The sequence below is a fragment of the Pelobates fuscus genome, chromosome 7, assembly GCF_036172605.1.
Source record: "Pelobates fuscus isolate aPelFus1 chromosome 7, aPelFus1.pri, whole genome shotgun sequence".
Lineage (NCBI taxonomy): Eukaryota > Metazoa > Chordata > Amphibia > Anura > Pelobatidae > Pelobates > Pelobates fuscus.
Window position 1 is genome coordinate 12,731,661 of NC_086323.1, and position 72,089 is coordinate 12,803,749.

Below are 72,089 nucleotides of genomic sequence, written 5' to 3' on the forward strand. Positions count from 1 at the left end.
GTATGTTACCCCATATGATACCCCCCATACTGTATGTTACCCCATGTTATACCCCCCATACTGTATGTTACCCCATATTATACCCCCATACTGTATGTTACCCCATATTATACCCCCCATACTGTATGTTACCCCATGTTATACCCCCATACTGTATGTTACCCCATATGATACCCCCCATACTGTATGTTACCCCATGTTATAACCCCATACTGTGGTTAAATGAAGCTGTTGTGTTATGACCGCAGAGCTAGCACTCAGTGAGTCCCTCCAGGTCGGTGTACTCCAAGTAATACGGTAACCAGGACTTTGCTTCCGGGATTTCCCTCCCAGTTTCCTGCTGACAGTGAGCACAGCACCGGGTCAACACCGACTGGAGCACATTATCCGGGTATACTGACACCTATATATACATATACTGACTGTGTATACTAAAGGGCTATATATACATATACTGACTGTGTGTATACTGAGAGCTATATATACATATACTGACTGTGTGTATACTAAGAGCTATATATACATATACTGACTGTGTGTATACTGAGAGCTATATATACATATACTGACTGTATGTATACTGAGAGCTATATACATATACTGACTGTGTGTATACTGAGAGCTATATATACATATACTGACTGTGTGTATACTGAGAGCTATATATACATATACTGACTGTATGTATACTGAGAGCTATATACATATACTGACTGTGTGTATACTGAGAGCTATATATACATATACTGACTGTGTGTATACTGAGAGCTATATATACATATACTGACTGTATGTATACTGAGAGCTATATACATATACTGACTGTGTGTATACTGAAAGCTATATATACATATACTGACTGTGTGTATACTGAGAGCTATTTATACATATACTGACTGTGTGTATACTAAGAGCTATATATACATATACTGACTGTGTGTATACTGAGAGCTATATACAGATACTGAGTGTGTATACTGAGAGCTATATACAGATACTGACTGTGTATACTGAGAGCTATATATACGTATACTGACTGTGTGTATACTGAGAGCTATATATACATATACTGACTGTGTGTATACTGAGAGCTATATATACATATACTGACTGTGTGTATACTGAGAGCTATATACAGATACTGACTGTGTATACTGAGAGCTATATACAGATACTGACTGTGTGTATACTGAGAGCTATATACAGATACTGACTGTGTATACTGAGAGCTATATACAGATACTGACTGTGTGTATACTGAGAGCTATATATACATATACTGACTGTGTGTATACTGAGAGCTATATATACATATACTGACTGTGTGTATACTGACACCTATATATACATATACTGACTGTGTGTATACTGAGAGCTATATACATATACTGACTGTGTATACTGAGAGCTATATACATATACTGACTGTGTATACTGAGAGCTATATACATATACTGACTGTGTGTATACTGAGAGCTATATACATATACTGACTGTATGTATACTGAGAGCTATATACATATACTGACTGTGTGTATACTGAGAGCTATATACATATACTGACTGTGTGTATACTGAGAGCTATATATACATATACTGACTGTGTGTATACTGAGAGCTATATATACATATACTGACTGTGTGTATACTGAGCTATATACATATACTGACTGTGTGTATACTGAGAGCTATATATACATATACTGAGAGCTATATATACATATACTGACTGTGTGTATACTGAGCTATATACATATACTGACTGTGTATACTGAGAGCTATATACATATACTGACTGTGTATACTGAGAGCTATATACATATACTGACTGTGTATACTGAGAGCTATATACATATACTGACTGTGTATACTGAGAGCTATATACATATACTGACTGTGTGTATACTGAGAGCTCTATACACATATACTCACTGTGTGTATATTGAGATTAATATACTGACTGTGTATATACTGAGTTATAGACATATACTGACTGTGTGTATACTGTCTGTAATATACTGACTGTATACTGATAGTGATATACATGTACTGACTGTGTGTACTAACTATGTGTATCCTGACTATATATACATATACTGACTGTGTGTATACTGAGATTAATATACTGACTGTGTATATACTAAGTTATAGACATATACTAACATAGAAATATAGAATGTGACGGCAGATAAGAACCATTCGGCCCATCTAGTCTGCCCAATTTTCTAAATACTTTCATTAGTCTCTGGCCTTATCTTATAGTTAGGATAGCCTTATGCCTATCCCACGCATGCTTAAACTCATTTACTGTGTTAACCTCTACCACTTCAGCTGGAAGGCTATTCCATGCATCCACTACCCTCTCAGTAAAGTAATACTTCCTTATATTATTTTTAAACCTTTGTCCATCTAATTTAAGACTATGTCCTCTTGTTGTGGTAGTTTTTCTTCTTTTAAATATAGTCTCCTCCTTTACTGTGTTGATTCCCTTTATGTATTTAAATGTTTCTATCATATCCCCCTGTCTCGTCTTTCCTCCAAGCTATACATGACAATCTACTGACTGTGTGTATACTGTCTCTAATATACTCACTGTATACTGATAGTAAAATACATGTACTGACTGTGTGTGCTAACTATGTGTATACTGACATTAACATACTGACTGTGTGTATACCGACATTAATATACTGACTGTGTGTATACTGACAGTAAAGGGACACTATAGTCACCTGAACAACTTCAGCTTAATGAGGTTGTTCAGGTGAGAACTATAGCTCCCTGTAGCCTTTCTCATGTAAACACTGTATTTTCTGAGAAAATACAGTGTTTACATTGAAAGCTAGGAACACCTCCAGTTGCAGTCACTCAGAATGCCACCAGAGGGACTTCAGAGTTGATCCACTCAGATCTGCTGTCAGTAGAGCACAGGGCAGCACTGTGCACAGCATCCTGTGATTCAGTATCTCACTGAACTTTCCTCATAGAGATTCATTGATTCAATTCATCTCTATGAGGAGATACTGATTGGCCAGGGCTGTGTTTGAATCATGCTGGCTCTGCCCCTGATCTGCCTCTTTGTCAGTCTCAGTCAATCCTATGGGGAAGCACTGCGATTGGATCAGGCTATCACATGTCAGCAGACTGCTTGTTTTTCCTGAGTCTAACAGCATGCAGATTTACAGCTTCTGGCTTAAATACAGTAAGATTTTTACTATATTTATGGAGGCATGAGGGGCCCAGGGGGGCTAGATGGTCGTGTTAACACTATAGGGTCAGGAATACATGTAGTTGCACTGGTGACTATAGTGTCCCTTTAATATACTGACTGTGTGTATACTGACATTAATATAATGACTGTGTTTATACTGACTGTAATATACTGACACTAATATACTGACTGTGTATACTGTCATTAATATACTGACTGTGTGTATACCGACATTAACATAGTGACTGTGTGTACACTGACTGCATGCTCTGACTGTGTGTACACGGACTGTATCTAATTACTCACTCTATGTGCACAGACTATGTTTGTGTACACAGTCATGAGTACATGCACTGAGGATTTTGCTGGCAGTCTTTACAGCGATTAGTGAGTTGATTACAAAGCATTATTTCTACTAAAATGTTGATTCCTGTGTTTCGGTGTCTTCCTGGGCTATTTCAAGTCATTTGTGTAATTGGAAGTAGTTATAGGACAGTAATACACATTATAGTGAAAATGTGTTCTGCATACACGACACTGTGCAATGCAATTTTTTTCTGTTTTAATCAGATTACTTTTTTTTTTATGTGAGGTTTGGTGGAAATTGGACTTAGCCCATTATGGACCAGTGCCATTGCTGATTTGTTGTGACATAAAGAGATTTATCTAACCTAATCTAACCATCTAATGGGTAAAATAATAATATTAATTATACGTGGATAAAAAAAACATAAAATACTGCGTGTGACTGACTGCAGAGTGGGGCCCTTAATTTCAGGACATGCGTGTCTCGGTCTGTCTGAGATTAGTGGGAGTTCCACAATTCTCCACTTCTGATTGTGATATGTGAGGCTCTGGGACTCTCTCTGCGGTATATCAGTAAGAGGAGAGGGACTTCACGTTGTAGCTGCTGTGTGGACTATAAAAACATTTAATGCTGACTGTGTGTTAGGGCAAAATCCTAAAAATCTCATCCTTTCATCTCGTGGTTTAATATGTCTCCATTACCCCTTCACTGGCATTTAGGTCTCATAAATAATCTGATACCTTCATTGTTTAGATTTCAGTAAATCTCTAGCCATTGTCTCACGGCACCACACCCTCTGGTATCATAACCTGCCCTTTGTAAACCTTGGCCTGACCTTTTATCTGTTTAATGTTTCTTATACAGAGATCGCCTGCTGAGAGAACTTTACTTAAGTGATGTTAATGAGTCCATTGATTATAAAACACACAGAGCCTTGGAATCAAGGGTTAGCCATAACTGGAGGTAGAGATTGTCATGCTGGGTGTACTGGCGAAGAGACTTGGATACTGGGATGAAGTAATAAGGTTCAATGTGCTGGCCTCAGATGACGTCAAATGTATTGGTCTCTCTTTGACTTTTAGCGGGAGTCAGATATATTAGACTGAAGGGGAGTGGTGAAAGAATAACTGATGTATTGACTGTCTGTGATGGCAGGAAAGAGTGAGATATGATGGACCGGTAGGAGGAGGTCGGTCAGAAGTATTGAACTAATGTGGACTGGAGGGAGGTGGCCAAATGTATTGGACTGGTGGTTGGTGGTCAGATGTTTGGGACTGTTTGGGACTGGTGGTTGGTGGTCAGATGTGTTGGACTGACAGGGACTGGTGGTTGGTGGTCAGATGTGTTGGACTGAAGGGGACTGGTGGTTGGTGGTCAGATGTGTTGGACTGACGGGGACTGGTGGTTGGTGGTCAGATGTGTTGGACTGACGGGGACTGGTGGTTGGTGGTCAGATGTGTTGGACTGACGGGGACTGGTGGTTGGAAGTCAGATGTTTTGAACTGACGAGGAATGTTGATTGGTGGTCAGATGTGATGGACTGACAAGCAATGGTGGTTGGTGGTTAGATGTGTTGGACTGTCGAGGACTGGTGTTTGGTGGTCAGATGTGTTGGACTGACGAGGACTGGTGGTTGGTGGTCAGATGTGTTGGACTGACGAGGACTGGTGGTTGGTGGTCAAATGTGATGGACTGAAGGGGACTGGTGGTTGGTGGTCAAATATGTTGGACTGATGAGGAATGGTGGTTGGTGGTCAGATGCGATGGACTGACAAGGAATGGTGGTTGGTGGTCAGATGTGTTGGACTGACGAGGAATGTTGATTGGTGGTCAGATGTGATGGATTGACAATGAATGGTGGTTGGTGGTTAGATGTGTTGGACTGTCGAGGACTGGTGGTTGGTGGTCAGATGTGATGGACTGACGAGGACTGGTGGTTGGTGGTCAGATGTGATGGACTGAAGGGAACTGGTGGTTGGTGGTCAAATATGTTGGACTGACGAGGAATGGTGGTTGGTGGTCAAATGTGATGGACTGACAAGGAATGGTGGTTGGTGGTCAGATGTGTTGGACTGACGAGGACTGGTGGTTAGATGTGATGGACTGATGGATAGTTGTGATTTTGGTCAGATGAGCTGAAGTATTAATGACTGTTGATAATGCTGTTAGGAGAGGAATTTGCTCTATGAAAGGTCAAGGAAGGTCATTAGGGAGGTGGCAGATAAGATGTGATAAGAGTTCTGAAAAGGGACTGAAAGGAGAGAGAGAGAGAGAGAGAGAAAGTGGAACAGAGGGGGCACAGGGAAGGTGTGATGATAAGCTTGTGGTGGCAGAGGAATGGTGGGAATCTAGCAGAAGATCAATTGGAAGAATGTGGTATGGCTTATATATGGAATAAGCAGTATGAAAATAGAGCACTGGCACATCGGCAGCCAATGGTGTTTTTGTAGACATGGCATCCATATTTTATCATGTTAGTAAATAAACCCAGGAATAGGTAAATTTTTAATATGTATGTTTGCTGTTAATAGTTTTACGTTTCTGTCAGTAGAATTGGTGCTTTCTGATCAGTTTGTGAGAACAATTTTACTCTAATCTCATAAGCATTTTTATCTGGACATTTTTCTTTTAAATCCAGGGGTTCTCGTAAGCCCTGAAAATGCAGACCTCGGATAATCCTCACCGGCTCCTTGGCCAAATCCGCTGTGTATTGGAATGTATTGACTGCTTCCGACGCGCGCATCCTCTGCCTGACGCCTTGTGTTACGTCCCCGGAGAAGTACAATACAAGGTTTGCAAGGACCCAAGCAGCTCGTCTTCTGCCCGGTGCTTGCTGACAGTCTGGGAGGCTCCTGGATTCGCTAAGCAGAACCTTAAGAAGCTGTCACGAGGCACCGTCGAAGTCCGCAAAGGAAGCTGTGTACGAGCCACAGGCGAGGAATACTGCAATGCCAATGGGTTATGGGTGAAACTAAGCAAGGTGAGGCTTTGAGCACTACGTAAATATACACACCACACTTTTATAAAACAAGAGGTTCTCATTTTATGGGACACATATATAATAAATGTTGTGAAGGTTTACTAAACAATGAAGTTTGCTATTAACCCCTTAAGGACACATGACATGTGTAACATGTCATGATTACATTTTATTCCAGAAGTTTGATCCTTAAGGGGTTAAAGGGACTCTCTTATCACCAAAATAACTTTAGCTTAATGAAGCTGTTTTGGTGTATAGATCATGCCCCTACAGTCTCACTGCTCAATTATCTGCCATTTAGGAGTTAGATCACGTTTGTTTCTGTTTATGAAGCCCTAGCCACACCTCCCCTGGCTGTGACTGACACAGCCTGCATGAAAAAAAAATGGTTTCAATTTTAATTAGATGAAAAATACTTACATTTTTTAATCTCCTGCTCTGTAAATTATACTTAAGTCTGTGACGGACCGCCTGGCACCCCGACTGGGTACCTCCATCAATCGCTGCTTTCTTGTAATCCTTGAGTACCATAAGCACCGCTTCAGACACCAAAACCACAGTAAGCCCCACAAACCACAGCAGCTTGGTTGGGGTTTCGCTGTCCTCCACCCACCCTTAACCCTAGACCAGGATCCAGCTTCCAGTGGGTAGACCTCTCCTAGTCCAGAGAGCGAAGCAGGCTGCTGTTACAAGAGCAATTATTGTGAACCAACGGCGTATAGTGATTATAGCAATCCCCAGAGTGAATATAGCTCTCCAATCCCCCAAACATGAGCCTATACTTGAATAGTATAAATGGTAAAATAAATCTCTTTAATGGCAGCCACAACTGGCCTTACATTTAGGTCCCCATGCAAGGGGCGCTCCCCCGTAGACCTGAGAGTAGACTACAGTAAAAACATATACACAATTACATTGGCTCTCGGGTCCAGGACACTCGGACAAAATAGGTCAATCCCTTCCCTATGCCCGGGAGATAATTGAGTCAAGCACTGTATTAAACTCAATTATCTCCAGGCACAGAAAATATACATTTTTACAAAACCCAAAAAATACATTAAAACACACAAACCCCCCACAAAAGTTCCATCACCCAATAGCCCTGATCAGGGTGACCAACATGTCCAAAAATCACCCAGATCAGTTGAGGGGTTCAGGAATTTCCTGGAAGTCATAATTTGACCAACCGCCCACATGGTCCCATGCCGAAAACAGTTCCATAGAATCAGGTCTTGCTGTCGGTTTAGTTCGGTACTTTAAAAATGAACAAACTACCGAACAGAGTCAATAGTCTTACACTGGAGCTTGATCCCTTTGTTCGTGGGAACGTTTCCACCGAACAGTGCCTTTCTAAGTGTTGTAGAACCGAACGCAGGTGATGCTGGAAGTCCAGCGGTGTTCAGGAGTTTGTGTCCATGTAGCGGAGAGCTGGTCTTTCCCAGGTTATCTCCACTAAAGATCCCAGTGAGGCTCAGGAACAAGTAATAAAATCCCGTATAACAATAGTCACAGCAAGTAAAGTAATCTACGAATATCCCAATATAGATCCCAATGACTGGACGACACACAGCATCAGGAGCAGAACTGGACTTTTAATCACACAACCTTCTTTTAAAGCTTTCTCCCATGCAAGGGAGGGATTCACATTAATCAGTACAGTATCCAATAGTGTAACTGTTACCTCCCACACATCTCCTCCCCTCAGTGTGACACATAATCCACTTATACCTACTGCAGTTTTACCCGATTTCTGGATGTACCCCAAAACAGTCAGAATTATATAATGGGTCCCCCCTGGTAGCCCTGATCTGGGTGACTAACATATTCAAAATTCACCCAGATCGGACCAGGGGTTCGGGAGTTAGGTGGAAGAGGCAATTTGACCGACCGCACACGAGGCAGTATCCGAAAAGGGCTCCATGTGTTATGGCCTTGCGGTCAATCTCTGTTCGGGAGATAAAATACATAGAAATACTTGCCATCCAAAGTTAAATCGGCATTCGTATGAATTCCCTTGTTCGGGATATTTATTTTACCGAACGAGGGGCTGGTTGGCCCCTCCGTTCGGGAGTTACGGAGCTCTGGCGGTCTCAGCGGTGTTCGGGTAATTGAGTGTCCGATTTGAGTTCCAGACACTTGACGACCAAACACCGCTCAGATTTTCTTGAGTAAGATGGCCGCCGCCACGCGGTTCGTATGCCGAACAGCGACCACCCAGATATATACAAAGTAGCGATTGCATGGTCAATAAGTTTGCGGTTACAGAGTGTGAAAGCTTAACGAGGTACACACTTCTCTCTGGGGTGGTCTGATGGAACACGGAATGAAAACTACTGAACAATCAGACGAATGCTACATACAATACAGCCAGACATGGGAATAATTACACGAAATGCATTTTTAAAACTAACTTTGAGGACAGCCCAATGCCATCCGCTACAGTCCGTTTTCAGTTACATGAGATTCATGCCCAAACACCGCTCTCTGCGTTCGCGGGAACAAGATGGCCACCACCTCTTGGTCGTCCATAGGAATTGCGTCCACCCAGACGAACACTTAGAACACTGTGGTGGAAATTGCTGAACAGTAGCAATTAGGCTTAACAAGCTCCAGGGTGGTCTCCGGTTTGTGCGGCTTTTCGGTTCCCGTACCAAATATAAAATCCCACAAAACAAGTCTGTTCACATACTTTTTGAAAGGGCCCATAGTCTTTTGGTAAGAGGCTGGCCAGCAGGCCCCTCCAAGAACACGTGACGAGGCTCAGTTCGTCACAAGTCACACTCAGGAGACTGCTGCTGTATCTAGCAAGCTATTAACGGAGATAAGAAATTAAACAGGTCTAAACAAGTATAAACATTAGATCTCTATTTACAGGAAGTGTTAGGAAGGCTGTTAAAGTCACAAGCAGGGAGGTGTGGCTAGGGCTGTAAAATAAATGTGATTTAACTCAGAAATGGACGAAAATTGAGCAGTGAGACATGATATAGACACCAAAACTACTTTGTTAAGCTAAAGTTGTTTTGGTGACTATATTGTCTCTTTAATGAAACTGAAATGTTTATTCACTAGAAATGTTGGTTAAAGTAACCAAGCAGTGACTGTAACTAAGTTGGCGGACTCTGTTACACCGTAAGCCATGCTTTGTCTGCCTATTCCCTGTTTATTCTATAAAACCCTAATCAGGGTGACTGAATCTGCCCCTTTGTGTCTCTGTGCAGGAGCAGATGGAGGAATTCAGGAGTAGCTGTGACATGGCAGAGGGCTGGGTCCTGCTCTGCCGGCTGGATGAAGGGGGTGACAGGCTGGTACCTGTGGAGTCTACAGATAAAACGACCAGGCAGCAGCAGATTTTTGGAATGAATTACCGGCCCATGAGCAGGTAAATGGCCACACGCAGCCTGCAGGCGAGTTACTTATGGTTCGGTTAATTTAGGATGACTATATATATTGAGTGGTGAGAAGCCTCTGATTGCTGTATTTTTGGGAAAGAGGGGAATGCTGCAGACATCATGTCTTCAGCTTTTGCTAGTTGCTTTATTTTTATATACCCCAAATAAAACTTGCAGAAAAAAAGAATCCATGAGTGTTTTATTTGGAGATATATAGACGGAGTGTTCCATTAATCAACGGAGTGTTCCATTAATCTAGTGAGACCTGGCATTAGTTTGGCATAGACCATGGTACATCAATGTTGTGGCAAGCTGATACAATGTATGATGGTATCCTGTAACTAAATCTCCTTTATTTCATGTCTGAGTCTGGAGGTTTTAACAACTCTGTGGTCTTTGAAACCAGTCCGATGAATTTGTTACATTTCAGAATTAAAAATTAACTTTGATCGCAACGGTCACTTCTAAAGGTTAGCTATTAGGTCATGCTAAGATTTAGTTAAATTTTCCCCCCTCTTATTTAATTTGCATGCTTTGCTGGGCAAAGCCAGTTAAAGTATGTACATTAGTTAACTCTTGCTATGCCATACACCCAGTGCAGGTGTACGTATGGGTTTCTGAACCTGAGGCATCATGGGATGGCAAAGTCACTGCAACACCTATGTGCTGCGGGGGTAAATATGTTTCTTTATTTACCTCAGCTGCGATATTCACCCCAGTAAATGCTGACATATTGTTCATTGGGGTGAAGGAACAAGGAACCGGTTCTTCTCTGGGAGTGACAGTTCCTTCTTCAGGCAGTCTGGGGTCTCGATGATAAATATTGAGGGCCACGCGCCCCCCAGGCTTGCTGTTTAATAACCCTGCTTTCACATGTCTATATCTGATTCTAGCCTGTTCCATTTGTAGGTGGGAGGACGTTGTGGACATAGTTTATTCCAAGCATTTAGGTGAGAAACCCCGAATCACCGCTCCGGATGAGGAAGCCGTGCAGAAACTGAGGTAGTACCTTGTGATCTTTCCATCTTCTAACCGGCCATTAGACGGGGAGACCAATAACCCACCACTAGCAGAATAAGAAACATCTCTCACCCCCTTTATAATCACACTGCCAATAGGGGGCACACGTTTAGTGCCCACACTAACTGGGTGTGGACCTCTCTCACCGCCACCCTTCTCCTAGACAGAAGAACCCCCTTAGTTTTACCTTTCTCTTTGGAACAAGTTTAAATTATCCTCGTTTCTCTAAAGGACACAGGGTTATTTACTAAAATGAGAATTCTGAGTGATTTTCAAATACAAGGTCTAAATAGCCGAGCTGGAAAAATTCTCTAAATCATGCTTCTTAAAGCGGCACTGTCATGCCGAACTTACCTTTCCCCAATCTCTTCCTCTTCTCCCCCTCTCTCAGGATCTGTTCTTCTTTTCTTCCTGTCTTCTTTAGTTTTCTTTAACATCATAAGACAAAGTAGGGACTCTTTGCCTTATGGAGGATTCCTCCGCTTGACCAGCTCTGACCAGCGGAGGAGCAAAGTGTGCTTCATTTCCGCTGGTCAGAGCAATTTTCCCATGATCCCTAGCTTTCCTCCCTGTTCCCACAATGCTTCCTGTCAGTATTGCCGAACGTCCTGTCACTTAGACAGAACGCCGGCAAAACTGCCGAATTGCATCCTAACAGAATGAGCACTGTTTCTCCATTGGTGTTAGGATGCAATTCGGTACTTTGATCGTATCGGAATTTCATTCTAATGAATGAAACTCCGATCCTATTCATTGCCGCGGCTGCATCTTGCAGCCGCTTAGTAGATAACTCCCTAATTCCCACGGTATCAGGGAGCTATCTACTAAAAGGCTGAAAGACCTAAATTGGACTTTCAGCTAACTTTACTAATACTAAGTAAAGATTACTTAGTATTGGTAAATATGCCCCTACTCGCTATACCGCGAGTAGGGGCATGTCTAGCAAGCAGTGAGCAGCCTGTGGCTGCTCACTGTAAAAAAAAAAAAAAAAAACACTAATAAACATTCCCCTACTGTCCTCCCCCCTGGCCCCCACCCCTGTGCGGTGGGTGGGGGCCCTAATAAAACAATAAGGGGGGGGGACCTACTGTCCTCCCCCCCCGGCCCCCACCCCTGAGCGGTGGGTGGGGGCCCTAATAAAACAATAAGGGGGGGGACCTATTGTCCTCCCCCCCCCGGCCCCCACCCCTGCGCGGTGGGTGGGGGCCCTAAATGAACCCTCCCCTCCCCCCACATCAAGGTGACTAGGGGTCCCAAGCCCCTAGTCACCCCCCCCACCCAAAACATTCTATCCCCTACCTACCCCCCTCACCCTAAAAATAGTGAGGGGGGATTAAAATAACTAACCTGTAAAAAAAAATAATTAAACTTACCATTTGACGTCTTCTTTTTTCTAAATTCTTCTTTCTTCAGCCCCCCAAAAGGCCAAATAAAAATCCATCATACCCGTCGCACTTTAAAAAAAAAACAAAAAAAAAACGAGCGCAAACAAAAATGAATCCATGTTCACCCATGGAGGGCACGCCGCGTACTGAGCTCCGCAGGGCGGGTCAAGGCTTATAAAGCCTTGCCCCGCCCTGCAATTAGGCTTAGAACACACTGATTGGTTGGTTTAAGCCAATCAGAGTGCTCTGTGTCATTTTACACAGCGTGGGAAAATTCAAAAGAACTTTCCCACGCTGCGCGGGAATCTTACAGTCTGTGTAGTGTGGGTAGATGACGTGTCCCACAGGGACTTCACCTACCCACACAAAGATGGCGGCGCCCTGAATATAGATCGGGGCAGAAGATAAAGAATAAAAAATAGGTAATGTGGGGGGCTTAGGGGCATTTGGGGGTGACTAGGGGGTCGATTGGATGTAGTGGAGGCGGGAGGGGGGTTAAAAAAAAAAAACGGGATTCGGCATGACAGTGCCGCTTTAAGTCGGCTACTCTGGCGTTAAATTTGACGTTCATTTTGAATTCTCACTTTAGTGAATAAGCTGACAAGCTTCCCTTATCAATCTGTCTGACACCAGCTCTTTTTCCATAGACACTTTGCTTTCTCCCCATTGACCTGCAATCCTCCACATTTCATCCCAAGCCACTGCCAGCTTTCGTGAAACGAGATGATTTGTCCCAGGTTAATATTTAGATTAGTAATGGCAATACTTGACACCCCATTACTGGCCTCAGGGCTTGACTAACATATAGTCCTTTCATTTATTTATTGCTTCAGTTACTTTGTCACATCCATCTCACATTCTATGTTTCTATGTTATATACATCTCTTTACAGTGAGCCCCCTGAGCTGGCCCTTCTTCTGATGTCAGTGGGAGATACTGGGCCATGTGAATTAATGTATTCCTTTCTCCAGATACCTGCCTGCCTCCTGGTCCTATGAATGTGATGAAGATTTAGTCCATTTCCTGTTTGATCACATGGGGAAGGAGGATGAGACCCTTGGAAACATGAAGCAGTTTGTGGAGAGTATCAATGTTTCATCGTCCACGGTATGGGGGCTACTGGCTGCTCACTGTCATTTTAGGACTGGGTCTTGTGGACATGATTTAGGGACCTGTTTAAAAGTCTGTCAATGTGATTCATAAAGGGCTAGAGAATCCTTTACAGCGGCAGCATGGGCCAGCTGCAGCCTAGAGAGGGTGATGGATTTCATAGCAAATCCTAAGCAAGATGTACTAAGGTGTGATGAGGTGTGGAGTATTGTCCAATGCACTGAGCACAACTCATTTTTAGTGCGTGCTGCAGGCACCAGGCATGTCAGTGCTCACCTGTCTAAATATGACAACTCAGGTGAGCACGTTATATATTCGTACTAGGTAATTCCATGCAACAAGGAGAGGTGCGATTCGATGTGACTCCATCTCAAATTGTCCAATGGATGTACTTAAAATCAACCACCAACATCTATACAAAACATTCCTTAACTTTACTGCAGTTACTCTATGCGCCTTTATTGTAAGAAGTGAGAATATACCGGCAGGTGCTTTATACAGGGTATTCCCTTATATCAGGCATTTTTAGGGAACGGGCAGTTCTGGATGACCTATCGGTACACAGTATTTCCCCAAAATGCTTCCTTGATGAAGGCGAATTCGCCGAAACGTTGGGGGCTATTTTTTTGTATTTGATGTCTGTACCCTCCTCTCACATTTGCTGTTGTTCTTGGTATGTTTATTTTTGTTTATTAGTATATACAGGTATCTAATATACTGTTGTTCTGAATTAGTGGTTATACCACTTTAATTGGATCATTTTTTGATCAATACTGTTTTTTTTTCCTATTTTGACTTTATCTGCAATTATTGTTTGCATATTGATAGAGATGTTTTAACATTTCCAATTCTTTAATATCTATGCTGATACCTGTTATACGTGTGTTGTTTTTTGTGTATTAACGCTTTTTTGTATTTTACTCAGTTGTGCTCCTCCTTCTAGTATTATATGATTATATGTATCGCCTCTTGGAAATGGGGCTTTTATAGTGAGCACCTTGAATTTTCTTTATCTAATGGTGACGACTATTTTAACGGGTGTGCCCACCTGCGCTTTGTTAATATACACAGTATTTCCCCTGTCTTCATCTGACAATGGAGTTCCCAATGTCATTTAAACATGGAGTTCCCAATGTCATTTAAACATGGAGTTCCCAATGCCACAGATCAGGATGGTAATTTAAATAATGATATGATGCGGGAAGTGGGCGCACTTACCAAGTGATATAAACAATATTCATATTTACTCAATTTGTATTCAAACAATATTATTCAGTAGTCCTGTACAGGGAATAGTTTTAAACCTGTTGTATTTTTTGTTTGTTATGCAATCAAACAATGCTGCTTATTGAAGTAACACTTCTCTACTAGTTACGGTGCCAAGAGTGCCCTGTTTGATAATGGTTTCTAGTGGCATTGGCCCCTGCCGCTGTGAGACCTGAAGGTTCTCTGCTCTGAGCTAGCCACGGACAGATTGATTCATTAGGGCAAAGTTTTAAAGGCATTTTCGTTGATACCCACTGAAAAGCATTTGTGCACATGGCTATTTACTACCAGGCAGAGGGGGCACTGCTCTCACATGGCTTTTAGTTTTATTTCTCGGAGCAGTTGAGTCCTCTTAAAACCACCTGTGAGTTAACTGTGACTCATTGGATTAACCGTACAGTAATCAGAACAGACGCAGTGTGGGAGAAGTGACTCACATTGAATGCCCAGCCGTCACTACATAAATAGATCTGTGCTAATACTAGATTTATTTTAGAACTTCTCTAGAAAGGTCTAGAATACATTGAACTGGACCAGTGACTTTGAAACAACCTAAATGTACTCTCAAGGAACAGAAAAAAAAATCTCTTACAGATGACAGTCTAGGCTAGGGTTTGTTCACTAAATTCTGAATTGCGTAGAACTTACTAGGGAATTCCACATTTGACACCAAATTAGCCGATATAAAAAATAGCCACATTTGAGAAATTCCCATATAGGCTATTTTGGTCCAATATTTGCCATCCCATTTTAGTTTTGCAAGATTCTCAGTTTAGTAGTTGCGTACACCTTCCTTCTTCCAGGCTTTCTATGTGAAGGTATTTTCGTAACTCCAGCTCTGTCTGCAGATTATGTTAACGGGCTCTGGATTTCGATGGTTAATTTTAATCTTTCTGGAGGCTCACACAGCTCCAGTTTTGCTGCTTCTTCCTCTGTTGGTGAAATAAATAAGTTTAGAATTTTCTGACTGGCGCTCCAGTAAATCTTAACAATTATCAGTAAATAGTGCATCACCAATGTATTTAAATAAATCCGAGCTGTATGAGATCCGGAGTGGTAGATGTTATAGCATGTATCGTAATTCTGGGGAATATAAACCCCCAAATCTCTCGTTTCCAGGATGAAAACAATGTGGCGTGTCTGACAGATGGATTCCACGAAACATTCTGGGAAAGTGATGGATCCCATGGGCAGCATTGGATCCAGCTCCTTATGAAGGAAGGCACCATCGTTAAGTAGGAACAGCTAATTTTTACTGTTACCGTGCCAACAGCAGACCTGATTTTATCTGTTAATCTGTGCATGAGTGCTTGCAGTGCCCAGCATTGTGTGTCCCGCCTGTCCAACACTTCGGGGTCAATGATAAAATAAAATGTATGGAAACAGACTCGAACTTCCTGCCTGATGCACTGGAAGTTCGAGTCTGTTTCCATAAATTTTATTTTATTTTTGAACCCATGCCCAGCTGTCTGCATTATAAGCGAACCATATCTAATAAATCACTACTTTTATTTATCCAGGCAACCTAGCAGGATGTCTAGACTTCGTGGTTATTTCCTGAGATCTCTTCGTTGACTTACACATGTAAAGAAAGCCAAGGATATATAGATCATATAGCTATACCGTACGGGGCTAGGTTGCCATTCTGTTGTTCTCCAGCTCTTTTCGAATTTCCATTCTCATGCTCCTCGGCCAGAACAGGGCTTTCCCATTGGTCGGCTTTTCTAGTGTAACTAGACTGTCTTTCCCCACAGCCTCACATCCTCTAAAATAAGGTTCTTCACTTCAGATGTATCTGTGGATTTCTCCGTTTGCATCATGCATTGTGCACGTACATCGTCATAGTAAAGGATTTTTTTCTAAAAAAATCTAATGCTTCTATTAGATATTCCTTGAGTAATCTGAAAGTGTCTTTTCCCCCACTGTTAAAGGTTTAACTGTCCCTCTCTTCATGCCCACAGGAAGCTGCTGATTACTGTTGATTCTACGGATGAAAACTACATGCCTAAACGAGTTGTGGTTTACGGTGGTGAAAGGGACACCCTAAAGAAGATCAGTGACGTTACCATAGATGAGTAAGTATGTGCGTGCTCTTCATGCCATATCTGGGGACATTGATACCTGTTCTACAACAATTATCGCACAGGAACTCTATAATTGTGATTACGGTTCAGCTATCACTATGGGCATTCACAAAGGTAAACAGGTCAGAGTTGCCCCTTAGATTGCTGCAATGGTTCCCCAAGGAACGTGACAATGTGGGAGGCTTATTTCTATAATTTACTCTGTCACTCTTATTCCTGCCTTGGCACCAGAACCGGTATTTCATGCAAATCAGCTTGCATTTCCCATGCTGCTGATAGACAAACTCCTTTAAAACATATGGAATAGGGTGTTCCTCTTGAAAGTGAGATCCTCTAGTTTAAGGTTTAGGCCCACTAACTTTAAAATAAATAATTTGATGTGTTGTCACCCATCAGTTACTCAGAGCAGCGTTCAGCTTCAGTGCACTCAATGTCCACACGTTAGCTGGAGAAAGCATCTATTTTTCTTTTCACGCGATACAAAGAGACGGAATTCTTCTTTGTTTTCATTATGAATGGAGAAGAGGTTAATTCCTAATTCGATTATTTTAACTCAGTTTAAACATGACCAAACTAACAGTTTGTAATTTCCTCTTTGACAGTAATGTAATAGGAGATGTTTGCGTCTTGGAAGACATGACCGGTCATCTGCCAGTCGTAGAGATTCGAATTATGGAGTGCTTCGGTAAGTGACCCGTTATTAATATCACTTTAATAACGTAAACATTTTAATCCATATTGTATGACAGTCTGGGATCTTTTATTCCCATAGTGTATGGCAGTCTGGGACCTTTTATTCCCATAGTGTATGGCAGTCTGGGACCTTTTATTCCCATAGTGTATGGCAGTCTGGGACCTTTTATTCCCATAGTGTATGACAGTCTGGGACCTTTTATTCCCATAGTGTATGACAGTCTGGGACCTTTTATTAGCATAGTGTATGGCAGTCTGGGACCTTTTATTCCCATAGTGTATGGCAGTCTGGGACCTTTTATTCCCATAGTGTATGGCAGTCTGGGACCTTTTATTCCCATAGTGTATGACAGTCTGGGACCTTTTATTAGCATAGTGTATGGCAGTCTGGGACCTTTTATTCCCATAGTGTATGGCAGTCTGGGACCTTTTATTCCCATAGTGTATGGCAGTCTGGGACCTTTTATCCCCATAGTGTATGACAGTCTGGGACCTTTTATTCCCATAGTGTATGGCAGTCTGGGACCTTTTATCCCCATAGTGTATGGCAGTCTGGGACCTTTTATTCCCATAGTGTATGACAGTCTGGGACCTTTTATTAGCATAGTGTATGGCAGTCTGGGACCTTTTATTCCCATAGTGTATGGCAGTCTGGGACCTTTTATTCCCATAGTGTATGGCAGTCTGGGATCTTTTATTCCCATAGTGTATGGCAGTCTGGGACCTTTTATTCCCATAGTGTATGGCAGTCTGGGACCTTTTATTCCCATAGTGTATGGCAGTCTGGGACCTTTTATCCCCATAGTGTATGACAGTCTGGGACCTTTTATTAGCATAGTGTATGGCAGTCTGGGACCTTTTATTCCCATAGTGTTGTTATGGTACTTTTTGAAAGTAAACCAAAATGTTCAAATGTCTATCTGTTCCTGTCCAAATCAATAAAATTAAATTGCGTATATACGCTGAAGTAATTAAGTCTGACACACGAGGTTCAGGTTAAAATAACTTCGAGAAAGTTTATTGGCAAGTGAAGAAAAAGCGGGCGCGCAGGCCCTTTTAAGAGGCATTTTGCGTCATCATTGATTATTAGAATATCAGCAAATAAACATCATCAATTGGATTAATTGTTAAGTGACGGGGTTAGTGTCTTACCTATTGGTTCGTAAAATTAAGAGGTTAGTCCCGTGCCCACCCATCAGAGGTGGGATTATTCTGGACACGGGTGGGGGACAAGGGGGTCCTAAGCGTCATTTTACACGGTCAATGATATCAGGCTTTATGTCCAGGTGCAAGGTCTCTTATGAATAGAACATTTCATTACTACTGTGTTCTGTGGCCTTCAAACTGTACTATCTTACAAGCTCTAAGGAGTAGCCAGCAAGTCTTAAGGAGTAGCCAGCACCTCCTGGTACTTGTCCTTGAAGGAAACACAGTCTTTGTCTACTGTACTAATTGGGTTGAGAAGTTCAGTCACGTAATGTAGTTTTAAAATGAACAAGTTAAGTCATGAGGACAAAATGGAGGATTGAAGAAGTCAGGTTAGGAGGACAAAATGGAGGATTGAAGAAGTCAGGTTAGGAGGACAAAATGGAGGATTGTCACAATATAAGGTTAAAATGGAGTTAGTACAATAATTCAATACAAGTACAATAATGATTTTTAATAATTCCACATCAGTCCCCCCTATGAAATGTTAGATTCTAAGAGATAAAACTTTATTAGGTTAGTATCAGAAGACGTGTTAACCCAAAGGCACAGAAACCCCGCGGCCGCTAGCTAGGTGTTAATGCAAAGTGCAAGTCTGTCCCTAGAGCTGACCCTAATAATAGGCTAACTCATCCATCAGTATGGCTCTCGAACACTTCACACCCATGGGTGTCCCATGGCAGCTAACCCACCACTTCTCCGCACGGGGCCTTTACCATTCACTGACAGATGCTGTCCCTGAGCTAGTCCCTTCCTAGAATTCCTGCACTTTATCAACAAAAGGGAATGTTTGCAGCGGCAGACAGGGTGAGTTGATGTCTTGGAATTCTTGGTCATCAACTTCGAGATGGGTCAAAGTGGGTGCTGCTTGGTCAACAGTCTTCATGAGGGATTTTCTCAGACATGGGAGGACACAACAAAAGAGAAGAGCAAAAATAAAAAGAAAAATTAGTATAGCCATACCAATCTGCATTAAAGCCTTTTGCCATCCTGTCATCCAACCAAACCATCTTTCCCAGGGATCTTTTATCCCAGAATTCCTTTTTAACTCTTCAGACAAGTCATTTAATTTTTCTATGGCTAGTGTGACTTTACCATTAGGGCCTGTGTTTTCTGGGATGTAGGTACAACATGTCATGGTGTCGGGCAAAATTTTACAAACCCCTCCTTTTTCGGCTAAGATCATATCTAGGGCCATTCTATTCTGGAAAGTCATTTGGGATGTGGCCTGCAACTGTTCGGCCAACCCCTGGAGGGCGTCTCTGGTGTAATTAACAAAACGCTGTTGGTTATAATAAATGTAATTTATCCAATTTAAATTCTTGTTTGCGGTAACTATGGTAAAAATCGATTCAAATCCTGCGGCAACTTCATCCCTTGCTTTAAACTCATTGGGTACCCCCCTGGGCACTCCAATGGCATCGATATACACATGAGGATCAAAACTTCCTTTCACTGGGGCGTCACGTTTAACCTTAGTGTGGCTGGACTCATGGGTGTTGAGGTGTGTGTCAGAAATAATATGTATAGGCATAATGGCCTTAGTCAAAGTGCACTCTCCCCACCATTCTGTGTCCATTCTGGATCTTAGCTGTAAATCCCCACACAACCAATAAATGTCTCCTAGTGACCTAGTGTGATGTTGCAGCAAGCGTACAGGGACAGTTCTGTATGTAGCACAATAACCTTTGGAAAAGTTACCTACAAATTTACCAATACCATCGTACATGGCATAGCAAGTGTAATTACCTTTATATACGGTAATACCATCAGGGGGTTTGACGTCTTTGGCTAGAAGAGGATACTCCTTTGTCCATGCAATACATATGGACCTGTTAAAATTATAGTGATAGGCAAAAAGGCTTAAAACACATTCTTCTATATCTACGGGTAGGATTAAAGGTACGGTACCCAAGTGAGGCCGGGCACCTCCACACACATAACATGCGGTTCTATTGTGCTTATTAGCATTATATTTCATCCATTCTAACCATAAATTTACATCATTAAAACCTGTTTCAGCGGCCATGGTATCTTCAAAAGTGGGGTTAGCAATGGCCATCATGTCCTGAAAGGTCTGGATATGGGGTTTTAATGGGTTAGGGACCATATGGGTGGCCCCTTGCCACTCAGAAGAGTTGCACATATCTTTGAGGTAGAAATGCCCTAATTTCTGGTAGGAACCCCTTTTCCAGTACATTCCCATCACATACTGGTCTGCATCTGTTGGGCTTGGGTGCTCAATGTTAAGGATTAATTTCATTGGTGTGCTCCCCCCAGGCTTTCTTAAAGTCATTCTCTGGAGAAGCGATCTACCACGATCATCTACTTTAGCTACGGCACTTTTTGGTTTGTAACCCCAGGCAGGCCCGGCATTCCACCCCGCCGCCCCCCAATGGTCACAATTGTGCCCCCATTGCTTGTCAACTACACAAACATATGGGTCTTTCGAATGAGGGATATCTCTATAGATGCTCTGGATTTGTGGTGTGGGAAATGGGCATTCTACAATATCACAGTAGTCAAAGGTATAAGTAGCCACCTGGGTGCATGATGAATTATACCAGAAGGTGTACCCACTAATGTCTTTGGTAATGGCTACTTGCTGGGCCTTCATAAGGCTAATTAAGGAGAAGATGTACCAGAGATACATGTTTGTGCGATATTCGCCTCCTCTGGGGCAGGAGATTTCTTGCAGTGGGAAGCGTGGATCCAATTTGGCCTACCGGCCAATTTGACGGAGGTTGCGGTAATCAGGAGAACTTGGAATGGACCGTCAAATCTCGGTTCTAGGGTATTTTTCCGCACAAACTTCTTAACCAGGACCCAATCTCCGGGGAGTAGGTTATGGGAACCTGTATCCAATTCGGGATCTGGAATTGAAGAGAAAACTTGGGCATGTATTTTGTTTAGGACATTTGCAAGTTCAGTTACATAGTCTACTAAAACATCTGATTGGAGTTGCAACTGCTGCGGATAATAACAACCTAGTCTGGGTGCTGTCCCAAATAGAACCTCATATGGGGACAGTGAATGCTTCCCTCTAGGTGTGTGCCTAACACTAAATAGAGCTATTGGTAGGCTTTCTGGCCAGGGCATCTTTGTTTCTTGTGACATTTTTAACATTCTGTTTTTTAGAGTGCCATTCATGCGCTCCACTTTACCACTACTTTGTGGGTGGTAAGGGGTATGGAAGGCTAGAGTCACCCCTAGAGCAGTCCAAATTTCTTTAGTCACAGTTGCTGTAAAGGCTGGGCCTTGATCACTCTCAATGACTTCTGGGAGTCCGAATCTGCATACAATATCTGTAATTAGGCGCTTTGCGGTTGTCTTTGCAGTGATATTGGCCACTGGGTAGGCTTCTGGCCAGCCTGAGAACATGTCCACTATTACTAGTGCATATTCATGGGGCCCACTCTTGGGCATTTGGATGTGGTCAATTTGAATTCGTTGGAAGGGGTACATGGGCTTTGCCAGGTTCTTTGCAGGCACCTTGACTGGTCTTCCCGGATTGCATTTTGCACAAATAACACAGGCTTTGCAGAAGTTGCTTATCAATGTTGTGATTCCGGGTGCTTCATAATACTTCTGTATGAGGGCGGCCATCAGTTCTTTTGACAGGTGTGCAGGCCCATGTGCCCATTGGACCACTGCTGGGTATAAATTTCTGGGAAGACAAAATTTGAAGTTGTTGTAATATATTCCGTCCTTTTGGACAGCTCCTTTCTTTTTCCATTTCTGGATTTCCTCAGGAGTGACTGCAGCTTGTTGTTCTTGTAAAATTCGCAAATCAGTAGGAAGAGTTTGCAAAGCAAAAATAGGGACTTCTTCTTCTTCTTCTTCTTGTCCGGACACTTCTTCATCCACTTCCTGCAGATCCCTGGCCGCTAACTTAGCAGCTTGATCAGCCAAATGGTTGCCCCTTGCTTCATCTGTATCCAATTTCCCGTGGGCCTTAATTTTCAAAACGGCCACTTCTTTGGGGAGTAGGAGGGCATCCATTAGCTCCTTGATTGCAGTGCTGTGTTTGACTGGTGTACCGGCGGTGGTAAGAAATCCTCTAGTCTTCCAAATTAGGCCGAAGTCATGTGCCACACCCAGAGCATATCTTGAATCTGTATAGATGTTGGCACGTTTTCCTTCGGAAATTTTGCATGCTGAAGTCAGAGCCTGTAATTCAGCTTCTTGCGCAGACATTGCTGGCGGTAAGGATGATGTATTAATGACTTCATCTGTTGTGGTTACGGCATATCCTGTGTGATATGTTCCTCCTTCATCGGCATATCTCGATCCGTCCACAAACAGGGTAAAATCCGGATCTGGTAATGGGTTCTCATGCACAGTTGGTAAGTGCACTGTTTCCATTTTCATCTGTTCAAAACAGTCATGAGGTGTTTCTGGGTCATAATCATTCTTTATGACCAGATCTTGAAATTCCTTTTCCAGGAAATGGCGTGGCCATGCTTCTAGAAGGTCAGTTGTTGGGTATTTGACAATACCATTTTCCTGTAGCTGTTCTTCATTCATGGTGGCCCATAGTTTTGCCATGGGCCCAAGATCATTCCATGACCTTGTCTTCAACTTGGTAACAGGAATATGTGGGATAGCAGTATCCCAATGACGGTAAAGGTAGTTAAGTTGTTGAGGTAGCTGGATCAAGACCATGCTATTGCCTTCAGAGTCACAATAAAAGTCTTGTGCAGTAAGCTTTACATCGGTCCGGTGGTAAAGCTCATCTTCATAGCAAGGTTCAGGAGTAATGTTCGGTTTGTACCACGTGGTGCAGAAGGCGTGATCTGGGCCTTCACAGAGAGGTTTTTCGCCTTCATAAAATGTCAAATGTGGATGCATGACTTTCTTGATACATCCACAGAGCAGGTGAATGTAGGTTTCATCCGTGATAAATCCATAATAGATACCCCCCTCAGGGAGTGGAAGAAGAGTGGACGGATTAAGCACTTGACATCTTTGGATGGAAATGTTGTCAGGCAAAAGAAGATGACACTGTAAGCGCAGATGTCTGGCTGGAGACACGTGCTTGAGCTGGACTTGGTTGATGATGGCAGAAATGTCATGAGGGGCCAAAACAACCAGAGGGTGGCCAAGGACCAGGTCTGAGGTTCTTTCTATGAGTTCTCTCGCAGCAAAAACAGCCCTGAGACAGGAAGGAGTCCCTCTGGCCACAATGTCCAGTTGACATGAGAAATATCCAATAGGCCTCTGGCGGCCTCTTGAGTCATTAGTTTGGGTGAGGACTCCTGTTGCATGGCCTTGTCTTTCAGAGACGAATAATTTGAAAGGTTTGGAGTAGTCAGGTAGGCCCAAGGCAGGAGCTGAAGCAATGGCACGTTTTAAAGCATCGAAATTGTCCAGGGCTTCATTGGTCAGACAAAACGGGTCAGACTTAAGAGCGTCATAGAGAGGTTGCATAAGCAGAGAGGCTTCTGGGATCCATGCTCTGCAGTAGGAAATGAGGCCTAGGAAGGCATGAAGAGACTTTGAAGTCCTTGGAGGTGGAATGTCCAGAACAGCTCTTACCCGGTCCCGAGTAAGATGTCTGGTACCTTGAGATAGGCAATGTCCAAGGAAGATCACTGAAGATTGACAGAATTGTAGCTTGATGAGTGAAGCTTTGCATCCCTGTTCTGCCAAATAGGAAAGAAGACTGATTGAACACCTTTCAGTAGTGGGAATATCATCTCCACACAGCAGTAGATCATCCACATACTGAAGCAGGACAACTTCTGGGTGCTCAGCTTGCCATGGGTCAAGGATGGTGCCCATGGCCTTAGCAAATTGACTTGGAGAATTTTGTGCCCCTTGGGGCATGACAGTCCAGGTATACTGTTGCATTTCATGAGTGAAAGCAAACAGGTATTGACAGGATGGGTCCAGTGGGACACTGAAAAAGGCATTGGCCAGGTCAATAACTGTGAAGAATTTTGCAGATGGTGGGACTCCAGAGAGCAGAGTATGAGGATTTGGTACAAGAGGGGTGTCCAGGACGGTAGCTTCATTAACAGCACGGAGATCCTGAACCATCCTGTACTTCTCTGGCTCACCCTTTGGAGTTTTCTTTTTCACAGGAAATAACGGGGTGTTGCATTCAGATTTACATTTGACAAGGGCACCCTTCCCCAAGAGTGCCTTGATGTGGACAGAAATTGCAGCGGACTGTGCTGGTTTTAATGGATATTGTGGTTTTCTTGGTAACTTAGCTCCTGAAATAAGCTTTACCACCACAGGGGGAACATTTAGGTGACCTATGTCCTCTGGGCCTGAGGACCATAACTTAGCGGGCACCTGTGTTTTTAATTCCTCTGGGAAATTGGACCTTAATTCTGCTGCCTCCTCACGGGGCTTTTCTAAATGCAGCATCAGAGGCAAAGAGCATAGGGCTGAAGTGTCTGATACAGACAGAGGTGTAAACATTTCTACCTGCCCATCCGGGGTAAAGGTGATGGATGCTTGCAGGCGTGAGAGAACATCAGCACCTAACAGGTTAATGGGGCATGTGGAGGATACTACAAAGCGAGCAAGCAGGCTAGAGCCAACTCGTAGTGGAGTTGTTAAAGGGCTACGTCTTGGCTGGCCATCCACTCCAACACAAGAGACATCAATACTGGACAGGAAGGATGGGTCTGGCAGGTCTTGTTCTCGTAGAACACTACGGGCTGCACCTGTGTCAACTAGAAATGTAGTAGGATGGTCTTCAATGGGCAAAGTCACTGTGGCAAGTGGCCCTCCCTTATCCCCTGTAGACGCTGCCATTACAGGGGTTACAGACACAGGCTTGCCAGTTTCCTAATCATCTGGTTCTTCAATAATTGGAATCTTTTTCTCGGTCTTGGGGCCTGGGGCAGGCTTAGAGAACTTTCTGGGTGCCCCAGGTTCCTTTTTAGGTTCCGGACAATCACTTCTGTAGTGTCCCTGAGCCCCACAATTAAAACAAGTTACATCCTCTAACTTGACACCCTTGGTGCCAGAGGTGATGGGGGTAGCGCGGGCCACCATGAGTGGAGCTGGATTGGGTCTTCTTGGGGTCTGAACAGATTCCAGACCTCTAGCAACTAAAAGCAGGGTATCCAAGGGAACAACCTTGTATTCAGGACGTGCAGCAATGATTCCCTTGCGTATAGAGTCTTTAACACCTTGGACAAACGCACCTGACAGCATTTGTGAATGAATCTTATCTGTAAGATCAAACCCCAAATCTGTGAACATTTGATACAGTCTTGCATGAAACCTTTCCACTGATTCTCCTTTATCTTGAATAACATCAGTAAGGCCAGCAGCCTGATCCGCAAGTTTGTCCTTAGCCCATTCTCTTAATTGGGTGCAAAAAGTTACTCCAGAGGGGTAATCAACATCACTGCTGAGCAGATCTGTACTGAGGTGTCGGGCCATACTTGGCCAATATGCATCCCCTGCTTTAATAGCACAAATGCTCAGCAAATCACGCCATGCGGCGGAATAAGTCTTTTGAATTTGAACTATCCCTCGGTAGAAGGGCATAGGCTGTTTTTCTGGGTCAGGGAGCGATTTCATTAGAGCACTAGCTTGAGTGGGATTGAAAGCAACATATTTAGGAGGGGCCTGTTCTCCCCGACCCTTGTGGCCAAAGGGGTCATCGATAGAACGATGAGTTGGGGCTCCCGCGGCAAGCTCCGATGAGACATGGGACACCCTGTCCATCTCGTCATCATCGAATTCTATGATGTTGGCTCTTTTGCGCGGTGCAGGGCCCGCATGAGGTGAAAGGATCGGTGGTTGGGAACGGGCCCCAGATGCAGGGGTGGCTAGCGAGTCATAACCTGGGGATAGGTAGTCGCCGGGAATTACCGGCATCAGGGCCGAACTGGGGGCCGCCATATTGGTGGCCGGAAAAGGTACTACATTAGGGTTAAGGGAAGGAGTGGCGGCCATGTTAGATGTGGGCACACCCGGAGTAACCTGTGCCGGACTGGGCATGACCGGAACCTGGGGAGTGGCTTGGGGAAGGGGTAGTGGATATCCGGGATAGGGCAGGGCCATGGGATATGGGAAGGGGTAGGGCCAGGCTGGGGAAGGAAAGGAGGTGGGGTATTGGACTGGGGCGGAGATGGGAGGGGACGGAGAGGGATTGGTAGGGGTGGGTGTAGAGGGAGGAGCCGGGGTGAGGGTGGAAGAGGTGGTTAGCTGGGCGGATGAAGAGGGGAGGGGATCATTAATGGAGAGGGAGTGTAGGGAAGGAATGGCAGATGAAATGTTAGGGGGAGGTATAGCAGGTAGCGTAGGGATGGATGAGGATGATGGGAATGTTAAAGATGGGGCAGGGGAAAAGAAAGATCCATCAGAATTCAGGACCGGGCAGACAGGGGAGGTAATGGGATGGGTATTGGGAGTGGGGAACATAGTCAGCTGGCTATCACTTGTTGCTGACTGAATCTTGGGGATAGACATTCCCTGGGCGCCGGTTTTGGGCGCTGGCTGAGGGTAGACCCCAGCAACACAATTATTATGATACACAAACAATTTCACACCTTTGTGATTTATCTCTTCCTCAACCCAACCTTCTAGCTGAATAGCCTTCGCTACTCTATACCATGCTTCAGCAGTCTTTAATAAACCATTATCTGTAAGCTTGCCTTTCTTTTCTGTCAGTAACCTACGCCAACTTTCTGGTTGCAATCTTCCACATGTCGGTACAGCAATTTTACATACCTTTGCAATCTTTTCAACACCTTTAACCATTTCCTCACCCTCTCTGTCTTCGACTAAATCACATGCTAACCAGCCCTTACTGGGCTTGCTTAAATCCTGTCCCATAATCCCTTTACCCCTATACCAGCGTCCTAGATATAGGGAGAGAGAAGGAAAACTGAACAAGAACGTCTACAATGCTCGACTGCCACCCGAGAATCGTGGGATTTTCTCAGGTGCGTCTTCCCAAAACGTAGACTAGTCACTGAATCCGCCTACCCGGGGTGGTAGACACGGATTGGAGCGAGGTGAGAAGTGTGTGACCAATCACTTCTCTTTCAAGAGAAATGGGAGTAGATAGTATAATAATATAGGAAGTTTAGAAAAGATGAAAGGCAAGGAAAAAAATCCTTAAAGACAGACACAGGAGTTCATGAGACTCCTAATAAAACAGACAAGACAACAATACAATTGAAATACAGTGCATGCATTACAGTTCAAATAAAATCAACAATAGTCCCTTTCCTTCTACATGTGCTTACTCCAAAGTCACCTTTCTCAACCTCGTAGTGTCCCCGCTCGGAGAACAACTTTCGTAAGTCTCACTACCAGCGGCCACGGAAAACAACTGACACCGGTCCGAGTTCCGTCAGCCTCTCTCTACTCTGCAGTCCACAAGAATGTGGCCACGTCTATCCTCACTCCCGTAGTGCCCCTATAAAACCCACTTTATAAGTCTCACTACCACGTGATGCGAAAAACAAGCAATACCTGCCTGAATTCCCCCAGGAAACAAAGTCCCCTGCCACAAGGCTAAGTCTCCTACCACGATTAAATAATCAGTGGACCTTCAGCTCAACTAGAGCCGAAGGGTCCGGGTCAGGACGTCCCCAACTCAACTAGAGCTGGATGGTCCGGGTCAGGACGTCCCCAACTCAACTAGAGCTGGATAGTCCGAACGCGCACAGTGAAGCTAGCTAGGCTATCAAAGTGACACAAACTTGGATCACAGGAAACTATGATTCTACACAGATCCCACAGTTCCACAAACTTCTTTTTCCTTACAGCCACAGCCACGAGGCTCCTAAAAGAAGTAAACAGGCAAAGAAGACCCCCCAGGAACACATCCACGGGTCAACCCCTCTTTTTCCTTACAACCACAGCACCGTGGTTCCTAAAAGAGGTAAAACAGGCAACAGAAGACCCCCCAGGAACACATCCACGGGTCAACCCCCCTTTATCCCAAAAGGGGTAAAATACAAACAGATAGACAGACACACTGAAGACCCAGGCAAGTCCCCTCAGGTCCACCCCCCTTTATCCCAAAAAGGGGAAAACAAGCAAGACAGAACCCCAGGCAAATCCCCTGCAGGTCCACCCCCCCTTTATCTCAAAATGGGGAAACAGGCAAACAATTCAAACACAATTCAAACACACCCAGGCAACAGATAGACTAAAATGCAGGTAAACAAGTGAGTAACGAGACACCGGGCAAGATATTACCTGTCTTTGATGTCCTCCCGGGAAGCAGTCACAGACACGTGGACGGGTCAATCAAAGGGGCCGGAACGTACCGGTGGCTCTGCAGAAGTCTCTACCGTGTATCTGGAGGTGATCAATCTCCCTTCCTTCCCCCTGGATTCCTCCGTCCACCCTTGTCTTCCTTAGGACGGCTCACCGGCCGGACATAGCCCGATGCCCCACGTTGGGCGCCAAGTTGTTATGGTACTTTTTGAAAGTAAACCAAAATGTTCAAATGTCTATCTGTTCCTGTCCAAATCAATAAAATTAAATTGCGTATATACGCTGAAGTAATTAAGTCTGACACACGAGGTTCAGGTTAAAATAACTTCGAGAAAGTTTATTGGCAAGTGAAGAAAAAGCGGGCGCGCAGGCCCTTTTAAGAGGCATTTTGCGTCATCATTGATTATTAGAATATCAGCAAATAAACATCATCAATTGGATTAATTGTTAAGTGACGGGGTTAGTGTCTTACCTATTGGTTCGTAAAATTAAGAGGTTAGTCCCGTGCCCACCCATCAGAGGTGGGATTATTCTGGACACGGGTGGGGGACAAGGGGGTCCTAAGCGTCATTTTACACGGTCAATGATATCAGGCTTTATGTCCAGGTGCAAGGTCTCTTATGAATAGAACATTTCATTACTACTGTGTTCTGTGGCCTTCAAACTGTACTATCTTACAAGCTCTAAGGAGTAGCCAGCAAGTCTTAAGGAGTAGCCAGCACCTCCTGGTACTTGTCCTTGAAGGAAACACAGTCTTTGTCTACTGTACTAATTGGGTTGAGAAGTTCAGTCACGTAATGTAGTTTTAAAATGAACAAGTTAAGTCATGAGGACAAAATGGAGGATTGAAGAAGTCAGGTTAGGAGGACAAAATGGAGGATTGAAGAAGTCAGGTTAGGAGGACAAAATGGAGGATTGTCACAATATAAGGTTAAAATGGAGTTAGTACAATAATTCAATACAAGTACAATAATGATTTTTAATAATTCCACATCAGTGTATGGCAGTCTGGGACCTTTTATTCCCATAGTGTATGGCAGTCTGGGACCTTTTATCCCCATAGTGTATGACAGTCTGGGACCTATTATTCCCATAGTGTATGGCAGTCTGGGACCTTTTATCCCCATAGTGTATGGCAGTCTGGGACCTTTTATCCCCCATAGTGTATGACAGTCTGGGACCTTTTATTCCCATAGTGTATGGCAGTCTGGGACCTTTTATTCCCATAGTGTATGGCAGTCTGGGACCTTTTATTCCCATAGTGTATGGCAGTCTGGGACCTTTTATTCCCATAGTGTATGACAGTCTGGGACCTTTTATTCCCATAGTGTATGGCAGTCTGGGACCTTTTATTCCCATAGTGTATGGCAGTCTGGGACCTTTTATTCCCATAGTGTATGGCAGTCTGGGACCTTTTATTCCCATAGTGTATGGCAGTCTGGGACCTTTTATTCCCATAGTGTATGGCAGTCTGGGACCTTTTATTCCCATAGTGTATGGCAGTCTGGGACCTTTTATCCCCATAGTGTATGACAGTCTGGGACCTTTTATTCCCATAGTGTATGGCAGTCTGGGACCTTTTATTCACATAGTGTATGACAGTCTGGGACCTTTTATCCCCATAGTGTATGGCAGTCTGGGACCTTTTATCCCCATAGTGTATGGCAGTCTGGGACCTTTTATCCCCATAGTGTATGACAGTCTGGGACCTTTTATTCCCATAGTGTATGGCAGTCTGGGACCTTTTATTCCCATAGTGTATGGCAGTCTGGGACCTTTTATCCCCATAGTGTATGGCAGTCTGGGACCTTTTATCCCCATAGTGTATGGCAGTCTGGGACCTTTTATCCCCATAGTGTATGACAGTCTGGGACCTTTTATTCCCATAGTGTATGGCAGTCTGGGACCTTTTATTCCCATAGTGTATGGCAGTCTGGGACCTTTTATTCCCATAGTGTATGACAGTCTGGGACCTTTTATTCCCATAGTGTATGGCAGTCTGGGACCTTTTATTCACATAGTGTATGGCAGTCTGGGACCTTTTATTCCCATAGTGTATGGCAGTCTGGGACCTTTTATTCCCATAGTGTATGACAGTCTGGGACCTTTTATTCCCATAGTGTATGGCAGTCTGGGACCTTTTATCCCCATAGTGTATGACAGTCTGGGACCTTTTATCCCCATAGTGTATGGCAGTCTGGGACCTTTTATCCCCATAGTGTATGACAGTCTGGGACCTTTTATTCCCATAGTGTATGGCAGTCTGGGACCTTTTATTCCCATAGTGTATGGCAGTCTGGCACCTTTTATTCCCATAGTTTATGGCAGTCTGGGACCTTTTATTCACATAGTGTATGACAGTCTGGGACCTTTTATCCCCATAGTGTATGGCAGTCTGGGACCTTTTATCCCCATAGTGTATGGCAGTCTGGGACCTTTTATTCACATAGTGTATGACAGTCTGGGACCTTTTATCCCCATAGTGTATGGCAGTCTGGGACCTTTTATTCCCATAGTGTATGGCAGTCTGGGACCTTTTATCCCCATAGTGTATGACAGTCTGGGACCTTTTATTCCCATAGTGTATGGCAGTCTGGGACCTTTTATTCCCATAGTGTATGGCAGTCTGGGACCTTTTATTCCCATAGTGTATGGCAGTCTGGGACCTTTTATTCACATAGTGTATGACAGTCTGGGATCTTTTATTCCCATAGTGTATGGCAGTCTGGGACCTTTTATTCCCATAGTGTATGGCAGTCTGGGACCTTTTATTCCCATAGTGTATGGCAGTCTGGGACCTTTTATTCCCATAGTGTATGGCAGTCTGGGACCTTTTATTCCCATAGTGTATGGCAGTCTGGGACCTTTTATTCCCATAGTGTATGGCAGTCTGGGACCTTTTATTCCCATAGTGTATGGCAGTCTGGGACCTTTTATTCCCATAGTGTATGGCAGTCTGGGACCTTTTATTCCCATAGTGTATGGCAGTCTGGGACCTTTTATTCCCATAGTGTATGGCAGTCTGGGACCTTTTGTTCCCATAGTGTATGGCAGTCTGGGACCTTTTATTCCCATAGTGTATGGCAGTCTGGGACCTTTTATTCCCATAGTGTATGGCAGTCTGGGACCTTTTATTCCCATAGTGTATGGCAGTCTGGGACCTTTTGTTCCCATAGTGTATGGCAGTCTGGGACCTTTTGTTCCCATAGTGTATGGCAGTCTGGGACCTTTTATTCCCATAGTGTATGGCAGTCTGGGACCTTTTATTCCCATAGTGTATGGCAGTCTGGGACCTTTTATTCCCATAGTGTATGGCAGTCTGGGACCTTTTGTTCCCATAGTGTATGGCAGTCTGGGACCTTTTATTCCCATAGTGTATGACAGCCTGGGACCTTTTATCCCCATAGTGTATGGCAGTCTGGGACCTTTTATTCCCATAGTGTATGGCAGTCTGGGACCTTTTATTCCCATAGTGTATGGCAGTCTGGGACCTTTTATTCCCATAGTGTATGGCAGTCTGGGACCTTTTATTCCCATAGTGTATGGCAGTCTGGGACCTTTTATTCCCATAGTGTATGACCGTCTGGGACCTTTTATTCCCATAGTGTATGGCAGTCTGGGACCTTTTATTCCCATAGTGTATGGCAGTCTGGGACCTTTTATTCCCATAGTGTATGGCAGTCTGGGACCTTTTATTCCCATAGTGTATGGCAGTCTGGGACCTTTTATTCCCATAGTGTATGGCAGTCTGGGACCTTTTATCCCCATAGTGTATGACCGTCTGGGACCTTTTTATTCCCATAGTGTATGGCAGTCTGGGACCTTTTATCCCCATAGTGTATGGCAGTCTGGGACCTTTTATTCCCATAGTGTATGGCAGTCTGGGACCTTTTATCCCCATAGTGTATGGCAGTCTGGGACCTTTTATTCCCATAGTGTATGGCAGTCTGGGACCTTTTATCCCCATAGTGTATTGCAGTCTGGGACCTTTTGTTCCTAGTCCTCCCATCTTGCTGTTTAGCGATTCCTAATATATTCTCTGTGTCTGTAGATGAAGGTATCGATGTGCGGATCCGGGGAATAAAAATAAAATCTTCAAAGGAAAGAGATTTGGGACTCACTGCCGACATGTTTCAACCTACCAACCTGGTACGATACCCACGACTGGAGGCCACTGATCCCGATATCCTTTATCGTAGGGCTGTTATAATACAGAGGTATGATATATATTTTTAAATCTGTTACTGATTAAAAAAACTATTTTAACGCATAATTATTATAATACTTTAGAGAGAGTTCAGAGAAGGGCTACTAAACTGGTTCATGGATTACAGGATAAAACTTACCAGGAAAGGTTAAATGGGCCGAATGGTTCATATCTGCCGTCACATTCTATGTTTCTAATACAGAGGTAGAAGATGGCAAATCGTGCCCACGGCAGGTTTATGTTTATGTATGTATAGATATAATCCGTAGTCTGTGCTGGTCAGATGTGCTATCAGGTGTATCGATTGCATACACTTCCCTAAAGATCACATCCAACAGGCGTCCTCAATATATGTGATTCCCAACAACAAGTTCTGTTAACACCCTACACAGTGACTAATATGTGAAAAACTATAGCAACTAAGTGTATTTATTATTTAATTATACTCGCATGCGTTTTCTTTTTTCCAAGGTATATGTAAATATAAAAATGAAGAAACCTCGTTTAATACCATAAAACTATTTATTCTGTAAATCCTATACATATTGCATAGCTTGTATCTAAATCTTTAAATGACAAGCAAAGAGAAATGGTGACTATTGTCTGCAGAAACTACACTGAGTAAAAAGCAGAATGTCTGTTTGTGATACCCACTACAATACAGTATAGGCAGAGAATAAATCAATTAAACGGCTTGGCAGTAAAGACTATGAATGTCAACGTACATCCTGAGAACAATCTGTCTAGCTATAGAGAGTTGCGTTTTAAAATCTAAGGCTATCTCACTGTCTCTGTGTTTCACAGGTTTGTGAAGCTCCTGGATAGCGTTTTGCATCATCTTGTTCCTGCCTGGGATCACAGCATTGGTACATTTAACCGGCTGAAGGTAAGACGATGCCCGAGGTAACTGCGAAATGCATAGGGGAAGGCGGGTAGTATATAACCAGTCAGTCATTCTTCTGCTTATAACAATCCTCTCTAATACAACACAACACAATATCCTTTCTAATACAATAGAAAGTAAATAAAGGAACGTATTATCACTCATATCTTACTGTTTATCTCTGAAACATGGTACATACATCGAACATTGCCTCCCCTGGGCTCCATCCTGCCCCTAACCCTCTCCTAGAACCCATGTAGTGGGTGATCAGTTTGCAGCTCATCAGTTATTATCTTTAACAAGCCACCTTGTGGCTAAGAGTCTGAGAGTTGTAGTCCTCTTTGATGTTGATCTGCACATTCTGCATGGAATGCTTGCTTTTCTTTCAGGACCTGTCTTTCAGTATGTCAATTTACCATCCATTCTGTCTCAGTATTGTAAGGTCTCCTTTATGAGTACACCTAGTGTTAATATAATATGATCTAATCTAATGTCTGGTTATACTTAGAAATGTCTTTATCTTCATTCATGCTCTCTGTCTCCATATCCAGTATATCAAACAGTTTCTCCTGCTGTCCAAGCGCCGCTCTCCGTTAATTACACAATGCTTGAAGGACTCTGAAACCAGTAAACCCAACTTCATGCCGAGACTGTACATCAACCGCCGGCTGGCCGTGGAGCACCGCGACAATCCCCTGCTGGACCCCACTTATAAGAAGACAGTGTTTAGCCAGGTGAGCTAAGGATGCAACAGCTGAAACTTAGTATCAGAGTAACTGCTCGACTAGATGAGTGCATTATACACGTCTTAGCAGACTTCAATAAAAAATAAACCTGATCGATTTTCTTTAAACCAGCATCCAATGATTAGCTACTCTCTACTACCATTCCCATACAAGCACAGGGTTAGGAGAACTCAGACGTATATCCTCAGTGGAGAACAGATGATGAGATTATACATTTTAAGTCAAAGTAACCAGTATGGAAAAATAGCTGAATTGGAGAATTTTTCATAATTCTGCAATTTTGGTATAAAATATCCACTTCTTTTTGTCACTGCTCCACAATTCCCTGTTTATTGAATAAATGTAATAAATGGTGGAATAATGTTTTTGGGTGGAAATAAAGAGTTTAAAGGGACACTATAGTCACCAAAACAACTTTAGCTTAATGAAGCAGTTTTGGTGTATAAAACATGTCCCTACAGCCTCACTGCTCAGTTCTCTACCATTTAGGAGTTAAATTACTTTGTTTATTAACCCTAGTCACACCTCCCTGCATGTGACTTGCACAGCCTTCCATAAACACTTCCTGTAAAGAGTCCTCTAAAGTTTATCCTTCCTTTATTGCAAGTTCTGTTTAATTTAGATTTTCTTATCCCCTGCTATGTTAATAGCTTGCTAGACCCTGCAAGAGCCTCTTGTATGTGATTAAAGTTCAATTTACATAGAAAGAGATACAATTATTTAAGGTAAATTACAGCTGATTGAAAGTGAAACCAGTTTTTTTTTTTTCATGCAGGCTCTGTCAATCATAGCCAGGGGAGGTGTGGCTAGGGCTGCACAAACAGAAACAAAGTGATTTAACTCCTAAATGGCAGTAAATTGTGCAGTGAAACCTGAGAAGCATGATCTATACACTAAAACTGCTTCATTGAGCTAAAGTTGTTTAGGTGACTATAGTGTCCCTTTAATGTTCTCGCTGTTGTCAGGTGTCTGCTACTGACGGTTACAGTCACTGAAAGCATTAGCAGGCTGTGATTCAGTATGTGACTTATTCACTAAACATCAGATTGTAGTGAACTGACATCCAAATCTCCAAATTTAGGCTGAAATAGCAGATTTAATAAAACTACGTACTCTCCTTATTTTGGCTTGGTTAAAATTTAGCCTAACTTTACAATTCAGCTTTCAGTTCACTGGAGATCATTAACTTGCACTTTGCTTTGTGTCTGGAATAAATGTCAGTGTTTTTGTAGTTGAGTAACTTTTTCCATGTTCGCTCTCATTTTTTCCAGGTTTATGAAGGTCTGAAACCCACCGATAAATCAGAGAAGCCCTTGGATTACAGGTAGATATTTAAAGTGTCAGTATGTTTGTGAACTCCTAGTCTTCAGTTTGGACAGGTACTGCTGTGTTAAGTATATATGGATAGCAGAGGAGTATAGCTGATAATCTACAGAAAATAAACAGTAAAACTGCGCCAATATAAACTGAACTCACAAGATGGAGATCGATAAAATCACCTTAGGATGCCTCCCCTTAGATGTCCAGAGCTCCCTCTTAGCTGGTTGGTGGTATCGCCACAATATGGAAGTCCAGACTTAGGAGACGGTATAAAATAATCTGCTTTATTGTACAAGTATGAAAGATAAAAAACAAATGCGGTCCTACGCGTTTCGTCTTGTGTAAGACTTCCTCAGGGACCCAGTAATAAAAAACAAATGCGGTCCTACGCGTTTCGTCTTATGTAAGACTTCCTCAGGGACCCAGTAATAGAAAACAAATGCTTACATATAAAATATCCTAACAAAAGGACAAAATAGCAGCAAGTTTTTACTTTATTTGACACTATTTTTTTTTTAGAGGTTTGGGATTAGACACACTCTGTCCTTTTTCTGCTACATACGGCTGTGTTACGCCCCAAAGATATAGAGAGCTTAATATCCATCAGATGTTTGGAGACTAAAGTGTCTGGAATGTGTATATCAATGATATCAGTGTGCAAGGCCGATATGTTTGCACACAGTCTGTAGATTTTTCTTTATATAGTTTGAACTGATGTCAGTTTCTGTAACTTCCTAGGTGGCCTGTACGCTACGACCAGTGGTGGGAGTGTAAATTTATTGCTGAAGGCATAATTGATCAAGGTAAATTGTTAACTTTGTGTCCATGTGCACATACACGCTCACACACGCTATATTCCATTTTGTTAAAGTCTACCATATCCTCACCTGTTCATGCAATGATTCTTTAATTATTCTTCATGCTGTCGGTAGTCGGGCACTTATACTGGCAGACACAGGGCTCTCTTAGTGTGTGGTGTCAGATCCGCTGATTCACTCTGAGATGGCACTAAGTTTGCTACATAGTTACATTCTATGTTAATCCATGTGGGCCGCTTCTCCCATTCCTGTCAGTAAAAATAACAAGGTGATTATTAGCAACTAGATCAGCCTGCATGCCACAGACTAAAGGAGATAAAATGTCATGTATTTTGTAAGGTGCCTGCCATCGCCCTCCCATTCCAAATGCACATCATTGGAACATGTTTTTTATTTATAATTTTTTTTTTGGCACTTTAAGAAAAAAAGGTTTTATAAAATAAGGCAGACCTGGTGTATTTAATTTCAATCAGTGTCACTTTAACGAATGTCTAGTAATTGGTATTGTGAAACGATTTACCCATATTAAGCATTAAGTGACTGGAAGAAGCAGGTAGTGATACAATGCGTTGTGCCTTTTGTCTGCCACAGGGGGAGGATTCCGTGACAGTCTGGCTGATATATCAGAGGAGCTGTGTCCGAGCTCAGCAGATACCCCCATGCCACTACCATTCTTTGTCCGCACTTCAAACCAGGTGATTCTGAACTTGTTTCCTCTGTGTCTGACTGTGTCAACAAGGGCGCAACAAGCTCTTCAAATCCTGATTACACATCGCTGGTAGTTTAAAGGGAACGTGGAATTATCAAACTGTGAATGAAACGTTCGCCTTTCTGTACATACTGGTTCTACCACCAATTTCCAAGCCTTCTGCAGTAGTGCTGGTTGAGTCTCCGGCTTGTTATAAGATGGGTCATTCTAATATGTGTCTTGAGGTTACACTGATTGCTTTTCTTATTACAGGGTAACAGCACGGGCGAAGCTCGAGACATGTATGTTCCCAATCCATCCTGTAAGGACGTGGCAAAGTATGAGTGGATTGGGCAGCTAATGGGCGCAGCACTGAGAGGGAAGGAATTCCTGGTATGAAAACATTGCTAATTCCTGTCATCCATACTTCCTTATAGCCAGTTTCCCCCTCCATTGCCTCTCTCTATCCCAGATATCGGCCGGTACATGGACCCAGACATGGCTGAAGCAGCATTTAATTTAAGGCCTAAAAAGCTGGTGAAACCTGTAACAGGACGGGCTGGAGGCCTGTTCGTTCAGTTCCACATTTTCCTAAAAACAGGTCATGCAAGCACTAAACAGGCGATTTCATTCACACAATATGGAAATGAAACTGGTAGCAATTTTAAAGAGGACATTTCCCTGGGAGTCATATACTGGCCCATCAACCAATGAAACAGCTTTAGACATACTGGAAAGATGTCTCAGGTGGTTTGTGCACCAACCATAGGATATGCAGAGTCAATTCAAACTTTCACATTTCTGAAGTTGATCAAATGAACAGCATTGAGTTTGGTACCCATATCTTTACCCAAAAGCAAAATCGACGCTTATCCTTCCTTTTATTTTATGAAAAAATACATCCCACAGTAACGCACGCTGCGTGGTAGATAAGCACTGATTTGTCTGTTCAGTGATCTATAGTATCCGCAGTTTGTGTAATATAAACGGTTTTAAGAACCCACACGTATCACGAGACAGAACAAACCCCCTCGCCTGATGTATTCATCGAATTTATTGGAATTTTCATTTTCAGGTTCTTGCGTTACCCGGCTTTGTGTGGAAGCAGCTCACCGGAGAAGAAATCAGCTGGAGCAAGGACTTCCTCGCTGTTGACTCTCTTTTAGTAAGTAAAAAACCCCTGGAAGTGGAGATGGTTGAATGACTATGTGAATAGTGGGTGCATGTCTCTGCACGTGGTCTGTATGCCTGTTTGTTCATGTAAGTATTTTTATTTCTTCTTTTCAATACTCGGAGCAATTCTCCTACTTTTTCCTGCCAGGTGAAACTCTTGGAGATGATGGAGATGATGGACAAGGAGACATTTGAGTTTAAGTTCGGAGAGGAGCTGAGCTACACAACGGTGCTGAGCGATCAGAGAATGGTGGAGCTTATCCCAGGGGGCAGCAATATCTGTGTGCGCTATGAGGACCGGGTGGAGTTCATTCAGATGGTACAGAGAGCGAGGCTGGAGGAGAGTAAAGACCAGGTAATGTGCATGATGGGCTCCAGATCGGTTTTATGTCTGCAGTCGCTGGATGGCTACCAAGTAATCACTCACAGCCATCTATTATTGGAAACTGTTCAAGAATGTGGGGCGTTTCTTCTTGTGTCTTACTCAGATTGGGGCCATCAGGGCAGGACTTCTGAAGGTGGTACCTCAGGCAGTGTTGGATCTTCTCACCTGGCAGGAACTGGAGAAGAGAGTTTGCGGAGACCCAGAAATATCTGTGGAGGCCCTGAAAAAACTAAGTAAGAATCACATACGTGTGCAGATCATTCAGTACTTTCTGTGTTTAGGCTGTTAAGAGCAAAGGGTGGTATTATTCTAAAAATCTGGTCTGTGGGCATCCGATTCTTACACGGAATGCTCTGCACTTATAGCCTTTTTGGTGCTCCGTGGAGCATCACATGGTAAATGATTTGCTGGGAAAGGACTGGACTGGCCGTGGTGGCATTGGACTCTAAAATCTCATCCTGATTATTATACTTCACGACACACGCCATGTCCCTCTATCTCCCGGGTACTTTATATAGAGGTGTAATATCTCTGTAGATGGCTTCTGCTAGTAACTGTTCCATCCCCCACTTTTTAAGTTACGTTAAATTGATGCTTTGTTTTTCCAGCCAGGTTTGAAGATTTGGAGGCGACGGACATTCGGGTTCAGTATTTCTGGGAAGCCCTGAACAGCTTTACAAATGGTGAGCACTGTTACTCAGGTCTCCATATACTGACATGTCTCATGTTTCAGCTCTGCTAGATGCAGAAGGAAGGACACAATCTAATTAGCTCTAGGAAGCAGACAACAAAAAAAAAAAAGCAAAACTAAAATCGTGAATGTGAGGGTATGGGAACAGAGACAGTCACACCCATGAAATAAAGAACATATTGTGTGTGGGTGCCGGTGACCGTTTGCTCAGTACTTCCAGACTCTCAGAAACTCTTCTTTATCTTTCAGAGGATCGTAGTCGATTCCTGAGGTTTGTAACTGGGAGAAGTCGTCTCCCTGCTCCAATCTACATCTATCCGGACAAATCTGGGTGAGTAAACAGACAAGGCAGCTGCAAACATGCAGGAGGACAATATTACAGGGATCTCTGGATCTCGTGTGTACTTACCTGTTCCACGTGACACAAGTATGTCTTTCCCTTCAATCATGAACATATCTGATACGTAGAAACTCTTAAACAGCGAAGGGGCAAATGTATTATTTCCATTTCAAACCTCTTCCTTGCATATGCTTCTTCCTTATACTTTTCATAGGGATTTACCTGTTTAGGTCTAAATGTATGCTGTGCTATTTTCTTTTTCTGCAAACTTTTTATTGAGTGGATGAGATAGCAAGGATCCAGCTTACCCTTGTAAGTGTCACAATATAGTGCAGGCAAACAATAGAACAAAGTACAAACAATTGCCAGGTGGGTAATGGATAAAGGTTTCTGGACACTAAGGGAGACGGAGACTGACAATGTGGACGTTATATCATTTTAAACAGGTCCACTTTTCTCAGCACCGAGAGAGCTTGGGTCAGCCATGTGTGCAGGTCCTGAAATGAGGAACAGGATTGGGGGATACTGTAGTGATATAATATGCCCAAATATTTTATTTTATGGGCGGTCCTTTGTAATGACAAGGTGGGGAGGAGGAACAAGCGGCACTGCTATTTTGTATGTTTCTCTCTGTCCCTGTGTGTCTGTCTCTCTCTGCATCTGTTTCTCTCTGCCCCTATATCTCTCACTCCCGGTGTCTGTCTGTCTGTTTCTCTCTGCCCCTATATCTCTCACTCCCGGTGTCTGTCTGTCTGTTTCTCTCTGCCCCTATATCTCTCACTCCCTGTGTCTGTCTGTCTCTCTCTGCATCTGTTTCTCTCTGCCCCTATATCTCTCACTCCCGGTGTCTGTCTGTCTGTTTCTCTCTGCCCCTATATCTCTCACTCCCTGTGTCTGTCTGTCTCTCTCTGCATCTGTTTCTTTCTGCCCCTATATCTCTCACTCCCGGTGTCTGTCTGTCTGTTTCTCTCTGCCCCTATATCTCTCACTCCCTGTGTCTGTCTGTCTCTCTCTGCATCTGTTTCTCTCTGCCCCTATATCTCTCACTCCCGGTGTCTGTCTGTCTGTTTCTCTCTGCCCCTATATCTCTCACTCCCTGTGTCTGTCTGTCTCTCTCTGCATCTGTTTCTCTCTGCCCCTATATCTCTCACTCCCGGTGTCTGTCTGTCTGTTTCTCTCTGCCCCTATATCTCTCACTCCCTGTGTCTGTCTGTCTCTCTCTGCATCTGTTTTTCTCTGTTTCCCTATATCTCTCACTCCCTGTGTCTGTCTGTCTCTCTCTGCATCTGTTTCTCTCTGCCCCTATATCTCTCACTCCCGGTGTCTGTCTGTCTGTTTCTCTCTGCCCCTATATCTCTCACTCCCTGTGTCTGTCTGTCTCTCTCTGCATCTGTTTCTCTCTGCCCCTATATCTCTCACTCCCGGTGTCTGTCTGTCTGTTTCTCTCTGCTCCTATATCTCTCACTCCCTGTGTCTGTCTGTCTGTCTCTGCATCTGTTTTTCTCTGTTTCCCTATATCTCTCACTCCCTGTGTCTGTCTGTCTGTCTCTGCATCTGTTTTTCTCTGTTTCCCTATATCTCTCACTCCCTGTGTATATCTGTTTTGCTCTCTGTCCCTATATATCTGTATCTCCTTCTATATCTCTCCCTTTCGCTCTCTGTATCTCGACAATGAGCTGATGATTTTCCTTTTATGGTTTGTCTGTCTGCAGATCTGATACTACCGACTCCTTACCGGAGTCCTCTACCTGTTCCAGCACTTTGTATCTACCCCAATACCCCAGGTAAGTGTGTATTACCCCTCTACACTGTACTGTGTTTGGGGTGCAGGTGAATATCCATTAACATCCACAAACGACATTAATCGTTTAGCGAAGCCCCATTCTTACTGTTGTCACATACTCTGCCAGTAAGTAAAGGAGCATTATATGTAGCTGTTAGTGTTAATACAGCGGGGCACTCCTGCAAACCCCCCACGATGCCAGCGTTTCCCCTTGTAGAATGCATTACCTGTAATATTACACTTCCTTTTCACGCGTTAGAATGCAATATTATCTAACTAAAGCTGCTGTTGCTTTATTTACTAAACAGAAAATTGCAGAACTGACAAGGGAATTGAAAATTATAGGCCAGAGCAAAATTGCTGAATAGAAGAATTTCTTTATTTCAGCAAAATAATAATAATAACAACAAAGTATTTAACCAGGAAGGGTGCATTCAGATCACTCTGGTAAATGAGTGTAAACATGTTTATTCTGACTTCCCAAGTTTGTACACCCTGGCAGAAATTGTGAAATGTTGGCATTGATTTTGAAAATATGACTGATCATGCAAAAAAAATGTCATTTATTAAAGGATAGTGATCATATGAAGCCATTTATTATCACATAGTTGTTTGGCTCCTTTTTAATTCAAAATGATAACCAAAATCTCAAATGGCCCTGATCAAAAGTTTACATACCCTTCAATACTTAAAATGCCAATTAAAGGTTAATTTCCTACACCTGTGGCTTTTTAAATTGCAATAAGTGTCTGTGTATAAACTGTCAATAAGTTTGTTAGCTCTCACGTGGATGCACTGAGCAGGCTAGATACTGGAGATACTGGAAAACTTGAAAATGCCTGCCAGTACTGTTCAATCACTTATTAAGAAGTGGAAAATTCGGAGATCTCTTGATACCAAGCCAATGTCAGGTAGACCAAGAAAGATTTCAGCCACAACTGCCAGAAGAATTGTTTGGGATACAAATAAAAAACCCACAGGTAACATCAAGAGAAATACAGGCTGCTCTGGAAAAAGATGGTGTGGTTGTTTCAAGGAGCACAATACGATGAAACTTGAACAAAAATGAGCTGCATGGAAAATACTGGCAGACAATTTGCATTCTTCTGCACGAAGGCTGCGCATGGGACACTCTTGGACTATCCAGCATGACAATGACTCTAAGTACAAGGCCAAGTTGACCCTCCAGTGGTTACAGCAAAAAAGGTGACGGTTCTGGAGTGACCGTCACATTTTCCTGACCTTAATATCATCGAGCCAGTCTGGGGAGATCTCAAACGTGCGGTTCATGCAAGACGACCAAAGACGTTGCATGTCCTGGAGGCATTTTGCTAAGACGTATTGGGCAGCTATACCACCTGCAAGAATTAGGGGCGTCATAGCCAGCTATTACAAAAGACTGCACGCTGTCATTGATGCTAAAGGGGGCAATACACAGTGTTAAGAACTAAGGGTATTCAGACTTTTGAACAGGGGTCATTTTTTTTCTTTGTTGCCATGTTTTGTTTTATGATTGTGCCATTCTGTTATAACCTACAGTTGGTTAAGAAATAAAAATAAATGTGTTTTGCCTGCTCACTCCGATTTTCTTTAAAAATGGTTTATATATTACCAATTCTGCGAAGGGTAGGCAAAACTATTTTGAGCACAACTGTAAATGCCTTTATCGCCTTTTTTCCATTCACCAAGTGAATCCTTTCTCCTGTGTTACAGTGCCAAGGTTTGCGAGGAGAAGTTGCGCTACGCTGCGTACAACTGCGTTGCCATAGATACAGACATGAGTCCTTGGGAGGAATGAGCGAATCAGATCATCGGTTATCCTTACCCAGCTCTGTTGCAGGAGCTTGGCAGCACTGCGTCCCATCAGATCCTGGAACTTGAGAGCAGTTACAGAAATATTTACATGCATCCCAAAAGAACATTTTGTGTTATTGCGTGCATGTATCTTTACATCGTAATGTTTACCATATCAATGTCCCTGCGGTGCAATGTGTGATAATAGTATCTACAGCTCATATAACTGGGTTGAAATATGTGATCTCAATGGGACTTCCACTGAGTAACAAAATGTTGTGTTCATTGCTTGAACAGATTTTGGCTCATTACAAGTTCTATAAAACAATATTCTAAATGAGCATGTTCTCTTTCTTGAATGTATCGCAAAACCTCCAATTAACAAGTTCGGAGAGAATTCAGCCCTATGTGACCCTATGCATGCTTAGAGATTGAGATTACCTATGGTCAAAGGATCTCATCAGTAATCCATATTGTGGGGCTTCTGGGCAGTAGGTTATCATTGGGGTACAATGGACCCTAACCTTTGGCACTCAAGATATTTAAGAAATAAACTTCCAAGATGCTTAACCATTAAAAGGCTGGCTTAGCATCCTGGGAAAGTAGTCTACAAACAAAACATCTTGGGGAGCAACATTCTCGTACACATATCTGTCTAGCTTTGAATTTACACTGATCAACCACAACATTAAAATCACCTGCCTAATATTGTGTATGTCCATTTCGTGCTGCCAAAACAGCTCTGATGCGCTTAAGGCGTGGGCTCCACAAAACCTCTGAACGTGTCCTGTGTTATCCGACACCAAGACATTAGCAGCAGATCCTTTAAGTCCTTCTACTCGCAACGTGGAACCTCCATGGATTGGATTTGTTTCCTCACATCCCACTTATGCTCAATCGGATTGAGATCTGGGGAATTTGGAGGCCAAAGCAACACCTTGAAATCTTTGTTATGTTCCTCAAACCATTCCTGAACAATCTTTGTAGTCTAGCAGAGTGCATTATCCTGCTGGAAGAGGCCACTGCTATCAGGGAACACCATTGCCATGAAGGGGTGTACCTGGTCTGCAACAAACTCTAGGTAGATGGTACGTGTCAAAGTGACATCCACTTGACTGCCTGGTCATGAGGTTTCCCAGCAGAACATGCCCAGAGCATAACACTGCCTCCGCCGGCCTGCCTTCTTCCCATAGTAAAAAAGACCAGAGAAATATACTTTATACAGATACCCTTATAAATAAGGCTACTTATCAATAGTATGTGAATACAGCCTCCCTCAGATCGCTCCCAGCTGGCAATCTACTTGACCACAAGAATATATATACACACACAACGAGGGAACCGGCTGATATCTAAATGAAAATATACAAAAGAAATATAGTGTAATACTGTTATACAATTTTAACACTGCGCAATTTGAAATGCACTCACAGGATCTTGTATGATTCAGGCATTTATGGTGCCTCCCCTGATGATATGGGAGGGCCTGGGAGATTCCCCTGAATACTTCCGCTCAAGTACAGGTCTCCGGGTGAAGGTTGAAAAAACAGCGGCTTTAATAACATATAAAAATTTATAAAATAAATACAAAAGATGGTCCCATAGTGCATCTGCTACTATCTCTTCCCCAAGTAAACTAGTCACATACCTGGCCAGCAAACTGTGATACTCTGTGTGTTCTGACACCTTTCTATCATGCCCAGCATTATGTTCTTCATCAATTTGAGCTCAGTAGCTCTTATGCGGGCCCGGCGCTCCCTATAGGCCAACTAGGCAGCTGCCTAGGGCGCTGATCAAGGGGGGGTGCCAGCAGTAGCTCTAATGCTAGTCTCTCTATGAGAGACTAATTCTATATTGTGTGCTGCAGGTCATGCCACTGGGCGCTAGTGAGCACTTACATAGATGCAGACTAGCGCCCAGTGGCATCAACCGCCACACGCAGAGAGCCAACCCCCCCACCCATTGAAAAAGCCGGGGCAGCGCAGGGGCACGTTGCTCGATCGCTCCCGCCCCTTGCCTGTACTCGGGGTCAAGTGGGCGGGAGAATAGCAGAGGCGGAGCTGAGAGCGAAGCAGCAAAGCGCAATGAGGAAGCCTGGGAGCCAATATGAAATTAAGGTAAGAGGGGTGTGTGTTGTAAAGAATATGTGTCTGCTTGCTTCAGGTGGTATGTGTCTGCTAGGGACAGTGTGTGTGTGTGTGTGTCTGCTAGGGACAGTGTATGTGTTTGTGTGTCAGTCAACACAAGTAATTTTATGTCTGCTTGAGTCAGTGTGTGTGTGTCACTCTGCATGAGTCAGTGAATGTGTGTGTGCATTGGTCACGAATTGTGATTGTGTGGAACACTGAGTGTGAATGAGTGTGTGTATGTATGTATCAGTGATTGCATTTGGGCAGAAAGAACCATTTTATAAAAAAAAAAATTTTTTAAAAGAACACAATAGTGTTAGGAATATAAACCTGTATTCCAAATACAATAGTGTATCTGTCCCTAGTTAGATTGAAACCCTCACCACTCCCCCCACCATAAAATGATTTTATAAAAGAAGAAAAGAAAAAGGGAGGGGGGATTTACTTTTATTTACGTTTTTCAAGCTCTGCAATGCTTGCCTCTTTACCTCGCTTAATGTCACTGATGGGACAACACTGGTCCAATCCAATGTTCCTCATACAGGAGCACTGGTGACCTGATGTGCATAGGTTGCAAGCTCTATGCACTTCCATCAGCAGATGTGCCTCTATTGGCTGTCAGTGTGACAGCTACTAGAGGCATGTTTAACCCTTCAAGGTAAGGCAAAAATCCTTGCACCGGCCCTGCTCTTATGTGTGATCAGACCAGACGGGCTAGACTTTGCTCCCCACTTCCAAAAATTAGCCTTGGGCGCCCATGACCTGACGCCGGTTCCCTGGTTGCCCTTCGTTGCAACACTTTTGGTAGGTACTAATCACTGCATTCTGGGAACACCCCATAAGACCTGCAGTTTTGGAGATGCTCCAGACGTCTAGTCATCACTTTTTAGCCCTTGTCAAGTCACTAAGATTGGTTCACTTGCCCATTTTTCCGGCTTTCAACACCATGAAATTCAGGAAATGACTATTCACTTGCTGCCTCATATAGATCCCTCCCCTTGACAGGAGCCATTTGTAACGGACCGTTAAGCATAAAAGGGGTTAAAAACTGTTTAGGCGAGATTCCCCTTCCAGATACACAGGCAGCTACTGCAAGCACTAATCTCCCGAACAGGAAACACACGAATTCCCCAACTCCCGAACTGGAACCATACGAATGCTGTAAACAGCCGAACAGGAAAAACCATACGAACAGTTTACACTCCTGGCAGTCGCACTGTAACAGCATACAATCCAATTCCCCCCAAGAATGAGACGACACTTCGTTTGAGGGTCAAGCAGAACTGATTTACTGGGGCTACCTGCCCGGCTTTTATGCAGGTCTTTCACCTGGTGGACACTCCTCTAGGGGACCAGATGGAAGACTGGGACACAAAGTATACGCTGACCAATCACGGACATACACCTTTAAACACTCCCACAATTACATCACAACCCCTCCTCTCTATCCTGGAGATAGTTGGGAAGTAATCCAATTATCTCCCAGGACAGAAGCAAAACTCCATTACACACATGGTAGCAAAAAGACAATAAAATACACAATGTTACAAATATTACATAAAACCTATACATTCAACATATCCCCAGTTAGCTTAGATCTGAACGCACATTATTACCGAATGGTGCTCAGATCCCACACATACAGTTCAATCGCCATGGAGCCAAAGTCTTTCCCATAGTCTTTCAGTATACGAATGGGCTCCTTGGCTTAGTTATCTGGGGTAGCGCTGTTCACACATTAAAATACCAAATCGACCGGCGTTTAGTTAAATGACCGAAGGCAGAAGGGAGGTCGGCGGCTCAGTGGTGTTCGCGCAAATAAGTGTCCGTTTTCAGTTCCATAGTTTTGTAGCTGAACACCGCTGGCCATTCAGTTTACGATGGCTGCTGCCACGTGTTCAGTTATACGAACAGCGACCACCAATTAATCATCAATTAAGCTGCGGTTAACCGCAGCTTCTGGGAGGTAAATACCTGGCACACTCCTTGCCCAGGTGGTCCCTTCATTCGTGCTTTGGTTCGGTAGATTCAATCTACCGAACGCACAGGCAGAAAGGCACGAACAAGCCTTTCTGCAGCGAAAATAAAAAGGTTTTTAATGCGGGGCCATAGTCCAAAGGCAGCAGGCGAGCAACCAGGCTTCTCCAGTGCTTCGTGGTGAGGTTGGTTCTGCCACACCATTGTAATGTTCTAATCAATTCACTTAGCCTATCAGTGGTTTCAATGTTGTGGCTGATCAGTGTACATGGCTCACAAAAAGATATCCTCAATTCTCTGTATGTGGAATATCAAATGAGGACAGAACGTAGCACAAAATGTTGGAAACGTAGAGAAAGAGGAATGAAACGAACCGTTCATTTCAGGGTTCTATTCACTAAATCCCATTATTGATAATATATCTTAGGCTGATTTCTGGGAATAAGAAATCCCGGTCATCTCAGACAAAATGCTTGCTGTGATGGGTAATTCCAAAGAATCCAAACTACAATGATCGATTTAGGATTAAACAACGCCAACAGAAATTAACTTGCACCATCCCTTATAGCGTACTATGTATTGATTATTGGCTCTATGTCTGCTCTGAAGTTTGTCTGTTTTCTTTTTTTAAACTGAACTGAAAAAGGTAAAGTTTGTGTATTTTAAACAATCCTCTTCCCTGTACGGTGGAATGTTGGGAGTAAATCTGCTCGGCTTCTAAGCAGCCTTGTTATCACTGTTTTAGTGATTATGAAATGTTTCTGTTTAAAATATTGAAGATGATGTTTTCTGAAAACGTCACATCATGATACACTTGGATGTTTTACTAGAACTGGGACACGTTTCTCTTGCATGCATTCATCGATACATACAATTTAAGGCATGACGACATAGAGTGGCAATCTCCAAACTGTTCGTCTACAGAAGAGACCTGAAAAAGCCAAACTTTTCAGTTACATTTTCCATATTAGCAAAATAATATATCCCTTTATTTTATCCCTTTATTTAAGTGGTAACGTTTCGGCCACCAATAGCCTTTATCAAACCTTAGTGGCCGAAACGTCACCTATTTTATTTGGCATTTCAGTAACACCTGCTTTGTCCTGGAAGGTTTGCTTATTTTCCGTGATTGGATTGGCTGTTAGCGGAGCCATGATCTGTGAATCCTGGGACTTCATTGGGTCCTCATCCCGTGATACATGTTCTCCATATTAATGTAAAGAGAGATTTATGGCGGTAGGTCAGCAATTAGCGCTCTGACTGCAGGATCTAGAATCGTGGTTTTGAATTCTGTCAACATCTCCCCCTGGAAACCAGTGAACGTTAAATGTGCCCTTCATTCTTAGATCCTCTCTAATTATGACTGACTGTAATTTTTACTTTTTAAATAACTTTTTAAATGGTTAAAAAAATATCTCTGTAAAATGTACGCAAAGAAAACTGGAAAAGGAATCTACTATGTATGTTACTAAGAAACAGACGGTTACGTAACAGTAAACCAAAAAGCAGTTTATAGATTGCCATGAGATATAAAGCAGTTGATAGATTGCCATAAGATATGAAGGAGTTTATAGATTGCCATAAGATATAAAGCAGTTTATAGATTGCCATAAGATATAAAGCAGTTTATAGATTGCCATGAGATATAAGGCAGTTTATAGATTGCCATAAGATATAAAGGAGTTTATAGATTGCCATAAGATATAAAGCAGTTTATAGATTGCCATAAGATATAAGGCAGTTTATAGATTGCCATAAGATATAAAGCAGTTTATAGATTGCCATAAGATATAAGGCAGTTTATAGATTGCCATAAGATATAAAGCAGTTTATAGATTGCCATGAGATATAAAGCAGTTTATAGATTGCCATAAGATATAAAGCAGTTTATAGATTGCCATAAGATATAAAGCAGTTTATAGATTGCCATAAGATATAAGGCAGTTTATAGATTGCCATAAGATATAAAGCAGTTTATAGATTGCCATAAGATATAAAGCAGTTTATAGATTGCCATAAGATATAAGGCAGTTTATAGATTGCCATAAGATATAAAGGAGTTTATAGATTGCCATAAGATATAAAGCAGTTTATAGATTGCCATAAGATATAAAGGTGTTTATAGATTGCCATAAGATATAAAGCAGTTTATAGATTGCCATAAGATATAAAGCAGTTTATAGATTGCCATAAGATATAAAGCAGTTTACAGATTGCCATAAGATATAAAGCAGTTTATAGATTGGCATAAGATATAAAGGAGTTTATAGATTGCCATAAAATATAAAGGAGTTTATAGATTGCCATAAAATATAAAGCAGTTTATAGATTGCCATAAAATATAAAGGAGTTTATAGATTGCCATAAGATATAAAGCAGTTTACAGATTGCCATAAGATATAAAGCAGTTTATAGATTGCCATAAGATATAAGGCAGTTTATAGATTGCCATAAGATATAAAGCAGTTTATAGATTGCCATAAGATATAAAGCAGTTTACAGATTGCCATAAGATATAAAGCAGTTTATAGATTGGCATAAGATATAAAGGAGTTTATAGATTGCCATAAGATATAAAGCAGTTTATAGATTGCCATAAGATATAAAGCAGTTTATAGATTGCCATAAGATATAAAGCAGTTTATAGATTGCCATAAGATATAAAGGAGTTTATAGATTGCCATGAGATATAAAGCAGTTTATAGATTGCCATGAGATATAAAGCAGTTTATAGATTGCCATAAGATATAAAGCAGTTTATAGATTGCCATAAGATATAAAGCAGTTTATAGATTGCCATAAGATATAAAAGGAGTTTATAGATTGCCATAAGATATAAAGCAGTTTATAGATTGCCATAAAATATAAAGGAGTTTATAGATTGCCATAAGATATAAAGCAGTTTACAGATTGCCATAAGATATAAAGCAGTTTATAGATTGGCATAAGATATAAAGCAGTTTATAGATTGCCATAAGATATAAAGCAGTTTATAGATTGCCATATGATATAAAGGAGTTTATAGATTGCCATAAGATATAAAGGAGTTTATAGATTGCCATAAGATATAAAGCAGTTTATAGATTGGCATAAGATATAAAGCAGTTTATAGATTGGCATAAGATATAAAGCAGTTTATAGATTGCCATAAGATATAAAGCAGTTTATAGATTGCCATATGATATAAAGGAGTTTATAGATTGCCATAAGATATAAAGGAGTTTATAGATTGCCATAAGATATAAAGCAGTTTATAGATTGCCATAAGATATAAAGGTGTTTATAGATTGGCATAAGATATAAAGCAGTTTATAGATTGCCATAAGATATAAAGCAGTTTATAGATTGCCATATGATATAAAGGAGTTTATAGATTGCCATAAGATATAAAGGAGTTTATAGATTGCCATAAGATATAAAGCAGTTTATAGATTGCCATAAGATATAAAGGAGTTTATAGATTGCCATAAGATATAAAGCAGTTTATAGATTGCCATAAGATATAAGGCAGTTTATAGATTGCCATAAGATATAAAGCAGTTTATAGATTGCCATAAGATATAAAGCAGTTTATAGATTGCCATATGATATAAAGGAGTTTATAGATTGCCATAAGATATAAAGCAGTTTATAGATTGCCATAAGATATAAAGCAGTTTATAGATTGCCATAAGATATAAAGGAGTTTATAGATTGCCATAAGATATAAAGCAGTTTATAGATTGCCATAAGATATAAAGGAGTTTATAGATTGCCATAAGATATAAAGGAGTTTATAGATTGCCATAAGATATAAAGCAGTTTATAGATTGCCATAAGATATAAAGCAGTTTATAGATTGCCATAAGATATAAAGGAGTTTATAGATTGCCATAAGATATAAAGCAGTTTATAGATTGCCATAAGATATAAAGGTGTTTATAGATTGCCATAAGATATAAAGGAGTTTATAGATTGCCATAAGATATAAAGCAGTTTATAGATTGCCATAAGATATAAAGGAGTTTATAGATTGCCATAAGATATAAAGCAGTTTATAGATTGCCATAAGATATAAAGCAGTTTATAGATTGCCATAAGATATAAAGCAGTTTATAGATTGCCATAAGATATAAAGCAGTTTATAGATTGCCATAAGATATAAAGCAGTTTATAGATTGCCATAAGATATAAAGGTGTTTATAGATTGCCATAAGATATAAAGCAGTTTATAGATTGCCATAAGATATAAAGCAGTTTATAGATTGCCATAAGATATAAAGCAGTTTATAGATTGCCATAAGATATAAAGCAGTTTATAGATTGCCATAAGATATAAAGGAGTTTATAGATTGCCATAAGATATAAAGCAGTTTATAGATTGCCATAAGATATAAAGGAGTTTATTGCCATAAGATATAAAGGAGTTTATAGATTGGCATAAGATATAAAGCAGTTTATAGATTGCCATAAGATATAAAGGAGTTTATAGATTGCCATAAGATATAAAGCAGTTTATAGATTGCCATAAGATATAAAGCAGTTTATAGATTGCCATAAGATATAAAGGAGTTTATAGATTGCCATAAGATATAAAGGAGTTTATAGATTGCCATAAGATATAAAGCAGTTTATAGATTGCCATAAGATATAAAGGTGTTTATAGATTGCCATAAGATATAAAGGAGTTTATAGATTGCCATAAGATATAAAGCAGTTTATAGATTGCCATAAGATATAAAGCAGTTTATAGATTGCCATAAGATATAAAGGTGTTTATAGATTGCCATAAGATATAAAGCAGTTTATAGATTGCCATAAGATATAAAGCAGTTTATAGATTGCCATAAGATATAAAGGAGTTTATAGATTGCCATAAGATATAAAGCAGTTTATAGATTGCCATAAGATATAAAGCAGTTTATAGATTGCCATAAGATATAAAGCAGTTTATAGATTGCCATAAGATATAAAGGAGTTTATAGATTGCCATAAGATATAAAGCAGTTTATAGATTGCCATAAGATATAAAGCAGTTTATAGATTGCCATAAGATATAAAGCAGTTTATAGATTGCCATAAGATATAAAGGAGTTTATAGATTGCCATAAGATATAAAGCAGTTTATAGATTGCCATAAGATATAAAGCAGTTTATAGATTGCCATAAGATATAAAGGTGTTTATAGATTGCCATAAGATATAAAGGAGTTTATAGATTGCCATAAGATATAAAGCAGTTTATAGATTGCCATAAGATATAAAGCAGTTTATAGATTGCCATAAGATATAAAGCAGTTTATAGATTGGCATAAGATATAAAGCAGTTTATAGATTGCCATAAGATATAAAGGAGTTTATAGATTGCCATAAGATATAAAGGAGTTTATAGATTGCCATAAGATATAAAGCAGTTTATAGATTGCCATAAGATATAAAGCAGTTTATAGATTGCCATAAGATATAAAGGAGTTTATAGATTGCCATAAGATATAAAGGAGTTTATAGATTGCCATAAGATATAAAGCAGTTTATAGATTGCCATAAGATATAAAGCAGTTTATAGATTGCCATAAGATATAAAGCAGTTTATAGATTGCCATAAGATATAAAGGAGTTTATAGATTGCCATAAGATATAAAGGAGTTTATAGATTGCCATAAGATATAAAGCAGTTTATAGATTGCCATAAGATATAAAGGAGTTTATAGATTGGCATAAGATATAAAGCAGTTTATAGATTGCCATAAGATATAAAGCAGTTTATAGATTGCCATAAGATATAAAGGAGTTTATAGATTGGCATAAGATATAAAGGAGTTTATAGATTGCCATAAGATATAAAGGAGTTTATAGATTGCCATAAGATATAAAGCAGTTTATAGATTGCCATAAGATATAAAGCAGTTTATAGATTGCCATAAGATATAAAGGAGTTTATAGATTGGCATAAGATATAAAGGAGTTTATAGATTGCCATAAGATATAAAGCAGTTTATAGATTGCCATAAGATATAAAGGAGTTTATAGATTGCCATAAGATATAAAGCAGTTTATAGATTGCCATAAGATATAAAGCAGTTTATAGATTGCCATAAGATATAAAGGAGTTTATAGATTGCCATAAGACATAAAGCAGTTTATAGATTGCCATAAAATATAAAGCAGTTTATAGATTGCCATAAGATATAAAGGAGTTTATTGCCATAAGATATAAAGCAGTTTATAGATTGCCATAAGATATAAAGCAGTTTATAGATTGCCATAAGATATAAAGCAGTTTATAGATTGCCATAAAATATAAAGCAGTTTATAGATTGCCATAAGATATAAAAGGAGTTTATAGATTGGCATAAGATATAAAGCAGTTTATAGATTGCCATAAGATATAAAAGGAGTTTATAGATTGGCATAAGATATAAAGCAGTTTATAGATTGCCATAAGATATAAAGGAGTTTATAGATTGCCATAAGATATAAAGCAGTTTATAGATTGCCATAAGATATAAAGCAGTTTATAGATTGCCATAAGATATAAAGGAGTTTATAGATTGCCATAAGATATAAAGAGTTTATAGATTGGCATAAGATATAAAGCAGTTTATAGATTGCCATAAGATATAAAGGAGTTTATAGATTGCCATAAGATATAAAGCAGTTTATAGATTGCCATAAGATATAAAGCAGTTTATAGATTGCCATAAGATATAAAGGAGTTTATAGATTGCCATAAGATATAAAGGAGTTTATAGATTGCCATAAGACATAAAGCAGTTTATAGATTGCCATAAAATATAAAGCAGTTTATAGATTGCCATAAGATATAAAGGAGTTTATTGCCATAAGATATAAAGGAGTTTATAGATTGCCATATGATATAAAGCAGTTTATAGATTGCCATAAGATATAAAGCAGTTTATAGATTGCCATAAGATATAAAGCAGTTTATAGATTGCCATAAGATATAAAGCAGTTTATAGATTGCCATAAAATATAAAGCAGTTTATAGATTGCCATAAGATATAAAAGGAGTTTATAGATTGGCATAAGATATAAAGCAGTTTATAGATTGCCATAAGATATAAAAGGAGTTTATAGATTGGCATAAGATATAAAGCAGTTTATAGATTGCCATAAGATATAAAGCAGTTTATAGATTGCCATAAGATATAAAGCAGTTTATAGATTGCCATAAGATATAAAGCAGTTTATAGATTGCCATAAGATATAAAGCAGTTTATAGATTGCCATAAGATATAAAGCAGTTTATAGATTGCCATAAGATATAAAGCAGTTTATAGATTGCCATAAGATATAAAGGAGTTTATAGATTGCCATAAGATATAAAGCAGTTTATAGATTGCCATAAGATATAAAGCAGTTTATAGATTGCCATAAGATATAAAGGAGTTTATAGATTGCCATAAGATATAAAGGTGTTTATAGATTGCCATAAGATATAAAGGAGTTTATAGATTGCCATAAGATATAAAGCAGTTTATAGATTGCCATAAGATATAAAGCAGTTTATAGATTGCCATAAGATATAAAGCAGTTTATAGATTGCCATAAGATATAAAGGAGTTTATAGATTGCCATAAGATATAAAGCAGTTTATAGATTGCCATAAGATATAAAGCAGTTTATAGATTGCCATAAGATATAAAGCAGTTTATAGATTGCCATAAGATATAAAGCAGTTTATAGATTGCCATAAGATATAAAGCAGTTTATAGATTGCCATAAGATATAAAGGAGTTTATAGATTGCCATAAGATATAAAGCAGTTTATAGATTGCCATAAGATATAAAGCAGTTTATAGATTGCCATAAGATATAAAGGTGTTTATAGATTGCCATAAGATATAAAGGAGTTTATAGATTGCCATAAGATATAAAGCAGTTTATAGATTGCCATAAGATATAAAGCAGTTTATAGATTGCCATAAGATATAAAGCAGTTTATAGATTGCCATAAGATATAAAGGAGTTTATAGATTGCCATAAGATATAAAGGAGTTTATAGATTGCCATAAGATATAAAGCAGTTTATAGATTGCCATAAGATATAAAGCAGTTTATAGATTGCCATAAGATATAAAGGTGTTTATAGATTGCCATAAGATATAAAGGAGTTTATAGATTGCCATAAGATATAAAGCAGTTTATAGATTGCCATAAGATATAAAGGTGTTTATAGATTGCCATAAGATATAAAGCAGTTTATAGATTGCCATAAGATATAAAGCAGTTTATAGATTGCCATAAGATATAAAGCAGTTTATAGATTGCCATAAGATATAAAGGAGTTTATAGATTGCCATAAGATATAAAGGAGTTTATAGATTGCCATAAGATATAAAGCAGTTTATAGATTGCCATAAGATATAAAGCAGTTTATAGATTGCCATAAGATATAAAGCAGTTTATAGATTGCCATAAGATATAAAGGAGTTTATAGATTGCCATAAGATATAAAGCAGTTTATAGATTGCCATAAGATATAAAGCAGTTTATAGATTGCCATAAGATATAAAGCAGTTTATAGATTGCCATAAGATATAAAGGAGTTTATAGATTGGCATAAGATATAAAGCAGTTTATAGATTGCCATAAGATATAAAGCAGTTTATAGATTGCCATAAGATATAAAGGAGTTTATAGATTGGCATAAGATATAAAGGAGTTTATAGATTGCCATAAGATATAAAGGAGTTTATAGATTGCCATAAGATATAAAGCAGTTTATAGATTGCCATAAGATATAAAGCAGTTTATAGATTGCCATAAGATATAAAGGAGTTTATAGATTGGCATAAGATATAAAGGAGTTTATAGATTGCCATAAGACATAAAGCAGTTTATAGATTGCCATAAAATATAAAGCAGTTTATAGATTGCCATAAGATATAAAGGAGTTTATTGCCATAAGATATAAAGCAGTTTATAGATTGCCATAAGATATAAAGCAGTTTATAGATTGCCATAAGATATAAAGCAGTTTATAGATTGCCATAAAATATAAAGCAGTTTATAGATTGCCATAAGATATAAAAGGAGTTTATAGATTGGCATAAGATATAAAGCAGTTTATAGATTGCCATAAGATATAAAAGGAGTTTATAGATTGGCATAAGATATAAAGCAGTTTATAGATTGCCATAAGATATAAAGCAGTTTATAGATTGCCATAAGATATAAAGCAGTTTATAGATTGCCATAAGATATAAAGCAGTTTATAGATTGCCATAAGATATAAAGCAGTTTATAGATTGCCATAAGATATAAAGCAGTTTATAGATTTCCATAAGATATAAAGCAGTTTATAGATTGCCATAAGATATAAAGCAGTTTATAGATTGCCATAAGATATAAAGGAGTTTATAGATTGGCATAAGATATAAAGCAGTTTATAGATTGCCATAAGATATAAAGCAGTTTATAGATTGCCATAAGATATAAAGGAGTTTATAGATTGCCATAAGATATAAAGCAGTTTATAGATTGCCATAAGATATAAAGGAGTTTATAGATTGCCATAAGATATAAAGCAGTTTATAGATTGCCATAAGATATAAAGGAGTTTATAGATTGCCATAAGATATAAAGGAGTTTATAGATCGCCATAAGATATAAAGCAGTTTATAGATTGCCATAAGATATAAAGCAGTTTATAGATTGCCATAAGATATAAAGCAGTTTATAGATTGCCATAAGATATAAAGCAGTTTATAGATTGCCATAAGATATAAAGCAGTTTGTAGATTGCCATAAGATATAAAGCAGTTTATAGATTGCCATAAGATATAAAGCAGTTTATAGATTGCCATAAGATATAAAGCAGTTTGTAGATTGCCATAAGATATAAAGCAGTTTATAGATTGCCATAAGATATAAAGCAGTTTATAGATTGCCATAAGATATAAAGCAGTTTATAGATTGCCATAAGATATAAAGCAGTTTATAGATTGCCATAAGATATAAAGCAGTTTATAGATTGCCATAAGATATAAAGCAGTTTATAGATTGCCATAAGATATAAAGCAGTTTATAGATTGCCATAAGATATAAAGCAGTTTATAGATTGCCATAAGATATAAAGCAGTTTATAGATTGCCATAAGATATAAAGCAGTTTATAGATTGCCATAAGATATAAAGCAGTTTATAGATTGCCATAAGATATAAAGCAGTTTATAGATTGCCATAAGATATAAAGCAGTTTATAGATTGCCATAAGATATAAAGCAGTTTATAGATTGCCATAAGATATAAAGCAGTTTATAGATTGCCATAAGATATAAAAGGAGTTTATAGATTGGCATAAGATATAAAGCAGTTTATAGATTGCCATAAGATATAAAGCAGTTTGTAGATTGCCATAAGATATAAAGCAGTTTATAGATTGCCATAAGATATAAAAGGAGTTTATAGATTGGCATAAGATATAAAGCAGTTTATAGTTTGCCATAAGATATAAAGGAGTTTATAGATTGCCATAAGATATAAAGCAGTTTATAGATTGCCATAAGATATAAAGCAGTTTATAGATTGCCAAAGGATATAGGAAGTCCAGAGCAGCCAGATCGTATGAAATCCCTAAACCTTATACACCAGTTCTGTCTTTATGGACTGACCATTGTTAGTGACTGGTCACAGCAGGAAGGTGCACCTGTGACTTGCTACCACTAGGGGGACCCAAACAGCAAGAAAACTAACTAAAAGCCTGAAATTGCCACAAAGCATCTCCTTTCCTTTTAGTGATCCAGAATGCAGAGAGGGGAACACATGTTTAGGGGAGGCTCGAGGCTTCCTGGTGAAAACAGGTCTAAGGTTACTCTCACTTATTTAAAGGAGAGAATGCAGATAGAATCCAAATCAGATGTTTTCGTCTTTCTTTACACTATGCTCACTGAAAAAAAAAAGATTTTAATTTTCAATAGTATTTCATTACAGTGTTCTAAATGTTTATATGTCCATATTTCAGCCCATTGCCCAAGTCTGACGCAGCAAAAGGTATATAGATCGGCCTGGGGGGGTGTACGCGGCAAGTGACTGTCACCATAGACGGGTGTGTTGTTGTGATGGTTATCAGTGGTAGAAAGAGGATCCAGGCACTCCAAGTATCTTTAATTGTATTATTAGGACAAGTGAGACACCGCAACGTTTCCACCCCTGAACGGGTCTTCACGTGACTGGAGTGCGATTCCTTTTTTTTTCTCTTTTTGCAGAAGTTGTGATGGTTATCGGCATGAGGATGGAGGCTGCAGCCACCTTCGATCCAGATAACGCTGAGCTAATAATTCATTATACGCCAATGTATTTGGCAGAATTCAGGCTCAGATAGCCGAGCCGTCATTATACTCGACTGGAGAATTTTCCAGATCAGCCATTTTTTTCTGGACTTTAATTTTTTTTTCCCGGTTCACTACAGTTTAAAGTTTAGTGAATAAGCCGTTTGTTACTTCGCACACAGTGTGAAAGACGGCACACAAGCCCACGGGTGTGTGCACACAGATGGCTCCGCGTCACACTGTGCTGTCAGCACCCATCACGCTTTGATCGCACACCTGCAGCCGTTCTGTGTCTCCCAACAAGCTCCGTGCTTTATGGCCAATTTTCTAAAAAGGGATGTGCATCACAGACACGAAGGCCACACAGAGAGACTCGCGAAATCTCACTGTATGTTCAGCCTGACACCAGCGCCAGAGAACAGTGTTTGGACACCGTCCAAAGAAATCTTCACTAGTAATCCTCAAAGAATCCCGAGGACCTGTGTTTACCATTCCAAAGAAATTTTGGATGAGTCAGGCCCAGTGTTATATAAAATATATCTACAAGCATGGAATAAAAGTATTGGGATTTGGGGGGGCTCTACATTTCAAAGAATTTCAAATGCGCCCAAAATGAAAGCATCTCCTGTGATGTCACTCGCACAATCATAAAGGTAGAAGGTCAAATGTACAACAAAATCGCAACATTTACATTCCAACCGGTGAGACCACCCAGGGTAAGACGCGCACGGGACCAAACTCCACATATGAACGCTTCACACGTAGACGAGAAATATGTGCAGATCCAAACTTCGTTCGCTTTTACAAACGTAGATGTTTACACAAGCGAATTACAGGAGTATTTATATTTTACGTGTAAATGGGAAACTGAAACCCGCCGAGAGGTTTATTCACCAAACAGGGATTTGTAGGAAATTGAATAAAGAGGTTTCGGCTGAAGTATCCAAGCTGTAACTGTAGTTGAGTTGGGGAATTTTTACATTTCAGCTGTTTTTACCACCTGTATATTTTGCAATTTGTTTTTTAATTCAATGTTTACTGACCAACTCCGTAAAATCGTCTTTTTTTTCTTTCTTTCTGGGAATTTGAATTTGCACCTGAATGCCGCAGTTAATGTATAGAGATAAACATTCATAGACACGCGCTTCCATTATAACCAGGGACGGCTGTTCTTTCTCCAATTGTCCTGATTTCAGTGGAACAGTCCCAATTTAGGGCACTGTCCTGCCGTACCGGGTTTGTTCCCTGGTGCCCCTCTTTTGGGGACACCATCGAACTGTCCTCAAAACTTGTAAATTAATTGTATAATTAGATGCACTCACACTAAACTTAGGGTACTAAAACCCTGCAGACAGTACTGAAACATGGCCTGTCCTCGGTGGGCCAGGCTGGGTGATTGATGACACAAGGACCTGACAGTACCAGCAATGCGATTCATGTCACTGACTCTCCCCATTATACGTTGCCCAATGGCCTCCTAATTCACGGGATGCAGATGGTTAACGCTATGTTTCTCTCTCATCCCCCACCTAGACTTTCCAATACACATAATTTCTCCATGAGCAGTATGTAGAATTCATATGCTGCAGGTTTCCTGATAAATCACTCAGTTTGGTGTCTGGGCATATGATTTCTCCATGCTACAGGGCAGGGCATTCGGTGTGCTGCCCCTCAATATGTATAAGTGCTATGTGTCGTAGAGCCATGCTGGGTTTGTCAATCCTACCTACACCTAGTATAAGGCCATGGGCTTTAAAATAAATGTGGGTTCATACTTACGTATGATTAAGGCATTTAAACAATGACTTCTCTGCAATATACACCCCACTGAATAAAATGCAGACAATTACCTATAACTTCTGTGGTGGAATCTCGGTAAAAATAAATTTAGTAGGCCGAGATTACCACGTGGCATGTGTACGTGCATATGCTGACGTATCGATCAGTTGGTTGCACGAGGCAAGATACGATCAGTAGTGTACGGAGCATGTGCAAGAATACAGGATATAGTATTCCCCCTCCTCCATTGTGCTGGACAAGCCATGCGGTCAAACAGGAAGTTAATTCTTATTGTGTTGATTGGTTAAGAGAATGTGCGGGTGGAGCTTAATATGGGAGGAGTTATATGCCTATATAAGGAGCCTGCACTATTGTCCGGGGCTCAGAACTTGTGGTATTTTGGTGACGCTAGTCCCTCTGAGTCCCGATCGGTGATCCAATAAAGAATCTCTTCCTTCCTGAAGAAACCTGTGTCCATCTCTCTGTACTTGGCTTCCGTCAGTTTCTCCGGTATCATTTGGTGCATTGGCCGGGAAGCTCATCGTTCAACGGTAGCTGAGAGGCAGAGGCGTGAGACGGTCTATCTTTGCCCACGTTCTCTACGGCTGCACCCCTGAACTTCTGCGTGGACCTCCCTTCGTCTCGGCGCCACTGAGCCGTTGTCCAGGAGATCATCGGCCTCTACGTGAGAAGTGCTGGGGTGTCCCCGTCGATGAGTGTGAACTCAGGTTCAGGAACGAGGAGGTAAGACAACTGCTGTTTTAGCCGGCAGGACCCACTAGGGGTATACCGATTGTGCGGTAGGCCCAAAGGGGTTTTGAATCTGTGTATCTGCCCCCTCTGTCGGAGGGAAGGAGCGAAGGCGCACCGCTCGATCGAACGCTCTTTAGTCAGACCGTTTGATTTGGTTAGTCAGGCGGGGCGCTCTGGTGTAAAATAGCCCTAGCCGGACACCGGTGTCTTGTCTAGACTAGCGTTCTAGGGTGTATATTTTGTTCGCTAGGTCGGAGGGACCGGGAGACTAAGCGGCGTCTGTGTAAATCCGGTTCGCTAGTTCTCATCCTATCTGGGCTAAGTGGGAAGGCGTGTAAATTTGGAACCCACTAGACTTTTGATAGTACGACTAAGAGGCATCTGTGTAAATTCGGTCCTCTAGTTCGTTGTATAGTGCGACTAAGAGGCGTCTGTGTAAATTCGGTTCTCTAGCTCGCTATATATGTGGTGATTGGGCAGTGTGGCTAACCAAAACGTATGTAGATTGTTTTTAGGTAGTCCATTCAAGGTACTGGCCAATAGTTTAGTTGGGAATTGTAAATGTGTTAGCGATTGTTTAGTAAAGTGTATATCTTGTTAGATAGCGCGAGCTCAGCCGTCTAGCGAGAGTGTTAATAGTGTGTTGCTGTATTATAATGCACGGTACCATAACCCTGTATATTTACTGACATTGTATAATAAGTACTAATCATTGTCGTCCATTGCATGTTTAACACCATAACCACTAATAATTGTATTGTGACCTTAACTTGTACTTTGACCTATGCTAACCGTACTGTAACCGCTATTTGTAAAAGACGATGTTACTGGGGTGTGTTATAGACGGGTAATTCGTATATAGAGAATTATAGCGTGGGTGACTGTATAGTTACGCCAAAGGGCATAATATTGATTATCTAGTGACTGGTGTAACAGCTGTGTGTGTACGGGAATTCCCTGAGTGTTTATTGTTATTGTGTACGTTTCACTTGGTAACCGTACCACGTGGTGCTGTTGCCAGAGGAAACGGGTGTGACTGTTGAATAGTACGCGTGTATAGTATTTGTTGTCGACGACGTTCCATTGTTAAGTATGGGTGCGTCGCAGTCAACGATTCCGGATCCCTTAGGTTGCATGGTAAAGAATTTTAAAAAGGGATTTAAAACTTGTGATTTTGGGGTTAAGATGTCTCCTGTACGTTTGGTTACTTTGTGCACTAGGGAGTGGCCTACTTTGGTTGCGGCATGGCCGCCACGTGGCAGTTTGGATCTAACTCTGGTACAGCGCTTACACGTGGCTGTATCAGGTAGGCCTGAACTTTACGGCCAGTTTCCTTATATTGACTGTTGGAGACAGGCCGTAAATGACTCGCCAAAATGGCTCCAGACATGCCACGAGGAGCAGTGTCGCCTCATGGTAGCTAGGACTTGTTCGTCCACTAGGACTGGTGTTAGGCCCATTTTGGACACGCCCCCTGAGTCCGAGATCCCTTTGCCGCCCCCTTATTTTCCGTTAAGAAGAAGTGACGCAAACGCAGGAAGCCCTGCACCCCTCCCCTCATTACCCCCATCCACTTCCGCTTCCTCCTCCAGTACAGGATCCACCCCCCCTCGTACTAAATCTCCCCTTCCGGAACCAGAACCCACCCCCATTAGAAACGAATATCCTGATTTGGCGCCACTTCAGACTTCCGGTCAAGCTTCATCTAGCTCGGCTCGAAGTGTTTTATTTACGACCTTTTCCCAAAACCAACCTCCCACATCCCCATACCCTACCTCTCCCCGACCGGAACCCATGACTGACGCCTCTCTACGTAGCCCCATCCAAACCCGACAGTTAACTGGTGCCCAACAATTAAAGCACTATCAGATGCCTCTTCGCCTAAATCCCGGGTCAGCTTATATCGATGCCGCAGGTCAAATGGCACACGCTGACCCAGTCTTCGTATATGTCCCATTTACCACAACCGACCTTTTAAACTGGAAGACCCATAATTCCTCGTATACTGAGAAACCACAAGCCATGACTGATCTGTTCACCTCAATAGTACAGACGCATAATCCGACATGGGCTGATTGCCAGCAGTTATTAATGACTTTATTTAATAATGAGGAAAGAACGAGAATAAATCAAGCAGCCATTAAAGCATTAGAGGATAGAGCCCGTGCTTTGAACCAAGCTAATCCAGCAGCATGGGCCGCAACACACTATCCCAATACCGATCCCGATTGGAACGTAAATGGTGCTGACATGGTTCAACTCAGAGCCTATAGAGACGCTATAATTGCTGGCATGAAAGCAGGAGGAAAGAAAGCCATTAACATGTCGAAGACAGTTGAGGTGATCCAGAAAAGCGATGAAGCGCCCAGTGTCTTTTATGACCGATTATTGGAGGCATACCGCTTGTATACCCCCTTTAATCCGGAAGACGCAGACAATTCCCGAATGGTTAACTCCGCCTTTGTCAGCCAAGCATACGGAGATATTAAGCGCAAGCTACAAAAGTTAGAAGGGTTTGCAGGTATGTCAATCACCCAACTAATGGAGGTAGCAAATAAGGTCTATATGAACAGGGATACAGAAAATAAGAAAGAGGAAGAGCGCAAGATGCGTAAAAAGGCTGATATGCTAGCGGTAGCGATCGCAGGCGTAGATAGACGGGGCCCAGATAGAGGCGATAGTAAGTGGAATGAGGAACCTCTAAGTAGGAATCAGTGCGCTTACTGTAGGGAAGAAGGGCATTGGAGAAATGAGTGTCCGCGAAGAGAACAGTCTGAGAGAGACAGACCTAGGTCAGGTTACGGAAACTTTAGAGGCAGAGCGAGAGGTAGAGGAGGCCCCGGAGGGAGTAATGGTTATAGAGGGAGTAATGGGAACAGAGGAAGTGTTAGGGAAGATAGATATATTCCAGCAGCGCAGAGGTCCCGCGATAGAGAAGGTAGGGACTTTGTAGGATTGGCTGACACGGTCATGGAGGACTATTGATACCGACCGGGCTCCATCCCCCTTGGTCGAGCGGAGCCTATGGTCGATGTATCAATAGGGGGGAAAAGGAGTGCGTTCATGATCGACACTGGTGCTGAACATTCAGTGGTGACTAATCTAGTTGCTCCTCCATCTGGAAGGACTATTACTGTGATAGGAGCAACTGGAAGAAGTGCTGAAAAACCGGTTCTTAAAAGTCGACTCTGTACATTGGGAGGCCACGTAGTGAAACACCAATTCCTTTATATGCCTGAATGTCCAGTCCAATTGCTGGGACGTGATATGCTATCAAAATTACAAGCGCAGATTACGTTCCTACCAAATGGAACAACATCCTTAAAGTTTAATGGACCTTCAGGTATTATGACTTTATCCGTACCAAAGGAAGAAGAGTGGCGACTTTATACAGTGTTGACTAGCCAAAACCCTAGGAGTGATGAGACATTATTCAACATACCAGGAGTTTGGGCAGAGAACAACCCACCAGGACTGGCCCGCAATATTCCACCCATAAAAATTTAACTAAAACTTGGGGTTTATCCAGTAAGCCTACGACAATACCACATCCCACAGAAGGCTAAGAAGAACATTCAATCCTATCTGGATAAATTCATACGGTATGGTATCCTAAAATTCTGTACTTCCCCCTGGAACACCCCATTGCTGCCTGTTCAGAAGCCCGGTACAGATGAGTATCGACCTGTGCAGGACTTAAGAGCAGTCAATGATGCGGTTGTTAGCATACATCCAGTTGTACCCAATCCATATAACCTGCTTGCTTTAATTCCGGGCGGGGCTACTTACTTCACAGTCTTAGATCTCAAAGATGCCTTCTTTTGCCTCCGAATTGCCGCAGAAAGTCAATGTATTTTCGCTTTCCAATGGGAGAATGCTGTAACGGGCTCAAAACGCCAAATGACTTGGACAAGACTGCCCCAAGGGTTTAAAAATTCACCTACCCTATTTGGTTCAGCCCTAAGTCAAGATCTATTGGATTTCGAGTCCATCCCAGGAGAGTGTGTATTGTTACAGTATGTAGATGACTTGTTGATAGCAGCAGTTACCAAAGAAAAATGTCAGCAAGCAACGCACGATCTACTACACATTCTCTGGAAGGCAGGATACAAGGTGTCTAGAAAGAAGGCTCAGTTGTGTTTGCCAACTGTCAAGTATCTGGGATTCCATATCTCTGAAGGTCAAAGGATTATGGGGCCAGAGAGAAAAGAAGCTGTCTGCCAAATACCAATACCCAAGAATAGAAGACAAGTGCGAGAATTCTTGGGGGCAGCAGGCTTCTGTAGGATATGGATTCCCAGCTATGCGATACTAGCAAAACCTCTGTACGCAGCCATCAAAGGTACAGAGCACGACCCCTTCTTATGGACCCAAGAACAGCAAACGGCATTTGAAGATGTGAAGAAGGCTTTGATGAGTGCCCCAGCATTAGGTCTACCTGATCACACACGACCATTCTACTTATACGTACATGAGCAAAGAAGAATGGCTGTGGGAGTATTGACACAGTACTTGGGATCATGGCAAAGACCTGTTGCCTACATGTCTAAGCAATTGGATGCAGTGGCCAGCGGACTTCCACCTTGTCTAAGAGCCGTAGCTGCAGCCGCCCTGCTAGTAGCTGAAGCCGATAAACTCACTCTGGGTCAAGAACTTTATGTACGAGTTCCACATGCAGTACAGACGTTGTTGGATTACAAAGGAAATCATTGGTTTAGTAATAGCCGTATGACCAAGTATCAAGCAATGTTGTGCGAAAACCCAAGAGTGCATTTAGAGACTGTAAACACTTTAAATCCGGCTACCCTTTTGCCACAACCTACTGAAAGTCAACATGATTGTTTGGAAGTAATGGATGAAGTATTCTCAAGTAGACCAGATCTTCGTGATTTTCCCATCCAGAACCCCGATGTTCAATATTACACCGACGGCAGTAGTTATGTGAAAGAAGGGATCCGCTATGCAGGATATGCAGTAACAACAATAGACAAGGTGATAGAAGCTCGGCCACTGGCAAAAGGAACATCAGCACAAAAGGCAGAATTAATAGCACTAACACGAGCGTTACAATTGGCTGAAGGTTTAAGAGTAAATATCTATACGGACTCTAAGTATGCGTTTTTAACCACTCATGCCCACGGAGCTTTGTATAAAGAAAGAGGACTACTGAATTCAGAAGGCAAAGAAATCAAGTACGCAGCTGAAATCCTACAACTATTGGAAGCAGTGTGGGAGCCGAAAGAAGTCGGTATTATTCACTGTCGAGCGCATCTGAGAGGAGATGGTGATGTAACCAAGGGAAATCGGATGGCAGATAGTGCAGCTAAGCGTGCTGCCGAATCAGGAAGACAGGAGTATGTGGGGCATATAGCTGCTCTAATACCAACCCCACTGTCTCAATGGACTCCAGTTTATACAGCTCAAGAAGAGGAGTGGTTAAAGACTGAACCGGGAAAGTATTTGGAGAACAAGTGGTATCAGCTAGAAGATGGAAGAATAGTTATACCAGCATCACTAGCAGTAGAAATTGTCCAGAATTATCATAACGGGACACATTCTGGGAGAGACAGTACAGAAGAATCTCTCAGGAAACATTTCTACATACCAAGACTGTCCAACTTGACTCAGGCCATTGTACGTAGATGTGTAACGTGTGCTAAAAATAATGCAAGACAAGGACCAGTAAAGCCACCAGGAGTCCAGTTTATGGGGGGACTCCCCATGTCCGATCTACAAATAGACTTTACAGTGATGCCTAAATCGGGTGGACATCGTTACCTGCTGGTAATTGTGTGCACCTATTCAGGCTGGGTAGAAGCATGTCCTACTCGTACAGAGAAAGCAGGAGAAGTTGTGAGATTCCTGCTACGAGAAATAATACCCCGATATGGACTACCCTGTTCTATAGGATCGGACAATGGTCCAGCTTTTGTTCACCAGTGCCTACAACAACTGACTCATATGCTTGGTATAAAGTGGAGGCTTCATACTGCATATCGACCCCAGAGTTCTGGTAAGGTAGAGAGAATGAATAGAACTATTAAGAACCAGTTGGCTAAAATGTGTCAGGAAACCCAACTTAAGTGGAACGTTCTCTTACCCATAGCTCTATTGCGAATCCGCAGTACCCCTACCAGAAGGATGGGCCTCTCTCCTTTTGAAATTATGTATGGGCGACCACCTCCCGTACTTGGTAACTTAAGGGGGGATTTGAGTCAGTTGGGAGAAGGAATTACCCGGCAGCAGGTTGTAGAGTTGGGTAAGACTATGGAGGAGGTACAGAAATGGGTACAAGATAGATTACCTGTGAATATTTATCCCCCTGTTCATAGTTATCATCCAGGAGACCAAGTGTGTATTAAAGAGTGGAATAATGTACCGTTAGGGCCCAAGTGGAGAGGTCCTTATGTTGTTCTTTTGTCTACCCCTACAGCGATAAAAGTAGCAGAAGTGACTCCGTGGATACATCACTCCAGGGTTAAACCAGCAGCAGTCGATTCTTGGCAAGTTACAGCAGATCCAGAGAATCCCTGCAAGATCCGGTTGAAACGCACTACTCAGTCGGAGTAACGAGGAATTATTGTGGATTACAAATTTTATTGTTACAGGTGTGAGTGAGAAGGCCATAATAAAGCCTGTCCGCTTACCATCACATAGTGTATAAGCCAGGAAAGTCTCGAAGAGACACCTGTGAAGACGAGCAGAACTCCATTCCCTGCAGCCCTCACATCCTGGAAGCTGAGGTTCCATCGCACGGACGAAGACTGAGGATGACGGCGAAAGATGTGCTTTTGATTGTGTTTATTTACATGTGTTTTTATATTCAGGAAGGTAGAGGTACCGACACTCCTAGCTGTGAGGTATGCATTAAGACTACGAGAACAGGTAACCATATTTCCCAAACCCTAATTTGGCATTCACAATACGAGTGTAAAGGAGAGGTATCAAGATGTAGATACCTAAATATAGACTATAGTGTGTGCCATTTAGGAGTAGGAGAACCTAAGTGCTTCAGTCCGGAGTATCAACCTCGTACAATTTGGTTGACTCTCAGGAATGGAGATCCTCAGGGGACCCTAATTAATAAGACGGTGTTAGAATCCGTATATTCTTCGGGTGTTCTGCTATTTGATGCATGTAAGGCGATATCAAGTGGTAGAAAGCCGTGGAATGTATGTGGGGATCTTAGATGGGAGAGGACGTATGGATCTAACGATAAATATATTTGTCCCAGTAGTAAAAATAAATATGTGAGTCCTAGATGCCCAAATAAAGACTATAACTTTTGCCCATATTGGTCTTGTGTGGGGTGGGCGACTTGGGGACAGACAGTAGATAAAGACATGATAGTGACTAAGTTGCCGACTAGCCCATATTGTAAGTCTATGGAATGCAACCCAGTCCATATACTTATAAATAACCCCGACAAGTTCCTAGATAAGTATGGAAATTTATTTGGGTTTCAGATATACGGGACGGGTTTAGATCCTGGGACATTATTGTTTATAGGAATAGAGACTGATACGGTATCCTCCCAGACTCATCAAGTATACCATTCCTTTTATGAAGAGATGAGTATAGATAATAAGATCCCCCATAGCGCTAAGAACCTGTTCATAGATTTAGCCGAAAGTATTGCCGGTAGTCTTAATGTTACCAACTGCTATGTGTGTGGAGGTACTAACATGGGAGACCAATGGCCTTGGGAAGCAAAGGAGGTAATGTCCGGTTCTGAGGCAGTTGACCAACTAATATCTGCACAAGCCGATTATCATTTGAGTGTTAGAGGTAAATCTGAGTGGAGATTAAAGACCTCCATCATAGGTTATGTTTGCATAGCAAGGAAAGGAATAATGTATAATACTTCTGTAGGAGAATTAACTTGTCTAGGGCAAAAAGCTTATGATGATGATACTAAAAATACAACTTGGTGGTCGGCTTCAAATGTCTCAGAACCATCTAACCCGTTTGCTAGATATGCCAATTTAAAGGATGTGTGGTTTGATTTATCCATCACATCTACCTGGAGAGCCCCAGCAAATTTGTACTGGATCTGTGGTAAGAAAGCCTATTCGGAGTTGCCACAGGACTGGGAAGGGGCATGTGTGTTGGGTATGCTCAAACCATCCTTCTTCTTGTTACCGATTGAAACAGGTGAGACTTTAGGTGTTAAAGTGTATGATGTGAATCATAGGAAGAAAAGGGGACCCCTAGAGATAGGTACCTGGGAAGATAATGAATGGCCTCCCCAGCGTATCATAGATTATTATGGGCCAGCCACGTGGGCAGAAGATGGTACCTTTGGTTATAGAACCCCTATTTATATGCTCAACCGCATTATAAGGTTACAGGCGGTGGTTGAGATTATCACCAATGAAACATCACAAGCACTCAATCTCCTAGTGAAACATAATACCAGGATGAGGACAGCAGTATACCAGAATAGATTAGCCTTGGATTACCTTTTGGCAGTAGAGGGAGGTGTATGTGGGAAGTTTAACCTAAGCAATTGCTGTCTTCAAATAGACGACGAAGGGCAAGCAATAGCTGAGCTTACTAGCCATATGGTTAAACTAGCGCATGTGCCTACTCAGGTATGGAAAGGGTATAATCCAAGTAGTTGGTTTGGTAGCTGGTATGAGTGGTTTGGAGGGCTTAAGGCAGTGGTAGGTGGAGTCCTATTGATCTTATTGTTGTGTCTACTCCTACCGTGTCTTATCCCCTTAGTAGTTAGGTCTGTGCAAAGCCTGATAGGAAGTATAGCAGAGAGGAAGGCTGCTGCACAGATAATGGCGATATATAAATATAGGGCTCTAGATCAGGGAGAACCAATGCAGGAAGATGAATGTTGAAGATTCACATCATAAGATAAGTCTGGTCTGGTTCAAGGTAACTTGCGGTGTAAGCAAAACTAAGGTTATGTGATGCCTCAAGTAATTGTAAAATATCAAGAGGCATCAAAGGGGGGAATGTGGTGGAATCTCGGTAAAAATAAATTTAGTAGGCCGAGATTACCACGTGGCATGTGTACGTGCATATGCTGACGTATCGATCAGTTGGTTGCACGAGGCAAGATACGATCAGTAGTGTACGGAGCATGTGCAAGAATACAGGATATAGTATTCCCCCTCCTCCATTGTGCTGGACAAGCCATGCGGTCAAACAGGAAGTTAATTCTTATTGTGTTGATTGGTTAAGAGAATGTGCGGGTGGAGCTTAATATGGGAGGAGTTATATGCCTATATAAGGAGCCTGCACTATTGTCCGGGGCTCAGAACTTGTGGTATTTTGGTGACGCTAGTCCCTCTGAGTCCCGATCGGTGATCCAATAAAGAATCTCTTCCTTCCTGAAGAAACCTGTGTCCATCTCTCTGTACTTGGCTTCCGTCAGTTTCTCCGGTATCACTTCTTTTAAAGAAACACTCCAATGGAAACAGTTATTTCATTTGTATTTATTTTTTTACTATTTAGTATTTCTGTTACCCACTCAGAAACACCAACAATATGGAACTCCTAAAATAAAGGGCATTGGGCTTAAAATAGAGACTATCCCTCCTAAATAGGGAAGCTTGGTAATTATCGACTAGAATAGAGCTCCACGCAGCTTTATACTACAATAAATGTGTTTAGAAATTAGTCTGTGTAAACAAAATGCACAGTTCTTGTTTTAAATGACATTTTAGCTTTCACCTACACATCACACTAAAATAAAATGTTCCCACTTTGTCCATTTGACATGTTGGGAGATATTGGTTTAGACTGTGTGTGCAATGCACACGAGGCGGACTTTACCTGCAAGCGGTTTCGCAGAACTGTGTCTGCAATCAGAAAAGGGAAGGATAAAACACACAAAGGGGGCCCAGAAACAAAGTTTGATTGACCCCCTAAGTGCTAAGTATATCAATAAATCTCGCACTTGGCAGTGTTTTGAACTTAAATGCCACACAAACCTAGCTGAAGTGGTTATGGTGCCTAGAGTAACTTTTTAAGGACTAGTGACGGGATGATGTTTGATATGGTGAGGAGAGAGAGAGCCCCCAGAAAAGTCCTGCACGTGAGCTATACAGGCGTTAGGAATGAGAATCAATGCGACCGAGGCAGGTGGTAGTTAATTAGTTTTGTAATTTGGGGTGCAGCTTGGGGAGATTTTATTTTGTTGCGTGTACTTGGTTAACAGTCACTGGACATGCGCACACTGTCAGCCCTCTGCTGCAGCCATCTCGCTCATCCCATCCATTTACACTGCAGCTGCTTGCCAGCTGTACCTGTTCATGACGAGGCCGAATGCACGCGCCATAATGACCCACAGTGCGCCACTGTGATCACATGACATATAATCGCGCAATTCAAGGTTCATCGCTTTCCTACCCCAATAAAGCACTAACTAAGTTCCTGTGACATGTCCGTGACCGTTTTTAGTTTTTATTATCATTGGCCGCTGATTGAGGCCTGTATCAGCCTGTATCATATTTATGGGATATTGTGATTCCGCTGG

General features: G+C 41.6%; 1 protein-coding gene across 2 annotated transcripts; it reads left to right on the forward strand.

Annotated features, from left to right (window-relative positions):
- Window positions 1-310: 310 nt before the first annotated feature.
- On the forward strand, window positions 311-44,025 carry HECTD3 (HECT domain E3 ubiquitin protein ligase 3). Of its 2 annotated transcripts, none has more exons than XM_063427701.1 (22): window positions 311-391; window positions 6,157-6,498; window positions 9,717-9,877; window positions 10,797-10,889; window positions 13,264-13,399; window positions 15,788-15,903; window positions 16,630-16,743; window positions 17,355-17,437; window positions 32,909-33,074; window positions 33,869-33,950; window positions 34,499-34,681; window positions 35,965-36,017; window positions 36,752-36,816; window positions 37,423-37,526; window positions 37,793-37,912; window positions 38,595-38,684; window positions 38,841-39,047; window positions 39,181-39,310; window positions 39,686-39,760; window positions 40,018-40,099; window positions 41,821-41,892; window positions 43,605-44,025. In XM_063427701.1, the coding sequence occupies exons 2-22, from the start codon at window positions 6,178-6,180 to the stop codon at window positions 43,687-43,689; spliced, it is 2,538 nt and encodes an 845-aa protein (XP_063283771.1). In that variant the 5' UTR covers window positions 311-391; window positions 6,157-6,177; the 3' UTR covers window positions 43,690-44,025. The 2 variants fall into 2 exon arrangements, with proteins under 2 accessions (XP_063283771.1, XP_063283772.1); XM_063427702.1 differs by having other exon boundaries at window positions 340-362.
- Window positions 44,026-72,089: the final 28,064 nt, after the last annotated feature.

Excerpts from the sequence above, each read along its gene's own strand:
- HECTD3 (XM_063427701.1), top strand. The coding sequence starts at position 6,178 with ATGCAGACCTCGGATAATCCTCACCGGCTCCTTGGCCAAATCCGCTGT. Across the intron at positions 15,904-16,629 it reads AAGGAAGGCACCATCGTTAA|GAAGCTGCTGATTACTGTTG; the intron begins GTAGGAACAGCT and ends TCATGCCCACAG. Across the intron at positions 16,744-17,354 it reads AGTGACGTTACCATAGATGA|TAATGTAATAGGAGATGTTT; the intron begins GTAAGTATGTGC and ends CCTCTTTGACAG.